Raw genomic sequence first — 71917 nt, 5'->3', positions numbered from 1 at the left:
TTTATTAAAGAAGCCCTGGTTGGACTGAGTTTGGAATCTAGGGCTCAATAAGATGGCTGCGGTCAGCCTCATGGCCAAAGCCTGTAAGTTTCAGTTTGGACTGACAAGCTTGTATTCTGATGACTGTGAGAAGGAACTTTCCAGAAAACTCGAATGCTGACAGACCTCCTGCATTTATGCATGAGAAGCAAACCCAGTGGCATTTGGGCCTCTGATTAAAAATCATCAAGGTTGTTTGCACAAACAATCAAGAGCAGGCAAGGCCTATTCGAAATGTAGTGGGACAAGCTTAGCTGCATTCAGACCTTCGGTTAGAGAACATCAACACTGTTTACAAACGATCAACGGGGCATTCAGACTGGAATGGCCCCATCACAAAACCAGTTGGACAAAGGGGAGCACTGATGAGGTGTTTAAAACTGATTCCCGGCCATCCAGGTTGATGGGCCCAGATCGGTACCCTTTGTATGATTTTCAATACGTCCAGATCAGACAAAAGAAATGAACTGATCTGGCGGGAGATAAGGGCTACTGGGAAGGGTATAACTAGTCCCTCGGGAGGCCATTTCGCTCTCTCTCTCTCTCTCTCTCTCTCTCTCTCTCTCTCTCTCCCCCGCCTCGGCTCCGGTGCCCTGCCATACCATCAACCCAGCAGGAGGACCATCGACGAAGAGCCAGTCCAGGGAAGTAGGATACCCACAGTTACGTTTGAATTACTGGGGTATCTCTGCTTTGGGGTGGTGAAAAACCTAAGACATCGGCAGGCAATAGGGCATGGAGCAGGCGTTTCAACATCCTAGACTGGTAAGCATCAATTTTCTGGCCCATTACAAGACAATCTAGATAGGTGCAAAGGGTGGGAGTTAAGGGGAATTGCTAAAGTGTCATTTTAGTCATTTTCCCTCGATGTGTCCATTTCTCCTCCCCCGTCAAGTGTTGCATCCATAGTGATTTTTCTCTGTATAGTAATTGTTTCTCTATTTTTAATAAACATTGGTTTTCTTTGCACCAAACCACTGGTCTCGTTTGTCTATATCGCTACTTGTAAATAAGTCCGGTGGTCAGAACCAAAGGGGAAGCGATTCGAACCGCACGAGGCTGGAGCAGCTCAGACACGACTGACTGGCCAGACACAAACCCCAAACCAAAACCCCCTACAGAAATGGCGACCGCGGCAGGACCATTGGTGACAGTATGCAATATGACAGACAGTGGTGCGGAGGGAGAAACCGCAATGGAAGAGAGGTTGTCCACTTATGTGTGCAGAAAGGTCAATATCGCCAAGAAATGGGTGGGCGCTATGTTAAAGGCCGAGCGTCCCATAGACGTCGCCGCCCAGTGGACGGCGAGTAAACAGCATAAGAGGGCAATTGAAAAGGCAGCCTGGTTAATGTGTTACAAGAAACAAGTCCTAGTGCTGGACAGTTTTGTAGCAGCACAGGCCGCCAAGCTCAAGAAATTGGCCCAAGTTTTCAGGAGTTCTGGCAGCAAAGGAGAGTGGAGGATGAAGTGGTAGGGGAAGCACAGCAGGCCCCGCTAGATAGGCCGGGACCAGGGCCGGTGTACCCCCTCCGACAACGGAAGTACGGCCCGCCCGTTGATGACGAGGACCCAGGTGCCATCCAAAATCAGTTTGTGGTGCCGCATGGCACCCAACAGCTCAGGGCCATGGTTAGTCACATCCCCAAGCTCACCGAAAAGAGAGACCCCTCTCTGCATTTCAGGGACATAGAACAAGCAGCTTGCATTAATGACTGCGATGACGCAGAGCAAGCTAAGATGCTGCTGTTTTCTCTGGGGAGTGATCTCCTCCAAACCCTATCTGATGAATGTAAAAAGGGGCAGAAAGATTATGAAGATTTGAGGAACGAGATATTGGAGGCCATGGGACTCAATGACGGTAGTCCGTTTGCCTGGGTGGAAAAAACGATACAGCTCCCAGGGGAGTCCCCGCAGGCGTTCGCAGGCAGGCTGTGGCCAGTCTACCGGAGTGCATGCCCAGGAATGCCAGCACGGACACTACTGAACCAAGTCCAATTGACCCACTGGCTCCGTTGTCTAATGACAAACTGCCTGCCCCAAATCCGAGCCCAGGCTGCGGCCTGGTTTGACCCCAGTAGCCCCCAGACCACCGAGGAAACAGTGATCCGCCAGCTCACGGTAGCATTTAAAAATATAAGGGGTATCGAGATGCCCCAACCCAAGGGGAAAGTCCATGAGGTTAAACCTGGGGGCCAGAATAAGAAAGAGTGGCACCAGGAGGGGAACCGTCCCTCCCAGACTAAGTTAAACTGTTACGGGTGGGGGAAGGACGGCCACTGGCGCAAGGATTGTAAAAATCCATGGAAAGACAATAAAGTAAAGAATTCATCAGCCCCAGCCCAAAAGGCAGAGCCAGGTATCCCTCCCACTGCGATCGAGCCACTCTTGGAGTCGATACGATCTCTCCTCCTGACCAGCCAGGGGAAAATAGCAGCCACCACCGGTGTGGTGGTTCCCTCGGCCCCCTTTGACGCCCCACAATGACTGGAGCCCGCGCAGCCTGTCTACCTGTGTGCTCTCCGGTATGACGGATGGAAGAGACCGCTCGTGCAGATGGAGGTAGAGAAGGTTAAAGGAACTTATCTGCTGGATACGGGTGCATCATGCACCGTGATCCACGCAGCAAACCCCACCACCTCACCTCTGTCTAGCGGGGTTCACCGGTAAGGAACAGGCGGGAGCATTCTCCAAGCCGCTCTCAATCCGCCTGGGCACGCTCCGGACCAAGTGGACGTGCATTCTGGCGAAGTGGGAAGTGGAGGGAGGAAAGGGGATCCTAGGGGCCGACTTCATTGTGGGCCACGGGATCCTCGTGGATCTCCGCAATCATTGTCTTTGGGGAGCCAATACGGGTAAAGAGGGAGGTGTAGTAGTCATCCCGAGCAAGGAAGGGAAGGGGACCCTGTGTACTGTGAAGCCGAAAGAAGGTTACAACCTTGGGCTCATGGTCGACGGTGTCCCGGGGGAATTTCAGGCATTCGTGCAGGCTAACCTAGCTGCGTTTGCCACGCACAAACACGACTGCGGGAGGGTCACCGGGTTTGAGGTCAGAGTGGACGGGGACCCCATGGCCCGGCCCCAGAAGCAATATAACTTCCCCAGAGAAGCAGAGCCCGATATGGAGGCAGCCATGTCCTCTTTAGTACAGCAGGGAGTGTTGAGGCCCATAGCCACCCATGTTAACTTTCCGCTTTGGCCGGTCAGAAAACCGGACAATTCATGGAGAGCCACGGTGGACTATCGGGTGCTCAACAGCAGTATCCCCGCGGCGCCCCCACAATGGCAGCAGTGGCCGACCTCATCAGGAATATTCCAGCATCCGCGGCCACGTTCACGGTGCTGGATATTTCAAATGGGTTTTGGTCCATCCCTTGAGGAGGGAGGACCAGTATAAGTTCGCTTTTACTTTTAAGGGGCAACAGTATACTTGGAACTGCTTGCCACAAGGCTTCCATAACAGCCCCAGCATCTTCCACCAGTGTATGGCGGATAGCTTAAAGGAATTTAGTCAGCCCACCCAATTAGTGCAGTATGTGGATGACCTGCTCTTGTTTACCGACTCAGTCGGGGAGCATGGCCCGCTACTGGCCGAACTGCTGGAGCTGCTACAGAGTAAGGGGTTCAAAGTCAACCCGAAAAAGGCGCAGATCGGCCAACGGGAAGTTAAATTCCTGGGCCTAACTGTCCGCGCAGGGGAGAGAGCCATAGACAAGGCTAGGAGGGAAGCGGTCCAAGAGTTGCCGGTCCCCAACACAGTGAGAGGTGTGAGGTCATTCCTAGGGTTAATGGGGTACTGCAGGGACTTCATTGAAGACTATGCAGCCACAGCAGCCCCTTTGCTCCGACTCCGACACAAATGAGTGGAGTGGTCTTGGGATGAGGGTTGCCAGGCAGCATTTGTCAAGCTCAAGGGAGACTTGCAGACCGCACCAGCCCTAGGAGCCATAGATGGGGGGAAAGAGTTCTTCTTGGAGGTAGCGGCCAGCGGGGATAGTCTCAGTGCTGTGCTGCTCCAGGAGCGGCATGGCAGGCTAAGGCCCGTGGTCTACTCCTCCAGAGTACTCACTGATGTGGAGAGGAGCTACTCAATTTGCGAACGGCACCTTTTGGCCACGTATTGGGCTGTGAAAAGATCCTTGATCTTCACAGGCGCCTCTCCCATCATCCTCCTCAAGCACCACACACCCACCCAGATGCTTCTGGATGGGAGGATTAAAGATGGGACAGTCAGCAGTGCACGCATTGCGCACTGGACCCTCCTCCTCTCGCAGATGGATCTGAAGGTGAGGGGCCTTTGCGAGCCAAAGCTTGCGGCCAATATGGTATATCCTGGAACAGCCCATCGGTGTTCCATAGAAGGGGTATGGGAGGTGAATGTAGGTTTACGAGCCGGGATACATCCCCCAGGCTGCAAAATCTATGTAGACGGTTCCAGCATGGTATCTGCTGGCGAACAACTCACGGGTTGTGGAGCTTATGACCCAACGGCAAACATTGCCCTGGCGATCAAGCTCCCCAGCACCATGAGCGCCCAACAGGCTGAACTGTCCACGATGGTGTACGTGGTTACCCACCCCGAAATCTTCCCACCCTATACACGATTTGCTCGGACAGCATGTTCACTTGCAACTCGTGTACGGAATACCTGGCCATCTGGTCCCGTCGCGGGTATACCTCTGCCGACGGGAGGCCCTTAACAGTAAAGCCCCTGCTGGAGAAAATCCTGGCAGCCGTGGGGGAGGAAGGTGAGGTCTTCATCCACAAAGTGAAGGCCCATTCCTCCACAGAACCCCGCAGCCAGGGTAACCAGCAAGCCGACATGCTGGCCAAGGAGGGTGCACATGCAGGCACTTTCTGGGACCCATATGAGTCTGGGCCCGTGGCGGCAGTTAGAGGCAGGGATGGGACCCAAGGGAGCTTAGGAGTAGTGTTAGCCCCGGACCTTAAAACGGTCCAAGCCCAGGACCCTGTCCTGAAAACCGTCATTAGGGCAGTAATGGAGGGCAGGAAGGTAGAAGGCCCTTACGGCGTAGCGGCCCTCTCCATAAGGGAAGGCATGCTGTTCAAAGAAGAACAGTGGGTAGTACCCCAGCAACACCGGAGGGAGTTCCTTCAACTGGTCCATGAGGGTCCGGGAGCGGGACGGTCCGGGAGTGGGACACCCCGGGCCTGAGACCACCTGGCAACGGGTGGAACAGGCGGGATGGTGGCCAGGACTCCGGGAAGACTTCCGCGAGTTCTGTGCTAGCTGTCTTGTGTGTGCTGCAAACAACCCCGATCCCCACAGAAGGTGCCCATGGGACACATTAGGAGGGTAGAGGGACCATGGCAGTCGATCCAGATCGACTACATCGGGCCCCTGCCCACCGCCCAGGGAGGCTACAAATACTGCCTCGTCCTGGTAGACGTGTTTTCCAAGTGGGTGGAAGCCTTCCCCTGCAAAACGGCCACAGCATTGGGCACTGCAAGGATCTTGGTGCGAGAGGTGTTCTCGCGGTGGGGACTACCCCAGTTTGTGGAGTCCGACCAGGGAAGCCACTTCACCGGCCAAGTCATGCAGAACACCCTTATGCTGCTCGGCATCAAGGGGAAGTGGCACGTAGCTCACAATCCACAGTCCTCAGGGATTGTGGAGCGCATGAACCGCACCGTTAAAGAAAAGTTGAGGAAGGAGACAGTGGGCTCGCCCCAAAAATGGGCGGAGGTCCTGCCTCTAGTCCTCATGGGGATCCAGGCCAGCCAGTCCAAGGGTACAGGGTATTCCCCGCACAAACTCATGGCCGGTAGGGTTATGAGGACCCCCACCCATGTCCTAGCCCCAGTTCTTACTGAAGGGCAGCTTCGGGAGATAAATCAGGATAAATTTGCCCGAACACTCCTCGAGCACCTGAAATAGGTTTATGAACAGGCAGCAAGTAGCATGGGGAAGCAGCATCGGAATAACCGGTTGCTGCTCGAGCCTAGCAAGAGTCACCAGTGGGAGATAGGGGACCAAGTGATGGTTAGGAACTACGCCCGAGTGGGGAGTTTAGAGCCACTGTACATGGGACCCTATAGGATAGTCGATAAAGCCAGCCCCATGGTTTACGCAGTAAAATGCCCCGGCGCACAAAATGGTTCCATGTGAATCAATGTAAGTTGTTTAAGCCGGAGGCAGGGAAACAGGCAGCTGGGATTCAACCCGAGGTTAGAAATCCACAGCCCACAGGCTGCACGCAGGCTGCACACGCAGGCGCAGTCGCGTGCGTCAAGGGAGAAGTTCCCCAGCACTTTGTCCAGACCACTCCCCCTCTCTTATGGGATTCCGAGGAGAAGGAGCCCGAATTAGATGGCCCCGAGCCCGAACCAGGTTTTGAACCTGGAGGGGAAGACTCTCAGCCACCGGCAGCCGGTGGCGAGGGATTGCCTGTCCCCAGTTCAGGTTTGGGAGGGGAGGGACCCGAGGGAGAAGGCCCCCAGCCAGCGAGGACTGTGACCCGAGCCAAGGGTCTGCTCGCCAGGGGAGCCCCACTGGTAGCACTCCCTAGGAGGTCTCCTCAGCCACCCCAGCCCAGAAAAGTATGGTCACCGGCTCTTCAGTTAAAAAGGGCGGCCTCCCGGGTCAGGGAGAAGCCGAAAGACAGAGGTCCCCAGCCAGCAGCCATAAGCTGCGAGGGACCAGAAGTGGAGATCAGTGCAGCCACGCCGCAGGGAGCAGCCTGCAGCAGCCCAAACAGGGATTAGGCTGGCCGCCCGGAGACGGGCGGCGGTTGTATATAGTTTAGGTAGTATAATTTTAAGTAATGTGTATAAGGTTAAGTTAGGGTGTTTTAATTTAATTCTATGTAAGCAACCGGTAGTCTATAAGTTTTAAGTATGGAACCGTTCCAGAGTGCTGTCTACGTGAGCCGAGGTCGCGGGACCCGATCACACTTCCCCTGAGCCAGGGAGCCTCCAGGGAACCTGGCTAGATGCTTTTATGTCTTTTTCAGAATTTCAAAATGTACAGAGGCATAATCCTGCTCACCCTGTTCGGGCTGAGCCTCGCGAGAAGGGGCGATGTCGAGGACCATCATATCTTCGGCTGCTCGGGGAAGAGAGCGCCCCTAGCACATGACGGAAGTGGCCTACGGGAGGCGGATGAAATCACCTCGTATGTCCATGAGGGGAGCTGGCCAGGATGGCTGGGATCCAATTCAACCCAATATTCTAGTGAGACCGGCTTCACGTATGGGGAGGCCTCCCTCCAGTGCCTGAGGATACGAATCGTCACCCCAAGGATTAGCGTCACCGTCGGCAAAAGAATATGTTTGACGTGTAAAGGGGACGTTCCCCTGGATAGGTGGTGGTGGATCAGAAAGTTAAGCAAAGACATGGGGAACCCTAGGGTAGAGTGGGAAAGGTTAGGGAATAACACTCACAGGACCATTACAGGGACCCAGGGAGGGTTAAGTGTGTGCTGGGATAAATGGTGGGAACCGGATCAGGGGATCTACGTCTATGTGGGGATCAGAAAAAGTCTGCCCCACAGGCGTTTCCATCATTTTCCATAGCCAGTGGCAAGATAACGGGAGGGGGATGGACTGGGAGTCTCGCCTGGATGCATGCACGATCCCATACTCCCCAATCTCGGTTAATGCCACTGAACTAGTGACCCACCACTGACGGCCCCTGCCCACGACCCTGACGTCACAGACAGCAGCAGAGGGATGCCCCGCCACCACCAAGGGACCAGGGAACGGCCTGGTGCTAGTACCCACAGACCAGGTGCTGTACCAAGGGGTGCATTATGCGGTGGCCTCAGTGATTTTAAACCTCACTGAGGTATACTTACCCGTGTGGTGCCCCGCAGAGACTGCCAAATTGTATCAAGCCCTATTAACAGAAATGTTTCGAAAATTCCGTGAATTTGACTTTTCGGAGGTCAATAAGGCCGCATTGTACACTCACCACGAGATTTGGGACGGGGTTGGGAGGCAAAGAAGGGGTGTTTTTAATGACATTTTAACTGGTTTTAACACGGGGTCCTCGGTCATCAACAGTTTAGATGACATCGAACTGCAGATCCAGATTAATGGTCTAAAAACGCAATTAAAGGGTATTTTAACTGATGAGAATAAGGTGGTAAGTTCTGAGTTGCATGAAGACCAGGCCATGACTCTCCATTTGAAGGAGATCATCGCGGAGCTGGAAAAACATGCAAAGACGGTAAATGCTCTCATCAGGGAGGACAGAAACGCTTCTGACCAAGCTGCGCAAAACAAGGTGTGCGTGCTGTATGGGGCATGGTTGCTGGGTGAGGGCCGCAGCAATCTGGAGGATTTAAAGCAAGGTTTAGTCCCCTCCTGGATCAGCAACAAACGACTCGCAGCCCTCCACCCTTTTGAGAACGCATTAAGCCCATGCCAGCTCCGGTTAGCTTCTGAGGCCTACCCAGTCCCAGTGGACTGTGGGCGGTCCAACCACACCATCATGGGGATAGTTGTAAGAATGCTGGTCATGGGCGGGATGGCCCGACCCGCACCAGTATACAGGGTGGAGAACATTGGAATCATTCAAGGGGGTGCACACATTCGTTTTGCAGCGGTCCCGCCCTATGTCATAAAGTGGGAGCACGCTATGACGGGTACTGACCTCTCGGGGTGCTGTAGCCGGGGAGCACACATCATCCTGTGTCCCCAGCACTTGAATGCCTATTCGAAACCACAATGTGGGTTCAGAGCTGCTGACGCAAAACCTATAAATTGTACCATGGAAGCCATGGCACAAGGCCATGTTCCCCCACAGGTAGCATATATAGGAGGTGGGACATATTGCGTCACCACAGGAGCGTCTCACTACCAGCACGGAAAGCACAGCTGGTGTGCGGTGAGTGACAGCAGCTTCTGCTTCAAACCCAAGGCAGAAGTTCAAGTGGCACAGATACGAATTGTCCGCATTCCTGAACCCTCCACTGTTCACCTCACTGTGGAGGAGAATTTTACCCACCTCCAGAAATATGTCGCCCACTTCGGTTACCCGATTCCCCCTCTCCCAGGGCACCTTACCAAATTATTAAAAGCCGTTCTAGTATCACAAAAGCACTTCTACACTTTGGAACAGAAGACTGTACAGATAGGGGCCGACATTTTAGATATTACAACCCCGCCCTGGTGGGACGTTTTTGAAAGTATAGAGGTTCCCCTCCTGGATTCGAATGGCGTCCCACATCTTAGTAGTCTGTCAGCTAGGGATCGTACTCTACCTGGTTTGTGTCCAGTGTAGGAGAAAGGGTCCCGGGGTAGAATTTAAAGCAAAAGGGTTGTGGAAGGACCAGTATGCCCGGGTGGAAGAAGAAACACACATGTGAGCTTTGTGTCGTATCACTACCGAGTGATGGCAGACTCGTTTTATTATTTTTAATAATGCTTGTTCCTTCCGTTTGTTATTTTTAATAAATATGGTTTTGGCCTGATGTTGATTTTATTAAAGATTGTGTATTGTAATAAAGTTTTATGATGTCCCAAGTAGTGCAAGGGTGTTGGACCCCTCCGTGCTTGGATTATTGTAACAGATTATATTTTCTATCAATAGATGCTTGCCGCGCATTGCGGTTTTCTCTAAGTAAGGGGAATATATGTGTCGGGGGATCGTGGATAGATAAATGTAGGGGAAGGTTGTTTGTGGGGGGTCGGAAATGTTGCTCATCTTGATTGGACACTTCAAGCAAGTTTCAGTATCCTAGGGGGGACTGAAAGGATTCGCAAATTTCATGTCTCCCCCCCGAAGATTTACTTTTGGTTTATTAAAGAAGCCCTGGTTGGACTGAGTTTGGAATCCAGGGCTCAACAAGATGGCTGTGGTCAGCCTCATGGCCAAAGCCTGTAAGTTTCAGTTTGGACTGACAAGCTTGTATTCTGATGACTGTGAGAAGGAACTTTCCAGAAAATTCGAATGCGGACAGACCTCCTGCATTTATGCATGAGAAGCAAACCCAGTGGCATTCGGGCCTCTGATTAAAAATCATCAAGGTTTTTTGCACAAACAATCAAGAGCAGGCAAGGCCTATTCAAAATGTAGTGGGACAAGCTTAGCTGCATTCAGACCTTCGGTTAGAGAACATCAACACTGTTTACAAACGATCAACGGGGCATTCAGACTGGAATGGCCCCATCATGAAACCAGTTGGACAAAGGGGAACACTGATGAGGCGTTTAAAACCGATTACCGGCCATCCAGGTTGATGGGCCCAGATCGGTACCCTTTGTATGATTTTCAATACGGCCAGATCAGACAAAAGAAATGAGCTGATCTGGCAGGAGATAAGGGCTACCGGGAAGGGTATAACTAGTCCCTCGGGAGGCCATTTCGCTCTCTCTCTCTCTCCCGCCTCGGCTCCGGTGCCCTGCCGTACCATCAACCCAGCAAGAGGACCGTCGACGAAGAGCCCATCCAGGGAAGTAGGATACCCACAGTTACGTTTGAATTACTGGGGTATCTCTGCTTTGGGGCGGTGAAAAACCTAAGACATCAGCAGGCAATAGGGCACGGAGCAGGCGTTTCAACATCCTAGACTGGTGAGCATCAATTTTCTGGCCCATTACAAGACAATCTAGATAGGTGCAAAGGATGGGAGTTAAGGGGAATTGCTAAAGTGTCATTTTAGTCATTTTCCCTCGATGTGTCCGTTTCTCCTCCCCCGTTAAGTGTAATTGTGTTGCATCCATAGTGATTTTTCTCTGTATAGTAATTGTTTCTCTATTTTTAATAAACATTGGTTTTCTTTGCACCAAACCACTGGTCTCATTTGTCCATATCGCTACTTGTAAATAAGTCCGGTGGTCAGAACCAAAGGAGAAGCGATTCAAACCGCATGGGGCTGGAGCAGCTCAGACATGACTGACTGGCCAGACACAAACCCGAAACCAAAACCCCCTACGCTGGCCACAGGGGAGGTGCCAGAGGACTGGAGGACAGCTAACGTAGTACCATTATTCAAGATGGGTAGTAGGGATAAACCAGGGAATTACAGGCCAGTGAGCCTAACATTAGTGGTAGGGAAATTATTGGAAAAAATTCTGAGGGACAGAATTAGTCTCCACTTGGAGAGGCGAGGATTAATCAAGGATAGTCAGCATGGCTTTGTCAGGAGGAGATCATGTCTAACCAATTTGATTGAATTTTTCGAGGGATGACTAGGTGTGTGGATGAGGGTAGTGCAGTTGATGTAGTCTACATGGACTTCAGTATGTCTTTGACAAAGTCCCGCATGGGAGACTGGTCAAGAAGGTAAGAGCCCATGGGATCCAGGGCAATTTGGCACATTGGATCCAAAATTGGCTTAGTGGCAGGAGGCAGAGGGTGATGGTCGAAGGTTGTTTTTGTGACTGGCAGCCTGTGTCCAGTGGTGTACCACAGGGATCGGTGCTGGGTCCTTTGCTGTTTGTAGTGTACATTAATGATTTAGATATGAATGTAGGAGGTCATAGAGTCATAGAGTCATAGAGTAATACAGCACGGATAGAGGCCCTTCGGCCCATCGTGTCCATGCCGGCCATCAAGCCCTGTCTTATCTAATCCCATATTCCAGCATTTGGCCCGTAGCCTTGTATGCTATGGCATTTCAAATGCTCATCCAAATGCTTCTTAAATGTTGTGAGGGTTTCTGCCTCCACAACCCTTTCAGGCAGTGAGTTCCAGACTCCAACCACCCTCTGGGTGAAAAAGTTCTTTCTCAAATCCCCTCTAAACCTCCCGCCCTTTACCTTGAATCTATGCCCCCTAGTTATTGACCCCTCTACTAAGGGGAAAAGCTCCTCAGCATCCATCCTATCTATGCCCCTCACAATTTTGTACACCTCAATCATGTCCCCCCTCAGCCTCCTCTGCTCCAAGGAAAACAAACCCAATCTGCCCAGTCTCTCTTCATAGCTGAAGCGCTCCAGCCCTGGTAACATCCTGGTGAACCTCCTCTGCACCCTCTCTAACGCGATCACATCTTTCCTGTAGTGTGGCGACCAGAACTGCACACAGTATTCCAGCTGTGGCCTAACCAGTGTTTTATACAGCTCCATCATAACCTCCTTGCTCTTATATTCTATGCCTCGGCTAATGAAGGCAAGTATCCCATATGCCTTTTTTACCACCTTATCCACCTGTTCCGCCGCCTTCAGGGATCTGTGTACCTGCACACCCAGATCCCTCTGACCCTCCGTCTTGCCTAGGGTCTTTCCCTTCATTGTGTATTCCCTTGCCTTGTTAGACCCCCCAAAGTGCATCACCTCGCACTTTTCCGGGTTAAATTCCATTTGCCACTGTTCCGCCCATCTGACCAACCCATCTATATCGTTCTGCAGACTGAGGCTACCCTCCTCGCTATTTACCACCCTACCAATTTTAGTATCATCCGCGAATTTACTGATCATACCCTTTACATTCATATCCAAGTCATTAATGTAGACCACAAACAGCAAGGGACCCAGCACCGATCCCTGTGGTACCCCACTGGCCACAGGTTTCCAGTCACAAAAACAACCTTCGACCATCACCCTCTGCCTTCTGCCACTAAGCCAGTTTTGTATCCAATGTGCCAAGGCACCCTGGATTCCATGGGCTCTTACCTTCTTGACCAGTCTCCTGTGCGGGACTTTATCGAAGGCCTTACTGAAATCCATGTATACCACATCCACTGCGTTACCCTCATCCACACACCTAGTCACCCCCTCAAAAAATTCAATCAAATTAGTCAGACATGATCTTCCCTTGACAAGGGGGCATAGTTTCAAGGTATGATCAGTAAGTTCGCAGATGACACAAAAATTGGTGGAGTGGTAAATAGCGAGGAGGGAAGCCTCAGGCTACAGGGCGATATAGATAGGTTGGTTAGATGGGCAGAACAGTGGCAAATGGAATTTAATCCTGAAAAGTGTGAGGTGATGCATTTTGGGAGGACTAACAAGGCAAGGGAATACACAATGAATGGTAGGACCCTAGGAAGGACAGAGGATTAGAGGGACCTTGGTGTGCATGTACATAGATCCCTGAAGGCAGCAGGACAGGTAGATAAGGTGGTTAAAAAGGCATATGGGATACTTGCCTTCATTAGCTGAGGCATAGAATATAAGAGCAGGGAGGTTATGATGAAGCTGTACAAAATGAAGAGAGACTGGACAGGCTGGGGTCGTTTTCCTTAGCGCAGAGAAGGCTGAGGGGGGACCTGATTGAGGTGTACAATATTATGAGGGGCATAGATAGGGTAGATAGAAAGGAACATTTCCTCTTAGTAGATAGAAAGGAACTTTTCCCCTTAGTAGAGGGGTCAATAACCAGGGGGCATAGTTTCAAGGTAAGGGGCAGGAGGTTTAGAGGGGATTTGAGGAAAAACTTTTTCACCCAGAGGGTGGTTGGAATCTGGAACTCACTGCCTGAAAGGGTGGTAGAGGCAGGAGCCCTCACAACATTCAAGAAGCATTTAGATGAGCACTTGAAACGCCATAGCATATAAGGCTACGGACCAAGTGCTGGAAAATGGGATTAGAATAGACAGGACTTGATGGCTGGCATGGACATGATGGGCCGAAGGGCCTCTTTCTGTGCTTTATAACTCTATGACTATGATTCTATAACTCTATGACTCTATGGCCTAGAAATTGAGTGCCCTTAGCGCCGATTTTGCGGCGCTAGAGGGCCTAGCGCTGCATTTGGCGCCGGCGCCGAAATTGCCTGGGGCCCTTACGCCGCGGTAGACCGGTAGCGCTGCGCCGGCACCGATGACGTCATCGGTGTGCGCAGCGTCCCGGTTGCCATGACGACGGGCCCCAGCGCCGAAATTCAGTTGCGGCCGCCTCGCCCGTGGCAGCCGCAACTAAGACTCTGGCAACCGAGTCTTCCCCGAGTTTGCGCCGGCGCATTAAGGTCGCGCGGCGGCCGGCCGCTTTCCCGTCGGCTGCCTGGCCGCACCTCCCTCCCCGGACTCCTCCACCCCCCCCCCCGCGGAACAGATGCGTCTGGCCTGCAAGCCCGGCACTTGTCCGAGGTGCCGGGCTCATTTTTTCAATATTTGAACGGACAGCGGGCGGGTGCAGGCAGCTCCTCCTTAACTGAAGGAGGAGGCCTGCACTTCCCCAGCCTGCCGCACCGCATCGGGTGCCGCAGCGCCGGATTAGCACCGCAATTCGGCACTCAGCGCCCATTGGGAGGCGCTCACGCCCGCCAGTAGCGCCGGCAGCCGTCTGGGCGCGGCGCTACTGAATTTTTGGCGCGCGCAAGGGAATTAGCGCCGGCGCTAAATTTCCGGCGCTAAAGCCCTGGCTAAGCCAAAACCCAATTTCTAGGCCTATAACTCTAGGGCCTAGAAATTGGGTTTTGGCTTAGCCAGGGCTTTAGCGCCGGAAATTTAGCGCCGGCGCTAATTCCCTTGCGCGCGCCAAAAATTCAGTAGCGCCGCGCCCAGACGGCTGCCGGCGCTACTGGCGGGCGTGAGCGCCTCCCAATGGGCGCTGAGTGCCGAATTGCGGCGCTAATCCGGCGCTGCGGCACCCGATGCGGTGCGGCAGGCTGGGGAAGTGCAGGCCTCCTCCTTCAGTTAAGGAGGAGCTGCCTGCACCCGCCCGCTGTCCGTTCAAATATTGAAAAAATGAGCCCGGCACCTCGGACAAGTGCCGGGCTTGCAGGCCAGACGCATCTGTTCCGCGGGGGGGGGGGGTGGAGGAGTCCGGGGAGGGAGGTGCGGCCAGGCAGCCGACGGGAAAGCGGCCGGCCGCCGCGCGACCTTAATGCGCCGGCGCAAACTCGGGGAAGACTCGGTTGCCAGAGTCTTAGTTGCGGCTGCCACGGGCGAGGCGGCCGCAACTGAATTTCGGCGCTGGGGCCCGTCGTCATGGCAACCGGGACGCTGCGCACACCGATGACGTCATCGGTGCCGGCGCAGCGCTACCGGTCTACCGCGGCGTAAGGGCCCCAGGCAATTTCGGCGCCGGCGCCAAATGCAGCGCTAGGCCCTCTAGCGCCGCAAAATCGGCGCTAAGGGCACTCAATTTCTAGGCCTATGACTCTAGTGAGAGGAATAGTGCCATTTCTTCATGGAAAGGGAGGAAATGACCAGCCTCGGCTGAGGAGCCCAGGGACCTAGATCCCAGAGGCCCAGTATTCAAAAGGACAATGTTTTAGGAGAATCAAACTTGTGTGCAGGCAGTGGAGACAGTTTCCTCACATATGGTTGAGTTGATAGATAAGTGGGAGGTGTCCATTACCTGCATCTAGAATGCATTGCAGTAAATCCCTGCAGCCTTGGTCTCTCGGGAGCCTGCCGGAGCCTAGTGAGAAGAAGCGTACTGTCCAGGACTGGGTTGCAGCTTGGACTCCCAAAGACAAGTAACTGGCGAATAACTAACCCAGATGCAGCTCTAGTGGCGCGGGTGCCTGCCATGGGCACTCAAATTAAGTGGCCCCTCACTGATCCCAAAATACTCTGTGGGGTCGTCGCCAGAGATCACCAGTGGACACCACCCCGGCATAATTGTAGGGATTGCAGCCTGTGGATTTTTAGGGCCTTAATTTTTTATAAAAAGGTCAAAGCAAAAGTTTTTAGGTTTGGGGTTAAATTTTGCATGAACCGCACTGCCAGCTGGGCTTGGCAAACAGACGCTGGACATCAGAAAATTTCCCCTATAGTACTTTTCTCCATGAGAAAAGGTAGTGCCTCTAGACTTTACTTCCAATTTAAGATATTAAGGGGATGCATCAGCACATCCTACTCTTGAATTAGCAGATACAGCATTAGATTTGGGTATGAGCTACTTTACACAGTGGGATCAGAGCATAGCGAGCTTATCTTTCGGCATCTTACTACTGCCCCAAACTAGCTACATTTTTTTGAGTTGCCCCTAATTAAAATCACCCGTGCCTCATTTCTGCTGCAGCAAGTGAGTTTCCGACTCACCTCACCACCAACCCACCCGAATCTCGCTCGGAGTTAAAACCTGGACCTTAAGTGCTCATTATTAGACTGCAACAAAGAACCAAAACAATAAAACAACTTACCAGGTATGTTAAATCCACAGATTTTCGTCCTGAGCTCCAAAACCTTACTGTAGAGTTCCTGGGGGTCATGATATGTAAATGCCAGCTGAACGTCTCCAGCTATGTGGTTTAGTTGATTTATTATATGGTTTGCTCCAACAGACAGAATAAATATTTCCCTCTCTTTAACGTACTGTGCAGGGAGTATCACCGAGTCGTGAGATTTAGAATTGGACAACACCACAAGAACATGGGGAACGTCCATTCTGGAGCCTTCACTGATCATAAAACCACTTTCAGCTACGTAATGCAGGGCCTTTCCTGTGAAAGTGTTACCACCATTGAATCGAATGTCATCAATTGCTTTCAGCAAGTCATCAAAACCATTGTATTGTCCCATTCCAATCTCGATATTAATTTTGTCACTATACTGAGCAAACCCCACTATGACTCTAGTTGAAGAGGTCATGATGGATTGAAGAAGTCTTTTAGCAAAAGCTTTAGCTTGAAGGAATCCCTTGAGGCCCATGTTCCATGATCCATCCACCAAAAAGAGCAGGTCAACAGAACAGTCCATAATGCCAGCAGGTACTGCATAGGGAACGTAAATACATTGGTTCATGAGGACAAGACAATGGCATAGGCTTTGAAATGGCACATTCCACTGAGTGAATTGTCTTAGTCAGGTACTTACTCAGGTATCTGTTTCCAGCTGTATAACAAAATATTAAAAGATAATTATTAAAGGAAAGTGTTTAGTAAGATTGATACAATTGCTTTTTATGTAGATTTCCAGCAATCTCAGTCCTTTTGTGAAATATATAATCTATAAAGTGGTATTAAAGGTAAAGATTTCAAAAGAATTAATTCTGGACTATAAATTAAAGAAATTTCTTACATTCTGTTTATGTTTATTTCACTAACATCCAGGTTGTCAAGGAACCACTATTGATATCCCCTTCAATACTCAGAGTTTATTTCAGATCACTTGACCAATTGACACTGCTGTCATACTTTAGGGGCCCCCTCACTCATGCTGACCAGGTTATATTGGCTACAGATAGTAATGTTCCTGTTACCTTTGAAACACTGAGTACTACTCTGCATACTTAGGCATGTGTACCTTGTACATGCATAGTAGGATGTCAAATTTTAGAGTGAGTTAGAGCACCCAATATGTGGGGCCTATTTCACTTAATTTTATACATGCTAAATATATGGCTGGGTGGATCTGACACCAACAGATATGATTTCAAATGCCTATCATTAGTTTTTGTGGTAAGTGTGGACTACTACTGTTCCTGGAACAGTTCCCATGGATTGGAGGGTAGCTAATGTAACCTCACTATTTAAAAAAGGTGGTAGAGCGAAAATGGGGAATTATAGACCAGTAAGCCTGACATCAGTAGTGGGGAAAATGCTAGAGTCCATTATAAAAGATGTAATAACAGAGCACTTGAAAAACAGTGACAAGATCGGACAAAGTCAACATGGATTTACAAAAGGTAAATCATGCTTGACTAATCTACTGGAATTTTTGGAGGATGTAACTGGTAGAATAGATAAGGGAAAACCAGTGGATGTGGTGTATTTGGACTTTCAGAAGGCTTTCGATAAGGTCTCGCATAAGAGACTAGCGTGCAAAGTTAAAGCACATGGGATTGGGGGTAAGGTACTAACTTGGATAGAAAACTGGTTGGCAGACAGGAAGCAAAGAGTTGGAATAAACGGGTCTTTTTCCAAGTGGCAGGCAGTGACTAGTGGGGTACCGTAGGGATCGGTGCTAGGACCCCAGTTATTCACAATATATATTAATGATCTGGACGAGGGAACTAGATGTAATATCTCCAAGTTTGCAGACGACACAAAGCTGGGTGGGCGTGTGTGTTGTGAGGAGGATGCAGAGAAACTCCAGTACGATTTGGACAGGTTGGGCGACTTGGCAGATGCATGGCAGATGCAGTGTAATGTGGATAAATGCGAGGTTGTCCACTTTGGTGGCAAAAACAGGAAGGCAGATTATTATCTGAACGGCAATAGATTGGGAAAAGGGAAGTGCAACGAGACCTGGGTGTCCTTGTGCACCAGTCGCTGAAGGTAAGCATGCAGGTGCAGCAGGCGGTTAAGAAGGCAAATGGTATGCTGGCCTTTATAGCAAGGGGATTCGAGTACAGGAGCAAGGATGTCTTTCTGCAGTTGTACAGGGCCTTGGTGAGACCACACCTTGAGTATTGTGTGCAGTTTTGTCGCCTTATCTGAGGAAGGATGTTCTTGCCATGGAGGGAGTGCAGCGAAGATTCACCAGACTGATACCTGGGATGGCAGGAATGACGTATGAAGAGAGATTGGGTCGATTAGGCTTATATTCGCTAGAGTTTAGAAGAATGAGAGGGGATGTCATTGAAACTTATAAAATTCTATCAGGACTAGACAGACTAGATGCAGGAAGGCTGTTTCCGATGGCGGGGGAGTCCAGAACCAGGGGTCACAGTCTAAGGATAAGGGGTAAGCCATTTAGGACTGAGATGAGGAGGAATTTCTTTACCCAGAGAGTGGTGAACCTGTGGAATTCTCTACCACAGAAGACAGTTGAGGCCAATTCATTAAATATATTCAAGAAGGAGTTAGATATATTTCTTAAGGCTAAGGGGATCAAGGGATATGGGGAGAAAGCAGGGACAGGGTACTGAATTTGGATGATCAGCCATGATCGCATTGAATGGCGGAGCAGGCTCGAGGGGCCGAATGGCCTACTCCTGCTCCTATCTTCTATGTTTCTATGTTTATACTTCAGCTAACACAGTGCTATTCCACTACCAAACCATTTGCTTGTGTGGATCTCAATGGAGGTGGAGTAGCCTAACTAGGAATACAGGAATTCACAGGACCGGAAAAGAATATTTGGCTGGCATCAAAGTTTATAGAAAAACATACTCAACCTCTGAATCACTTCTATCACCTAAAAAACTCTCTTGAATTTCCCAGCCCTATCTCTATGGGCAGTCTGTTTCACATCCTCATCACTCACTCCTGAGGTAATTTAGTCTAAAATAACCATTCACCTTCTCTCTTTTGAGCTTGAATCTGTACCCCTATTACAGAATTTATAGTTGTATCAAACATTTTATTAGGGTTTAGTTTATTCCTTTCTCTTAGAAAATTCTATAAGGTTTCCTTTGAACCTTAATTTCTCCAGTCTAAACATTCTCAGCTTTCTTACTCTCTCTGCATATCTCGGGATGTGAAAGGTGCTATATAAATGTAAGTTCTATTTTTCTCCTCATAGCTCAGGTACCTGATCCCTCGGATCAGTTGATCTGTCCTCCTCTGTACCTTGTCCAGAGCAAGAATCCTGTGCAGTACAGGGACCAGAATTGTACACAGTACTCCTGGTGGGTGGGGCTGAACCAATGCTTTACACCAGCTGACTATCAACCCCTACTATGACATTTGCAGTGAATTTATGCCACTAGCGATACAAATCTGGCTTTAAAATGTTAATATAGCAGAGGCAGGAAATAACAAGATTGAATTGAGAAAAATCCAGGTAAGGGTAAATAATTGGCCTCAATATCAGCTTTTAATGAACTGTTTTTATTTGTGTTTAGGGCAGGTTGCAGCTTTCAAGATCTTATAATATATACTTACTACAGTGTTTGTCCCCTCCATAACCAAGGGGACACAAACAGCTGTACTCATCCACAGTCTCTGTAACACAGGTTCCTCCATTACGACATGGACCTGAATCACAGGGATCTACAACAGTACACAGAAAAGAGCAAAAATCATGTTTCATATTTGTGATACTGCACCAGTAAGAGAAATGAGAAGATTGGATTTGCATTATGACTACAAATATTATGCGAACATTATAGTCAATTCAGATATGTAATATAATAGCAAAATACTGCGGATGCTGGAAGTTAACAGAAAACGCTGGAAAAACTCAGCAGGCCAGGCAGCATCCGTGAAGAGAGAAACAGAGTTGGGCCAGAAATGTGGGTCCCCACGGGTGAGTACGCGCTGGGTACTCACGCGTAGGGCCAACGAAAGTGCCGGTTTCATGCATGCACTGCGCATGCGCGGGAAACCAGAACTTCCATTCCCTTGAAAGGGGTTCACAGGTCGAACGCGTGCGCCGGAGAGGCAGCGCGTGTGCATCAAACTTATGTTTTTTTTACAGGTTTCTCCGGGAGGGTAAGTCTCCAGCAGCTACGCTTTTAAAAAGCAGTCGCAAGGCCTGCTTTTAACAAGATAAGTGGTGAATTAAGTAAAATTAAAACATTTTTTCCACAGGTTTATTATTTTTAAATACTTTAAAGAAAGGTAAGTTTATTTTTAGCCCCATTAAAAACTGTAATTAATTTTTTCAAAAATTTTAATTATTGTTTAAAATAGTTATTTTATGTAATATATAGTTATTTTAAAAATGTGATTCAAAAAAAAAATTATTTGAAGTTTTAGTTATGTTTTGGGGCCGATCTCTATTTCATAGATTTGACAGGTCTTCCTGTCAAATCTATGAATAGAGATTCCCTGCTACGATTGGCTCTCCATGGCCCACGTGAGCCCAGGGGACGCTTCGAACTAACTGCGCCCCTGGGATACACAAGCACTGCGCGCCGGCAGTTGGAGGAGGCCCAGGATCAGAATCTCACACGGGCCCACAGCACAATGGCTGGCGCGTTAGGTAAGTGCAGGTCAGGGGCTTGCACCCACGGGAAGCCTCCGACCCAAATTTCTGGCCCAACGTTTCAGGTCTGGGACCCTTCATCAGAACTGGAAAAAGCTGGAGATGTAACAGATATTAAGCAGGTGCAGAGACGGGGTGTTAACAGAAAATGCTGGAAAAACGAATTCCCATTTGCAACATTTTATCTTTCCTGCCTCTTACAAAAGCACAGTATGTTCCTTCAATTCCTTCCCCCCCTCTCTCTCCATCTCTGCACCTGCTTAATATCTCTTACATCTCCAGCTTTTTCCAGTTCTGATGAAGGGTCCCAGACCTGAAACATTAACTCTGTTTCTCTCTCCACGAATGCTGCCTGGCCTGCTGAGTTTTTCCAGTGTTTTCTGTTGTTATTTCAAATGGGTTCAAGGGTGCAGGAATGTATCAAAAGTTTTGCTGTCCATAGATGACAGGAAACATTTATCACAATAAAAACAAGCAAAAACACATGTCATTGTCATTGAAGAGACTCGCTCTTCAGAGTATTTTCTCTTCTGCTTCGGGTCTCCCCATATCTCAGACCTTCCCTGGTCAAGAGAATTGCACGCATTCTGTTTCCTACATCCACCAGTGTAACTCTGAAACTGAGGGGGTGTAGAAGTGCAATCTGAGATTTCCTGCCCACTGATCTTATCTCCCTTCCTGTCCTCTGTTTAACATCTCCCAAGGATGCTACAACTGAGATTAACTAGGAGCAGAAGATCAAACTGGCCAAGGCTGGCATTCACAGGTTCTAATGAAAGATGCTGTTCCAAGCAATTCATTTTCTCAATGGTACCTTTGTCAGTCTCACTATAATTGTGTGGCACATTCCTCATTCTCACCTAACCTCAACTGCTGTAACAAGGCATCAAGCAGATGCTAGGCACTGCCCTGCAGGAAGGAAGGGAAGGTCAGAAGGCAAGTCATTCAGGATATGATCATGCATCATCTAGTAGGTAGTTGCAGAGTGACAATGTTGGGAAGGGCCGTTTGTCCTAAAAAGGTGGAAGGTGAAAAAATCTAATGAAAAATACAAAACAGCAGGAGAACTTGATGCTTTAGAAGATAGGGTAAAACTTCCACACGGCTCCTCCAATTTCCTGCTGTAACTGTGGCTGAAGATGGGAAGAACCCTGCGGAAATTCCAGGCGGATGTATTTACCTGGGCAGAGGGTGCGGTAACAGCGACTTTGAATCTGACTGTATGTTCTTTTCCAGCTGAATGGATGAAAAATTCCAACTATTAAAATGGAGCAACCACATTTCCCAGTGACTTCTTTTTTAAAAACTGCCACTGTGCATTTGTCTTTACAAAGTCAGTAACATGTTCATCTCTTTACCATGATAGCATTGTCACTTCAAAATTGATATATACAATAAATCAATCAGCTGGTATTTAATTATTTTGTGATAAAACTGAATTTCCAACCATAATATTTTAGATCCTTGCCTTGCAGACCAGAGTAAAGATTTGTAGACCTATAGCAATGTTTGGCAACAATCGCATTACACATAGCTATAGCAGTAGCTTCCTCGCACAAGTGTGATTGTGTATATTGATTGGGCTGGGAAGGGGGGAATGCAGGGAGAATTATTTTGAATGTTTTTTTTACCTTGTGAGAAATGGAAGAATCTTTCATGTCAGTTCAATTAGTAACTATGTTAATATGCCAAGGAGAAGAAAGGTTGTATGTATGTACATGTTTGCATGTTTCTGTGTAGATGTGTGCCCAGGATATGTGCATGCACATGTGGAACATATGTGAGGATGCCTGGTGACATTATCTGCTTTGGTTCCCAGCCACCATTCTTCCAATCAGATGTCCTGTTCACAGGCTACAAACGATGACTGTTGGTGAAATTAAAGTCAGACAAAATAATCAAACTCTCTAAATGTATCTGCTGCTAATGAGAGCTGAACGAACTGACGTGTAGAAAGGACAGAAGGTAGCCATGGGTATTCCATGTCGTTTTGCACCGTTGCTTTTGCCTTTCCAGCAAATATGGTTTCCAAGGTATTTCTTCTCGGCATTGACTGTTGTTCTCTGACAAAACTGTGACACCACCCTGCAGGCTGTAAAATCACAGGACAACATATGACTGAATTAAATATTTATAAATTTGTCAGTGAATTTTAAAGACAAGTAATGAAAGATAATCACACTGGTACTGAAATGATTAGTCATGTGTTTCAAGACTGTCTTCATTCAAACTGGAGTTAGAAAAAAAGGGACACTTACAGAAATGTCAGCTCCCTCCAATATCTAGGTTCCATTTCAGCAGTCCTATTTTGTCCACCTCCCACAAGTCATCTGACTCCATCAGTACTGATTTAATTTCCTACTCTCCCCATCCCCTGCCCCACCCCCCCAAAAAAATACAAGAATTAAAATAGGGTTAGCAAACTTATAGTTAAAAACAATCATGGCATTTTAAGTTATGACGAGAGATTCACCGAGCTAAACTTACTTCCATTGGAGAAAAGAATATTGAGGTTGATCTGACCATTTTACATAGTTCTCCTACTCAAACCCATGTGCTTCTACTCTAATAAAGCAAGAGTCTGAATGTTGATATGCGTATACAATGCTAATTTAAAATAATGTGGGAGTCACTTTAAAACACCATGGCAACTTAAGAAAGCATGGTCTGAGAAAAGGCTATTTGCCCCATCAAACCCTATCAAGGATTTTACCCATCCAGCTAATCGCCGGAATATGCAGGTACAAGCACTGTACGCAAACATGTACGCTTTTTATGCTCTTCATACAGCAAATCAAATGTTACAGTGCGAGCTTGAGGGCAGCTAATTGGCACCAATATGATTAGTCACTAGAAGAACAGCAGAAGCACAGTTAGCAATTCCATACCATCAGCCTTCTTCTGTAGGCTGCCCCATCGACGTCCTCATCTGAGTCCTCTGCAGCAGAACTCGCATGTGACCTCGCCCTCCGTGGAGCTGGCACCTGTGCTACCCTTTCCCCCTGCCCTGGCTGCAGCCCACTCATGCCCGATAACATACCACATGTAGATCCTGCCTCTAAGCTACCCTTTAAAGTCCACGCAGTGCCACTATCTGAGTTGGTGGCTGCGAGTGTCAGAGCGAGTGACGGTGTTTCTTCTTCATCCTCACTTTCCTCTTCCTCTTCCTCTTGCACCATTACAAGATACAATAGCATAGTGGTTATGTTACTGGACTAGTAATCCAGAGGCTGGGACTAATAATCTGGAGGTATGAATTCAAATCCCACCATGGCAGCTGGGGAATTTAATTTCAATTAAATGAAAATCTGGAATATCAGTAATAGTGACCATGGAACTGCTGGATTGTCATAAAAATCCATCTGGTTTACTAATGTCCTTTAGGGAAGGAAATCTGCTGCCCTTACCTGGTCTGGCCTATATGTGACTCCAGATCCACAGCAATGTGGTTGATTCTTAACTGCCCTCTGAAATGGCCTAGTGAGCCACTCAGTTTATATTCAAGAAGGCGGCTCACCACCACCTTCTCGAGGGCAATTAGGGATGGGCAATAAATGCCAGAGACACCCACACCCTGTGAATGAATAAAAAAAAATTCCCACTCAAAGACTTGAGCACAAAAATCTAGGCTGGCACTCCAGTGCAGTACTGAGGGAGTGCTGCACTTTCGGAGGTGCCGTCTTTCGGATGAGACGTTGAGTAAAACACTAAAACAGAGTAATCACATTTCTATTTGTGGGAGGTTGCTGTGTGCAAATTGGCTGCTGCATTTCCTACATTACAGCAGTGACTACACTCCAAAAGTACTTCATTGGCTGTAAAGCACTTTGGGATGTCCTGAGGTAGTGCTATATCAATGCAAGTTCTTTCTTCAGCAAATGATAGAAATTGACAGCAGTGGGGCAGGCTGCAGAGATGGGCCATTGCAATAAACATGGGCAAAAATGTTCATGAGCACGTGATTAATGAAGCCAACCTCATGAATACTGTGAGACTTTGTATTAAAGTGCTCACCCAGTCTGCATCAAGCCCAGAAGAACTAAATGCAGATTCCCCTGCACTCCATCAGCACTTTGTGGTAGTACCCACAGCAGTGTCTCAGACAGGCTGTAACTAAGGAAGACTTTTCCTGGTCCAAACAAGTTATTTTTAGGCCCTCTAGAATGAGTTGAAAGAATTTGTCATGAAGCTGTGAAAAAGCAGCCAGTGTCCAAGACCCAGCAGGGCTTAAAACTGCAGTAGGAAGAATAAGAGGCAGGGTGGATCTTGCCTTTAAGCTCATTGATGGCCTTCTCACAGCCAACCCTGGCTGGAACTCTTATTTGATACTGGTAAATGGAGTGGACTTTACCATGAGCTGTGAGTGGGAATTCCTGGTCTCTTGATAGTTTTTCCAGATCAGTAATTCCCCCCCCCCCCAACACACACACACACACACACAACACACACACACACAAACACACACACACACACACACACACACACACACACGCATAGCAACAGCATCAAAAATGAAGTGGAGCCTGGACCAGCAGTAGGAAGTGCTGGGAGGGTGAGTGGCTCTGTGAACTGGAGGCAGTGGGTTAGAAAGGGAGAATACTTCTGTGAAGGGAGATTAACTTGCTGAAGGGGAGGTGAGTGTCACTAAGAAGGGGGAGAGTGAAATAGCCAAATCCAAATGCCACTTATTTGTCCTTTTTTGACTGATTACCCACACAGCAACAGTAACCGCACTTCAAAGTCATTCATTGTATTTGGTGTGCTGTGGGATATTCATTGAGATGTAGTAAAGTGCTGTATACAGCCAATACTTTTGTTACTGGAATAAAAATCTAACAACTGTGGCGTAAAAGACTATTTTAAAATGAACCAGAATACATCATTTTTAATGCAACAATTCAGATTTTTCCACAAGAGCCTGCTTCTAGACTCCCCCCCCCCAGACATGCCCACAACAGTGGACACAGGGCAGCATTTGAAAGACATTTGAAAGAAGCCTGCATAATTCTAAATTTGCTGCCTAAGCCACTGTCCTGAAAGAATTTTGGATAAAAACTACCTGATTCCTGAAAAAGTAATAAATTCAACTCCTGGATAGTCAACTATTCTCATTTTTGGGGTATTTGGCCTACTGTTCTCCAGATAACATCCCCCCATCGCATCCCTTCTGAATACCAACATGTCCCAATCTCTCACCATTTAAAAAATATTCTGCTTTTCTATTTTTCCTACAAAAGTGGATAATTTCACATTTCTCCATATTATAGTCCATCTGCCATGTTCTTGCCCACTCACTTAGCCTGTCTATATATCCCTTTGCAGCCTCTTTGCACCCTCCTCACAACTTACTTTCACACCTAGCTTTGTATCATCTGCAAACTTAGATACATTACACTCAGTCCCCTCATCTAAGTCATTGATATAGATTGTAAATAGCTGAGGCCCAAGCACTGATCCTTGCGGTACCCCACTAGTTACAGCCTGCCAACCGAAAATTACCCGTTTATTCCTACTCTCTGTTTTCTGTCCGTTAACCAATCCTCAATCCATGCTAATATATTACCCCCAATCCCATGAGCCCTAATTTTGTGTAATAACCTCTTGTGTGGCACCTTATCGAGTGCCTTCTGAAAATCCAAATACACGACATCTACTGGTTTCCCCTTATCTACCCTGCTAGTTACAACCTCAAAAATCTCTAACAGATTTGTAAAACATGATTTCTCTTTCATAAATCTGTGTTGACTCTGCCCAATCCTTTTATGATTTTCTAAGTTCCCTGTTACCATGTCCCTAATAATAGATTCCAGCATTTTCCCTACTTCTGCTATCAGGCTAACTGGTCTATAGTTCCCTGTTTTCTCTCTCCCTCCTTTCATGAACAGCAGGGTTGCATTTGCTACCTTCCAATCCATGGGGACTGTTCTAGAATCTAGGGCATTCTCGAAGATCAAAACCAATGCACCCACTAGCTTTGAAGATAGAACGAAGAAGGCCTTACAAGAGCAGTTGGAGAGGGAACAGAAGTGGCTGCAGGAGAAGCAGGAGATGGAGAAATCCCTGCAGGAGAAGCGAGAGGACCAGCAGCAGAATTTCCTGACTCTCTCTGAGAACAGTGTGATACAGAAGACGAAAATGAACATGGTGAAGGTGACCTTGCAGAAGGAGAAGCTCTTGTCTGCCTTGAGGAATTTCTTGGACGTGCATTACCCTCCCACCAATGAAGCGGAGTCCGGTGGGAAGATGAAGAGGTTAGCGTCTGAGACAAGTGAGAACGTGGCCAACTTGATAAAATTCCATGAGATTCTCGAGCATCTCATGACCAAGGCGATGAAAATCCCCCATGACCCCTATGTGGAGGTTGGCAATTCATTCTGGCCGCCGTATGTCAAGGCGCTCCTGCAATACGGGGTGGTCTCGAGGCACCCCGACGACCCCCACTGAATCCGCCTGGAGGAATTTCATGAGTAGCGGGTGTGAGGAGCTTGTTCCAACGAGGCCTGCACCTTTCCTTACCCCCACCCCAGACCATTGTCCAGTTCCCCATTCTTTGTGTGTGAGTCTTAATGGTGAGTGTAAGCAGGACATTCAGCTGTAATGCGGTATCCCAACACCTGTTTGTGCGCAGCTGGTGTGCTGGGCAACCATCAGGAGCAGAAGCTCTGTCTTACCAACCCTGGGGTGCTGTGATTGATTATACTGCCCCTGCTGCAGTCCCAGCTCAGATCATTGAACTCTGCATAGGCTGTGGAGGAACTGTTCATGTGATGTTGATCAACACTCCATTGCATCTGGGGCTTGCGATCAATCCAGTCCAGGTTGTTTTCTCTTTCTTTATTTCTTTCTCTCTTTCCCTCTCTCTCTCTCTTTCTCGCTTTCCTAGACAATATTTATCCCTCAATCAACATCATTAAAACAGATTATCTGGTCATTATCACATTGCTTATTGTGGGAGCTTGCTGTGCGCAAATTGGCTGCAGTGTTAGCTACATTACAACAGTGACTACACTTCAAAAAGTACTTCATTGGCGGTAAAGCGCTTTGGGACGTCCAATTGTCTTTTTTTTTTTCTTTTCTGCAGCCACCTCTTTTAAAACCCTAGGCTGTAGGCCATCAGGTCCAGGGGATGCGTCAGCTTTTAGTCCCGTTAATTTCTCCAGTATTATTTCTTTACTAATACTAATTTGTTTAAGTTCCTCATTCTCACTAGACCCTTGGTTCCCCATTATTTCAGGAATGTTTCTGTATCTTCTTCCATGAAGACAGACACAAAGTATTTGGTTAATGTACCAGCCAGTTCCTTATTCCTCATTATAATTTCTCTGTTCACTGCCTGTAAGGGACCCACTTTTACTTGCGCTAATCTCTTCCTTTTTTCATACCTACAGAAGCTGTTACCATCTGTTTTTATGTCTCTTGCTAGTTTACTCTCATATTCTAATTTCTCTCTTTTTATCAATTTCTTGATCCTCCTTTGCTGAATTCCAAAATCCTCCCAATTCTCAGGCTTACTGCTCTTTTTGGCAACATTATAAGCCTCTTCCATTAATTGAATAATATCTTTAATTTCTCTTGTTAGCCACGGTTGGGCCATTTTTCTCATGGGGTTTTATTCCTTAAGGGACTGTGGCCTAGAAATTCCCTATCGCCGCGCCTGGTGTTTAGCGCCCGAAAGTTTGCGCTGCGCCCGGATTCCCGTAGCGCCCGCCTGAAATTCAGTTGCAGCGCCCCAAGACGGAGGCGGGCGCTATTGCAGGGTTTGGCCGCCTCCGCTTGGGGCGCTGAAAGTCAATTTCAGGCGTCCAGCTGCCGCAGCGCCACCCGATGCGGTGCGGCAGGCTGGGGTACTGCAGGCCTCCTCCTTCTCTTAAGGAGGAGCTGCCTGCAGCCGTGAGATCGCCGCTGGATTCCCCCGGCAAATGAGCCCGGCACCACGGAGAAATGCCAGGCTCGCGGGGGTCAGAGACCAATGCCGCGGGGGGGGTGGTGTGGGAGTCCGGGGAGGAAGGTGCGGCCAGGCGGCCGCCGGGAAAGCGGCCGGCCGCACCTCCACCTTTACGCACCGGCCTCTCGGAGCTGCAAGGCCCCGTTTTACAAACGCTCTTTGCGGCCGCTACGGGAGAGGCGGCCGCAACTGAATTTGGGCGTCGGGCCGGCATCGCGTTGGAACCGGGGCGCTGCGCACACCGATGACGTCATCGGTGCCGGCGCAGCGCTACCGGCTAATGCCGAATTTTGCCCAGAACTGAATTTCAGGCGCAACAACACTTCCGGCGCAAAACACCTCCTCAGGCGCTAAGTGGGCGCAAACGCCACTGAATTTCTAGGCCTGTATATTCGTTGTGAATTATGAATTCTTTAAATGTTTGCCATTGCTCCTAGTTAATCTCAGTATCGCCCCGTTTGGGGCGCAATTGTCAGCCGGGTGCAAAGTTTAGCGCCTGGCGCTAATTATCGCCTCCGCCTGCAAACTTGGCTTCTATCATCCCTGGAGGTGATTGGAGTGCTAAATCAGGCACTACACATCTCTCTTAAGGCTCTAACACTGAGGAGCGAGGCGCTACCTCAGAACGCTAGCGAAGCTCACGTGATGTCAGTCAGCAATGAAACACAGACACACTGGTGCCGGCCAGTTCTTAAATGGGAGGGTCGATCTTGCTCTCCATCCACACCCTGCTCATTGCAGCCTTGAATTTTGGCCTGGAGAGACCTGTACATCAAATCTGCTGGAAAGAACAGTAGAGAGACCCATGGAAAAAGCTCAGAGTGCAGCCCCATAGTCTCTTCTAAATCGACACAAGGAAGGTCAAATCAAAATGAACCTGTGCAAAGTGCTGCTCAGTACCCAAAACTCCTTCACACAGCGTTGAATCTCTCCAGAAGTCTCTCTCTCTCAGAATGTGTGGTGCAAAAATGTTGGCGACAAAAAAAGGCAGGAAGCGGTCGCCTTTAAATAGCGCTCCCCCAGTCCCTTCCCGACTGCAAAACGCTTCCCTCAACCTGTCATTGCTAGCGGCAGGAGGTAGGCAGGGGGCGCCACGCAATATCCGGTCCGGGGCACTACCAGGGCGTTCCACGCTAGACTGACGTCATGATCTGCGAGCGCAGGAGATCGTGGTGGTAGTGTTTAGCGCTGCCACAAAATGTCTGGTCAATTTCGCGAGCGGCGCAAACGTTGCCGTGCCCGGGCGCTAGTTGCTTTGCAGCCCATTAGCGCCCTCTTAGTGTGCTAATGGGAGGCGCAAACCAACTGAATTTTTCCCCCCATATCTTTTAATCTAGTTTCCCAACCCACCTTAGCCAACTCGCCTCTCATACATACGTAGTTTGCGTTGTTCAGATTCAAACCCTAGTTTTGGACTTAACTAAATCACTCTCAAACTCAATATAAAATTCTATCTTATTATGATCACTGCACGCCAGCGGTTCCTTTACTACAAGGTTATTAATTAACCCTGTCTCATTGCACAATACTGGATCTAAAATAACTGGTTCCCCAGTTGGTTCCTTGATATACTGATCTAGAAAACTATCTTGAATGCATTCCATGAACTCATCCTCTGCACTAGTACTGCAAATTTGGTTTGCCCAATCTATATGAAAATTAAAGTCCCCCATAATTACTGTACTACCCTTGTTACATGCACCTCTAATTTCCTGATTAATACTGTGCCGGACACTACAACTACTGTTATGGGGTCTATAAACTATTCCCACCAGTGTTTTCTGCCCCTGTTGTTTCTTAGCTCCATCCAAAGTGATTCTACATCTTGTTTTCCTGAGCTAAGATTCTTTCTCTCTACTGTCTTTATCCCCTCCTTTATTATCAAGGCTAACATCACCCCTCCCCCACCCATTCCCCTCCCCACCCCTTTTCCATTCTGCCTATCTCTCCTAAAAGTTAAGTATCCTGTAATATTTAGTTCCCAACCTTGGACACTCTGCAACCACGTCTCCATGATGGCTATTAGATCTAACCCATTTATTTCTATCTGTGCTATTAATTCATCTATTTTGTAGCAAATGCTTCACACATTCAGATATAATGCCTTAAGCATTAAATTTTTACTATTTTTCCCCGATGTTACCTTAGTCACGGATACCCTATTACCTTTGTTAAGCTCTCTGTCCCTTCCTGACCCACTCTGCTTATTTTTACCCCAGTGCATTAACCATTGTGTCCCATGGAGTATTTCACCATCTCTATCTACATCTAACCTGTAACTACAAATCCTGTTCACAGACATTTATCCAGTTCCTTGTTAAGCATGTTGAGCCGGATTTTGCTGTAGAAATAACAGTGGAGCTAACAGCGCTCACTGTTATTTACGTGAAAATCGGACAGCAACTTCCAGTGACCGTACATGCGTGGTTCAACATGGAAATCCAGAAGCAGCTGTCCCAGATGCAACATTCTTTCAAAAGCTTCCAAAAGCGGCATCTCACCATCTGGCTTCCCGTTCAAATACATTGAACGGCATGAAGCTGCTGTACTTACCTCATCAATACGAATTAAACTTGCCAGAAAATGTTAGGGCTTGTCCATTCCAGTGTAAGTACCCTTTTAACAGCGTGATAAGTCTTAAATACTGCCAAACAACCTCTCTGGCACTGAAAATTAACTTTTCCATGTGTGGATTCTCATTCCTTCAGATTTTAGTTATTGTTGGAGATTTAAAAAAAATAAAAAAAGTACAGGGAAATATTTTTAAAACTTTTTCTTTCTGACTTTTTCTTCTCTTTCTCTTAATCCAATCTTTCTTTCTCTCTCTTTAATTCACTTTCAGTACCTGATTTGACATTGAATTAAATATTCTAACTGACACTTCCTGGTTCAGACTCTGCACTGCTCATTAATGATTCTTCAATCTGATTGGTTAAGGAGATACACAGTTGCTTGCCCTGTTCACACAGGTCCCAGATGCCCTATAGAGGGCGTTGTGCTGTTTGGCTCTCTAATTTACAGTAAATTCCAGTGCAAAACCCTGTCGAAAATTTATGGGCAAGTGTAAGTATAACAAATGGCTGGCACCGTTCGTTCGCCACTGAGAGTCCATTAATTAGCTCAGCTTTAATGGCTATTATTGGAAATCTGTTCCACACAGCTCTACTCTGTGGGGAAAAAAAGATTATTCTAACTTCTAATCTCACTTGAGGTTTTACATTTTAAACCTGCAATTACAGTTTACATCAAATAGCCTATTTATATCTGCATCATTATAGCATTTTAAAGTTTGGATCATGTTCCCCCACAATCTACTTTTCTGTAATGAAAGTAAGTTCAGCTCTGTAAGTTTCTCCTCAGAACTTAAAGCATGCAAATCCCATGATTGCTTTTTTACTGTAAAATTGCTTAGTTCATGTTTTGGAAGGTAGAACTAAACATAATGGGCCGTATTCTGCGACCCCTATGGGTGCGTACGAGGGGGGCCGTGCAAGTTCTGGGTTTAGGCATGCGAAGCGCATGCGCTAAAACCCGGCACTTGCAATCTGTCAAGAATTCTCTTGACAGATCCTCCGCATCCGTGGGAGAAGGGCCTCCGCGGGCAGAGAGTTGCACTATTTGCACAACTTCCACCCGCTGAATGCCTGTCAAATTCTTACGCCTGGTAAAAGCGTATGGCCTGCTTTTACCAGCATAAGAGTTTAAAAAAATAGAAAAATAAAATTTTATCACTCATTTATAAATTAAAAAAAATACTCTTCAAAAAGGTAAGTTTATTTTTAGCCCTGTAAAAACATTTAAATTTTCTTTTCCAAAAAATTTAATTTTTGGTTAAAATATTTAATTAAATGGCATTTTAATTAATTTTAAATAGGTAATGTATTTAAAAATTTTTATTTCATGTATTTTTTAAGTGATCCCCATTCATACTTATGACAGTTCCGTATGTACAGAACTGTCAAAAGTATGAATGGGGATTCCCTTCTTTTATTGGTTGGGCCGGCCCATGTGATCCCAGGAGCGCCTACGAACCGCTTGCACCCCTGGGATACATAGGGCTCTGCCCGCGCGGACCTGGAGAGGCCCAGGATCGCAAGCCTCCGTACCTCCCGGGCCACCAGGTACTTTCGTAGACATTTTGCAGGTCGGAGGCGTCCGCCCGCGGGAAGCCTCCGATCGCAAATGTTGGCCCTTTATTTGTTTTAAAAGTATGTACAGCAATAAGACATAATCAAACAGTAGGAGCCGCAGAAACAGATAACTAACGTGAGAAAAAAAAGATACAGCTTATTATTAATATTATGGCAAGTGCATGTTATAGAGAGTAAAGCAGAACACGCTTAAGGTGTTATCCACTTTAAAGTGCTGGTGGAGGCCATAGAGCTGTAAGATGTTATGAGGCAGACAAGGCACAAGCCAATGTGAACATCTGTGGTGTGGATCATTCAGACTCTGAGCCCAAAACTTCATTGAAATTAAAGAAAACCTTCAGCTTCTACACTGACCCTAAATGAGAAGTATAGGCAAAAGCTAATTACAGACATAAACGTAAAAATTACAGCTGGTGGGATTAGTGGACAACCTGTTAATGTGTTTGTTTGATATTCTACTGTTTGTTATTTTAATGGAGACACTGACACGTTTAAAATAAACGGATTACTGCCTCCATTAAAAGGGTGGGCAGCGGAATGTCATGTGAGCATGTTTGTCCGGTCATACTGGCAACAGTCATTTCGAAGTTACAGTTACATTGCAGGCGGAACACGTTCCATAGTGTACACAATAGAGGGGATAGTCTGACTTTGCACTGTCAGCGGAAAGCCCTCCCCACTGGAAGAACGTATTGGAAATTTGACTGTGCACAGCGCACAATTTAAATGGTTGGAAAATCATGCACTGTGCATGCCCACATTTCCAATGGGAGCGCAAAATTGGGAAATTAACCTGTAATAATATTTCTAGACATGTCAAGCACGTACTTAAATTTACTGCATTGTATCTCGAAGAGATGATTCAGAGCAATGCTGCCTACCTGGATGCACATCAAAGCAGACTGTAGACTGTGTCAGTGTGGTGTACAAACCGTTGACAGCATCATTATAGTGTTCTGCATAGAACACATGCATTTCACTGGGAACGCTGGCTAAACTGTCCAGTTCTTTCCACCTACAGAAGGCACAACAGCGGCTGAGAGCAATGCAGCAATTGTTGCTCAAAAATAAAATCAGGATCACAGCTTTCTCTCAACACAATATTATGTTCTTACCCTGGATGCTTGATTCCAACAGCAAATATTGTCATTCCACTGTTCCGAGCAAACCTCAATGGCACTGTTGCATTGTCTTGTGATTTACCATCAGTGAGAATGACAATGATTTTCGGAGCATCTTTCCGTCCTCCATGAAACCCTTTGCGTAGCACGTACTTCATAGCTCTACCAACCTCAGTGCTACCACCCCTAAATGAAACATTGAGAGAAAACAATAGGTTAATTCTTTTGAGAGAACTTTTGAAGTTTGGAGTTTAATGTAAAGTTACGGTTCTATATTCCAGGAATGTATCATGTACATGTAAAGCATTTTATATGAATAGGGAATGGTAGCATGTTGGTTATGTTACTGGACTAATACTCCAGAGATCTGGACTAATGACTTTTCAGAGATGTGAGTTCAAATCTCACCACAGCAACTGGGGAATTCAAATTCAGTTAATTAAATAAATCTGGAATAAAAAGCTAGTATCAGTAATGGTGACCATGAAACTATCCATTTAAAAACCCATCTGGGAAGGAAATCTACCATCCTTACCTGGTCTGTCCTATATGTGACTCCAGACCCACAGAATGTGGTTGACTCTTAACTGCCCTCTGAAATGGCCTGACAAGCCACTCAGTTTTTTTAAAAAACACTATGAAAAACAAAAATATAATGAAACCGGATGGACCACCTGGCATTGGCTACTGACACGACAACATAGAAACATAGAAGATTGGAGCAGAAGTAGGCCATTCGGCCCCTCGAGCCTGCTCTGCCATTCAATGCGATCATGGCTGATCATCCAAATTCAGTACCCTGCCCCTGCTTTCTCCCCATATCCCTTGATCCCCTTAGCCTTAAGAAATATATCTAACACCTTCTTGAATATATTTAATGAATTGGCCTCAACTGTCTTCTGTGGTAGAGAATTCCACAGGTTCACCACTCTCTGGGTGAAGAAATTCCTCCTCATCTCAGTCCTAAATGGCTTACCCCTTATCCTTAGACTGTGACACCTGGTTCTGGACTCCCCCGCCATCGGGAACAGTCTTCCTACATCTAGTCTGTCTAGTCCTGTTAGAATTTTATAAGTTTCAATGAGATCCCCTCTCATTCTTCTAAACTCTAGCAAATATAAGCCTAATCGACCCAATCTCTCTTCATACGTCATTCCTGCCATCCCAGGTATCAGTCTGGTGAATCTTCGCTGCACTCCCTCCATGGCAAGAACATCCTTCCTCAGATAAGGCGACAAAACTGCACACAATACTCAAGCTGTGGTCTCACCAAGGCCCTGTACAACTGCAGCAAGACATCCTTGCTCCTGTACTCGAATCCTCTCGTCATGAAGGCCAGCATACCATTTGCCTTCTTAACCGCCTGTTGCACCTGCATGCTTACCTTCAGCGACTGGTGCACAAGGACACCCAGGTCTCTTTGCACTTCCCCTTGTCCCAATCTATTGCCGTTCAGATAATAGTCTGCCTTCCTGTTTTTGCCACCAAAGTGAATGACCTCGCATTTATCCACATTATACTGCATCTGCCATGCATCTGCCCAATCGCCCAACCTGTCCAAATCGTACTGGAGTTTCTCTGCATCCTCCTCACAGCACACACGCCCATCCAGCTTTGTGTTGTCTGCAAACTTGGAGATATTACATCGAGTTCCCTCGTCTAGATCATTAATATATATTGTGATAACTGGCGTCCTAGCACTGATCCCTGCGGTACCCCACTAGTCACTGCCTGCCACTTGGAAAAAGACCCGTTTATTCCAACTCTTTGCTTCCTGTCTGCCAACCAGTTCTCTATCCAAGTCAGTACCTTGCCCCCAATCCCATGTGCTTTAACTTTGCACGTCTCTTATGCGGGGCCTTATCGAAAGCCTTCTGAAAGTCCAAATACACCACATCCACTGGTTCTCCCTTATCTATTCTACCAGTTACATCTTCAAAAAATTCCAGTAGATTAGTCAAGCATGATTTACCTTTTGTAAATCCATGTTGACTTTGTCCGATCCTGTCATTGTTTTCCAAGTGCTCTGCTATTACATCTTTTATAATGGACTCTAGCATTTTCCCCACTACCGATGTCAGGCTTACCAGTCTATAATTCCCCGTTTTTTTTCTAACACCTTTTTTAAATAGTGGGGTTACATTAGCTACCCTCCAATCCATGGGAACTGTTCCAGATTCTATAGAATTTTGGAAGATGACCAGCAATGCATCTACTATTTCTAGGGCCACTTCCTTAAGTACCCTAGGATGTAGATTATCAGGCCTTGGGGATTTATCGGCCTTCAATCCCGCCAATTTCCCTAACACCATTTCCCTACAAATACTGATTTCATTCAGTTGCTCCCTCTCATTAGACCCTATGTTCCCCGACATCTCTGGGAGTTTATTTGTGTCCTCCTTTGTGAAGACAGAACCAAAGTATGTATTTAATTGGTCTGCCATTTATTTGTTCCCCATTAAAAATTCCCCACTGCAAGGGACCTATGCTTGACTTTACCAATCTTTTTCTCTTCACATATCTATAGATCTCTTCACATATCACAACGGCACACCCAGCCCAATCGACCCTGCAAAGTCCTCCTCACCAACATCTGGGGACTTGTGCCAAAATTGGGAGAGCTGTCCCACAGACTAGTCAAGCAACAGCCTGACAGTCACTCACAGAATCATATCTTTCAGCCAATGTCCCAAACTCCTCCATCACCATCCATGTGTATGTCCTGTCCCACCGGCAGGACAGACCCACCAGGGGTGGCTGCACAGTGGTATACAGTTGGGAAGGAGTGGCCCTTGGGAGTCCTCATACATTGACTCCGGACCCCATGAAGACTCAAGGAAACCTCCTGCTGATTACCACCTACTGCTCTCCCTCAACTGATGAATCAGTACTCCTCCATGTTGAACACCACTTGGAAGAAGCACTGAGGGTAGTAAGGTAACAGAATGTACTTTGGGTGGGGGACTTCAATGTACATCACTAAGAGTGGCTCGGTAGCACCACTGCTGGATGAGTCCTGAAGGACATAACTGCCAGTCTGGGCCTGCGACCGGTGGTGAGAGAACCAACACAAGGGAAAACCATACTTGACCTCATCCTCACCAATCTACCTGTCGCAGCTGCATCTATCCTTCAGCATTGGCAGCAGTGACCACCGCACAGTCATTGTGGAGATGAAGTCCCGTCTTCACACTGAGGACACCCTCCATCGTGTTGTGTGGCACTACCATCGTGCTAAATGGGATTCAGAACAGATCTAGCAGCTCAAAACTGAGCATCCATGAGGTGCTGTGGGCCATCAGCAGCATCAGAATTGTATTCCACCACAATCTGTAACCTCATGGCCTGGCATATCTCTCACTCTACCATTACCATCAAGCCAGGGGACCAACCCTGGTTCAATGAGGAGTGTCGAAGAGCATGCCAGGAGCAGCACCAGGCGTACCTAAGAATGAGGTGCGAACCTGGGGAAGCTGCAACACAGGACCACATAGCATGCTAAAAAGCAGAAGCAGCATGATATAGACAGAGCTAAGCGATCCCACAATCAATGGATCAAATCAAAGCTCTGCAGTCCTGCCACATCGAGTCGTGAATGGTGGTGGATCATTAAACAACTAACGGGAGGAGGAGACTCCCTGAATATCCCATCCTCAATGATGGCGGAGCCCAGCACGTGAGTGCAAAAGACAAAGCTGAAGCGTTCGCAACCATCTTCAGCCAGAAGTGCCGAATGGATGATCCATATCGGCCTCCTCCTGAGGTCCCCTCCACCACAGAAGCCAGTCTTCAGCCAATTTGATTCACTCCATGTGATATCAAGAAATGGCTGAGTGCACTGGATACAGCAAAGGCAATGGGCCCCGACAACATCCTGGCTATCGTGCAGAAGACTTGTGCTCCAGAACTAGCCGCACCTCTAGCCAAGCTGTTCCAGTACAGCTATAACACTGGCATCTATCCGACAATGTGGAAAACTGTCCAGGTATGTCCTGTCCAGAGAAAGTAGGACAAATCCAATCTGGCCAATTACCGCCCCATCAGTCTACTCTCAATCATCAGCAAAGTGATGGAAGGTGTCGTCGACAGTGCTATCGAGCAGCTCTTCCTCACCAATAACCTACTCAATGATGCCCAGTTTGGGTTCTGCCAGGACCACTCGGCTCCAGACCTCATTACATCCTTGGTCCAAACATGGACAAAAGAGCTGAATTCCAGAAGTGAGGTGAGAGTGACTGCCCTTGACATAAAGGCAGCATTTGACCAAGTGTGGCATCAAGGAGCCCTAGTAAAACTGAAGTCAATGGGAATCGGTGGGGGGGAAACTCTCCACTGGCTGGAGTCATACCTAGCACAAAGGAAGATGATTGTGGTGGTTGGAGGTCAATCATCACAGCCCCAGGCCATCGCGGCAGGTGTTCCTCAGGGCAGTGTCCTAGGCCCAACCATCTTCAGCTGCTTCATCAATGACTATTCCCTTCATCATAAGGTCAGAAGTGGGGATGTTCACTGATGATTGCACAGTGTTCAGTGCCATTCGCAACTCCTCAGATAATGATGCAGTCCATGCCCGCATGCAGCAAGACGTGGACGACATTCAGGCTTGGGCTGATAAGTGGCCAGTAACATTCGTGCCACACAAGTGCCAGGCAATGACCATCTCTGAAAAGCGAGTGTCTAACCACCACCCCTTGACATTCAACGGCATTACCATCGCTGAATCCCCCACCATCAATATCCTGGGGGTCACCATTGACCAGAAACTTAACTGGACGAGCCACATAAATACTGTGGCAACAAGAGCAGGTCAGAGGCTGGGTATTCTGCGGTGAGTGTCTCACCTTCTGACTCCCCAAAGCCTTTCCACCATCTACAAGGCACAAGTCAGGAGTGTGATGGAATACTCTCCATTTGCCTGGATGAGTGCAGCTCCAACAACACTCAAGAAGCTCGACACCATCCAAGAGAAAGTAGCCCACTTGATTGGCACCTAATCCACCACCTTAAACATTCACTCCCTCCACCACCAGCGTACTGTGGCTGTAGTATGTACCATCTACAGGATGCACTGCAGCAACTCGCCAAGGCTTCTTCGGCAGCACCTCCCAAACCTGCGACCTCTACCACCTAGAAGGACAAGGGCAGCAGGCACATGGGAACACCATCACCTGCAAGTTCCCCTCCAAGTCACATACCATCCTGACTTAGAAATATATCGCCGTTCCTTCATCGTCGCTGGGTCAAAATCCTGGAACTCCCTCCCTAACAGCACTGTGGGAGCACCTTCACCACACGGACTGCAGTGGTTCAAGAAGGCGGCTCACCACCACCTTTTCAAGGGCAATTATGGATGGCCAATAAATCCTGGCCTTGTCAGCAATGCCCACATTTCATGAATGAATAAAAAAATATATGAATTATTACTTTCCACTAGTTATACAGTGGCCATACATGCCTGAAGGAAATCTTTTTAATAGCTTCTTTTGCTTCTTCTCTTGTCGGGTAGGTTTCCAATCCAAATTCTACTTTTGGTTTTGAACTGAACTGAATCACTCCAATACGAACCTATTTGAGAATAAATAAGACCTTTAACAGGGTACAAAACTAAACTTGAAGATAGACAGACACGACAACCATAACCAATATAACTGGTGCAGTGGGAATTAAATGACACAGGCCGCGATTTTACTGACCTCGGCGGGTCTGTGGCAGGTGACCTTGGTGGCGGGTCCCAACCCCGCTGCTGGCTCCATCCCACTCTGGAAAATGAATTGCCCTTGATAGGGCTTGTTAAGCCCGCTCAGTGGGTTTCCTAGCCAATTAGAGGAAGCGGGTCTGGTAACGTCATTTGATGATGCGTCATCAGCCGGTTTCCTAAAAGCGACCATGGACAAATATATTTTGGCATTTGTGCTGTCAGTATTCTACAGCATTGAGGTGCTGATAATGACTGCACAAAGGCACAGGGCTGCACCCAGGCTCTCCCATGACTCCCTCCATGTGCTTATGGAAGGAGTCACAGCACGCAGGGAGGTCCTCTTCCCTTCCTATGGGTGGAAGAGACCTCCCCAGGAGATCAACACAGCCTGATTTCACATTGCAGAGGACACAAGCAGGGATGTGGTCAGGAGGACCTGGGTGCAGTGCCGCCAATGTTTCAATTATCTCAGTAGATCATGAAATGTTAGTACAAAGCCACACTCACTTTCATCCTGCTGTGCCTCTCATCACATCCCCATCACACGGCCTTCCCTACCCTACTTCCACACATCCTTACTCATGCCAACTTACCTTGCACCTCCACCCATCCCTCTCTTTCTACATTATCGCATCCCCATCTCACTAGCCACACCTCACACTCACCCTCATCCTAGTGCAATCATATCAACGAACAACACACAAGGGTAGGCAGTTGGTTGTTTTATGCAATGTTCATGTAAAGATTCTGTTAATGTGGTGTCAAACATTGAAACCTTTATTTTCAACACTGTGCATTCTTGGACAGATTTGTGTGCACCTTTGGAAGTGGCTTAGTGAGTTGCAGTGACTGGTAAAACATAACGGTACTCCCCGCAATGGTGATGAGTGTGAAAGAAATGGCTTGGACATTGTAGAGGCGCTTTATGGTGTTTGTGTGAGGTGGTGCCAACCTGATGCCAGGGTGTACTGCATCAAGTGAAGTAAATCTGGCTATGGTAGGCCATCCCTGGCCTCCTGGGCAGCAATGTGGTCGGGTGCTGATGCCCTGTGTCATGTACAGCATCGGGTGATTGCAGAGAAGGTTGGTCTTGTTGTTGGTGCTGCTGGTGTGCCTGGTGCTGCTGGTGCTGCGGCTGATCGTGGTGGGATTCGGAGGACCAAGTTGAGACAGTATAAAGGACACCCATGCTGTGGAATAGATGGCAGGTGAAGTAGAGATGACAGAAGCGATCTGTCAATGGTGAGAGAGGTAATGAGGTCAGACTGGATGGAGACTTGCGTAAAGACTTGCAGTGTGGTGAATCTGTTGTGGAAATGCAGTGAGGAAGAGCTTGTGGCTGAGGGAAGATATCTCTGTAAGGTGGGAGCTATTACTGTACATTTGAAGATGTCAACTCAACAGATGATTCAGCTTGACAGACGTGGTCCACGAACAGCATGGACCCCGTGGGTGAGCACATTGTAGGGATGCTTTATGGTAAAATCAAAAGGTGAGCTCAAATGTATTCTTAATGATCTCTAAACAAGGTCATAATTACCTGAATTGGGTCCCCCGCCACTGCGTGTTGGGTCTGCTCAGCGCTGACAGACCGAACATCAGGGAAAGGCGCGTGGCAGCGGGGTCACAGCGGAGTCCCGACCTGCCACCGATCGTACCTGCTGACACCCCCCCCCATGGAAAATCTTGGCCACGGTTTTTGTCTTAACTGCTCAAATTTCAGTTTTGTTCAGACTTGTTAGAGCGATATTCTCTGAAACTACACCCAAAATTCCAGAGACACTTGACTCACAAAACATGAAAATTTCCGTTTATGACAAGTGTAGCCTTTTGCACTGTATAACTGTGGTGACTATTCTTTATGTTTAGTAAGAAGTATTGTGATTGGTTGTTTGTTTCCTGCCTTGGGATATATGCTGTAATCTCATTGGTAGTTGATGTCATGTGATTTGTGGTGGCCATCTTAAATTCAGTTCTTTCCAGCCTTTAGTTGGGACTGGGTGTTGAAAGATGTGCTACAGGATTTTTAAGTTAATAAAGCCTAGATTAGAAAGGCAAATCTATTCTTTATTTCAATTTATTAACTTTATGTCAGAATGGAGCGATATCTTCAACCAGAACGATTCAATGCTGACCCTAATTCTGCAGGAGTGGATGATAAATGGAAACACTGGTATTGTACATTTAAAAACTTTTTGGGCATGTTGGATCAAGAGTCTCTAAATAAGCTGAATATGCTGATCAACTACATTGCTCCGGATGTGTATAAGTATATTTTGGACTGTAAAACTTACGAACTGGCTATTTCTACATTGGAAAAGATTTTTGTTAAACCAAAGAATGAGGTATTTGCATGTCACCTTCTATCTGCCCATAGGCAGCAGGTGGGAGAATCTTTGGATACTTATTTACAAGCACGTCGGTGCCTTAGTGTTAACTGTAATTATAAGGCCGTGACGGCTGAAGAATATAAGGAAGAATCGGTACGGGATGCTTTTATTAATGGATTACTGTCTAGATCAATTCGTCAGCGGTTGTTAGAAAATAAGACTTTGGATCTTAAGAGTGCTTTTGAGCAAGCTTCTACATTGGATGTGGCTCAGAGAAGTTCGGATTCTTATGCTCTTTTTAATCGGCCTGTGACTGTGGTTTTGGCAGTTCCGGATGAAAGGGAATTATGTGGACTTAATAGGAGTGGCTTACTAGATTCTGAAACAGTTTCTACTTCAGCGGCTGTTGCCTCTAGGATTCAGAAGTGTTATTTTTGTGGGAACGTCCGGCACCCTCGTCTGAAGTGTCCTGCTCGGGAGGCTGTGTGTAGTAAATGCGGCAAGAGAGGTCATTACGCACGTGTGTGTAAATCATCAGGTTCAATTACCTCCTCTGTGACTATTCAGCCTTTAGATAGGGCATTTATTGCATCAATTTCTGCTGCATTTGCTCATGGCCTAAACAAAGCTATAGTTATGGCCCAAGTTAATGGGTTGGAAGTGAAGGCCCTTATAGATACGGGCAGTACCGAGAGTTTTATAAGTCTTCAGTTTGCAAAGGAGAAGCATTTGAAAATTTCGCCTGTTTCCTATCAGGTGTGTATGGCTCAGACGACTCTCACTTCACAAGTAGCTGGTTGTTGCCTTGTGAAATTGATTCTTCTAGGTAATATGTATACTGATATACGCCTATCTGTTTTGCCTAATCTCTGTGCGGATATTTTGATTGGTCATGATGTGCTTCAGTTACACGAGTCTCTCAGTCTTTCATTTAGAGGGACTAAGCCACCTTTATCTATTTGTGGATTAACCTCTTTATCCATTTCTCCATTATCACTTTTTTCCAATTTGATGCCGAATTGTAAGCCAATTGCTACCAAGTCAAGAAGGTATAGCAGTCAGGATAGAGAATTTATTAATTCTGAAGTTCAACGTCTCTTATTGGAAGGAATCATTGAACCTAGTTGTTCGCCTTGGCGGGCACGGGTAGTTGTCACGACTAACGAGAGACATAAGAAATGAATGGTGATAGACTATTCCCAAACTATTAATAGGTATACTCAATTAGATGCGTACCCTTTGCCTAAGATTGATGAGCTTATCAATAAAGTATCTCAGTATAAGGTTTTTAGCACTATTGACCTAAAGAGTGCTTATCATCAGATTCCTATTGTTAAGAAGGATCAACCATATACGGCCTTTGAGGCTGGTGGAAAGCGGTATCAGTTTTGCCGAATACCATTTGGTGTTACTAATGGTGTTGCTTGTTTTCAACGGGCAATGGATGCTTTTATAAGTGATAACTCTCTCTCTGACACCTTTTCATACTTAGATGTGGCAAATCAAGGGTGGAACATGATTCTAATTTAGAAAGATTCCTTCAAGCTGCGGAAAAAGTTGGTTTAACTTTCAATAAAGAGAAGTGTACCTTTTCGACCACTGAGGTAAATCTACTGGGGTACATTATCTCGGGAAACAAGATTAAACCAGACCCAGAATGTCTGCGGCCATTGATTGATTTACCTTGTTCTACTAATTCTAAGGCTTTGCAACGAGTTGTTGGACTGTTTTCTTACTATTCTAATTGGATTGCAAATTTTTCACAGAAGATCCGGCCTCTTATTCAGGTTACGACATATCCTCTATCATGGGAGGCCAGGACGTGTTTTGATAATTTTAAAAAGGATATCCTTGGAGCAGTTGTGCATTCTATTGATGAGCAGGTTCCTTTTGTGATTGAGACGGACGCTTCTGATTTTGCAATTGGGGCTACTCTGAACCAAAATGGAAGACCTGTGGCCTTTTTCTCACGTACCTTGAACAATAGTGAAAAAAGGCATTCTTCAATAGAGAAAGAGGCGTATGCAATAGTAGAAGCACTGCGTAAATGGAGACATTATTTATCGGGGCGACATTTTACATTGGTAACTGATCAAAAGTCTGTGTCCTTTATGTTTGATGTCAAACATTTTGGAAAGATTAAGAATGATAAAATAATGAGGTGGAGGATTGAGTTGGCATGTTACCATTTTGATATAGTTAATCGTCCGGGGAAGGATAATGTTGCTGCTGATGCGCTGTCGAGGGCTTATTGTTCTGTGATTCACGGAGATACGCTTATTAATCTTCACAATGCCTTATGCCATCCTGGGGTTACGAGGATGATACACTTCGTACGCAGTAAGAATTTGCCCTTTTCAGTTGAAGACGTCAAGCGGATGACTTCATCATGTTCTATCTGTGCTCGGTGTAAACCGAATTTCTTTAAGCCTCAACGAGCTCATCTTATAAAGGCTACTTCTCCTTTTGAACATTTGAGCGTTGATTTTAAGGGGCCTCTTCCTTCAACGGTGGCATAGTGGTTAGCACTGTTGCCTCACAGCGCCAGGGACCCAGGTTCGAATCCGGCCTCGGGCGACTGTCTGTGTGGAGTTTGCACATTCTCCCCGTGTTTGCGTGGGTTTTCTCCGGGTGCTCCGGTTTCCTCCCACAGTCCAAAGATGTGCAGGTTAGGTTGATTGGCTATGATAAATTGACCCTTAGTGTTAGGGGGATTAAATACGTGGGGTTACGGGGATAGGGTGGGATATGTGTTGGTGTAGGGATTACGGGGATCGGGTGGGATATGTGTCGGTGCAGGCTCGATGGGCCGAAATGGCCTCTATCTGCACTGTGGGGTTTCTGTGATTCTGTGATGTGAACTACTCAAAACCGATATATATTTACTGTTGTGGATGAGTTTTCAAGGTTCCCTTTTGCTTTTCCTTGCGCAGATGTATCAGCTGCTGCAGTTATCAAATGTCTGACAACTTTTTGTCATCTTTGGGATGCCTGCGTATATCCATTCAGATCAGGGAAGTTCTTTTATGTCTTCCCAGTTGAAGGAATACCTTCAGAGTCGGGGAATTTCTACTAGCAGAACTACCCCGTATAATCCCCAGGGTAATGGACAGTGCGAACGATACAATGGGGTGATCTGGAAGGCAGTTATGTTGGCTTTGACATCCCGGAACCTTAAGAATACACAGTGGGAAATGGTACTGCCTGATGCCCTGCATTCCATTAGATCATTGCTTTCAACGGCTACTAATGTGACCCCCCATGAAAGGCTCTTTAACTATCCGCGGAGATCTACTACGGGATATTCGGTACCTTCATGGCTTACTATGCAGGGACCTGTGCTGCTTCGACGCCATGTTAGATTGTCAAAATATGATCCTTTAGTGGAGGAGGTGGAGCTGTTGGAGGCAAATTCCCAATATGCTCATATTCGATTCCAAGATGGGAAAGAAAGTACCGTTTCAATTAAAGACTTGGCTCCTTGTGGTGGCCAGCCCTCTTCTGAGGATATTAACAATCGTCATGATTCAGATAATGTGGATGCTGTTACAGATACTACGAATATTTCCAATCCGACTGCAGATAATTATACTTCTATTAGTCAGCCCTCGATGGATGTTCATGACCGTCCCAGTTTACCTCCTGATGGGATTTCTAATCCGGAAACCGTTGAAAATCGGGATATGGATAGCCTTCCTGCAGAAGATACTTCTGTGTCTCCTGGTGTGGGAGGGCAAGGAATTTCACCAAGGTTAAGAAGGTCGACACGAACAAGATATCCGGTCGACCGATTGAAAATGGACTTTTAAATTGATAGTAATGTTTTAAAATTGTTGAAATATTATATTATATTGTTTTAGTTGAGAGTTACTTAATACTTATGTGCAAGTTACTATTTGTTGTTGCTCACTTAGTATTGTGTCATGTTGAATAGTTTTATTTTGTCTGTGCATAGTTTTAGTTGTAAATAATTAATTATAAATTGTAAAGGTTATTTAGGTTGGAGGATATTTTAAGAGGGGTGAATGTGGTGATTATTCTTTATGTTTAGTAAGAAGTATTGTGATTGGTTGTTTGTTTCCTGCCTTGGGATATATGCTGTAATCTCATTGGTAGTTGATGTCATGTGATTTGTGGTGGCCATCTTAAATTCAGTTCTTTCCAGCCTTTAGTTGGGACTGGATGTTGAAAGATGTGCTACAGGATTTTTAAGTTAATAAAGCCTAGATTAGAAAGGCAAATCTATTCTTTATTTCAATAACTAACTGATACTGAATGCTAGGTTTAAGGCATATCGGCCTAAACATTTAGGGGGAAAAATTCGGTTGCTTTGCGCCACCCGTCGGTACCCTAAGAGGGCGCTAATGGGGCGCAAAGCAACTAGCACCCAGGCGTGGCGATGTTTGCGCCGCTCACGAAATTGACCAGACATTTTGCGGTGGTGCTAAACAGTACCGCCATGATCTCCTGCACCCACAGATCGTGACGTCAGTCGAGTGTGCAACGCCCCGGTAGCGCCCCGGACTACATTCTGAGTGGCACCCCCTGCCTAACCGCCTGCCACTAGCAACGACAGGTTGAGGGGAGCATTTTACAGTTGGGAAGGGACTAGGGGAGCGTTATTTAAAGGCGACTGCTTCCTGCCTTTTTTTGTCTGTGGCATTTTTGCACCACGCATTCTGAGAGAGAGAGAGAGAGACTTCTGGAGTGATTCAATGCTGTGTGAAGGAGTATTGGGTACTGAGCAGCACTTTACAAGTTCATTTTGATTTGGCCTTCCTTGCATCGATTTAGAAGAGACTATGGGGGCTGCACTCTGAGCTCTTTCCCTGGACCTCTCCATTGTTCTTTTCAGCAGATTTGATGTACAGGTCTCTCCAAGCTAGGATTCAAGGCTGCAATGAGCAGAGTGTGGATGGAGAGCAAGATCGACCCTCCCCTTTAAGAACTGGCCGGCACCAGTGTGTCTGTGTTCCATTGCTGACTGACATCACATGAGCTTTGCCAGCGCTCTGAGGTAGTGCCTCGCTCCTCAGCATTAGCGCCTTTAGAAAGGTGTGTACCGTCTGATTTAGTGCTCCAATCACCTCCAGGGGCGATAGAAGCCAAGTTTGCAGTCGGAGGTGATAATTAGCACCAGGTGCTAAACTTTGCGCCCGGCTGATAATTGAGCCCCAAATGGTGTGATACCGAATTTCTCCCCCTTAAATTAAATTTAATTAAATTAAATTTCTGGCCGTTAAAGCCGGTTTGGTAGAAAAAATGGCAGCCGCTTTACTTCCGCCCACTTCCGGAGCGGGACATGGTGACTGCTATTTTGATAAGGGCCATAGTGCTTACATTGACAGCGTGGCCTCTCAAATTTAAATAAGCAGATCATGACATCAATCGGCGTGCAATGCCTGAATTGACTGGCAACTGCTAATTTGGACATTCTCACTCTCAATTATGCTGTGTCCTAAGCACACACATAAAAGCGTGCATGAAGCAGCCCTGCTATCAGCGCTTCTTAAAAGGACATACACATCTTTCAGATAAGTTTGGATTTAAGATTTGAACTTAAATTTTTTTTTTAATTTAAGTAGTGGCTTGGTGCAATACTTCTAAAAAGTTTTTAAAGTGCGCAGGGAGTGCAGGGAATGCTGCTGGGCACTTGCAAGGCTTTGGATGGTAAAGGAAGGCCTCAGAGAAAGAAGCAGTCCTGGGGGGCACATGGAGATCAAACAGAGGGAGCAAAGAGGACAAGCTGCTCGCAGAGGAAAGAGGAAGAAGCAGAAGAGGAAGATGCAGAAGAGAAAGAAGCAGAAGAGGAGGAAGCGGAAGGAAGGATGCAACCCAGCACTTTCTAGCCGTGATATCCGGGATGGAATCATCAGCCTGCAGTACCAGTGACCACAACCCCAATTCCCCTTTCAACATTTTGACCACTGGTCTGAGGTCATGAAACTTCTTTGGACACTGGAGCCATGTCATGGGGTCAACACTGCTGGCAGTGATGGCCTCGGTGATCTGGTCCCACATTGTTCTTTCAGGGGTAGAGGACCTCTCTTGCAGTGTTGATCCGCTGCACAATACTGGAGTGTGAACCCTGGGTGCCCTTTCCCTGGCTTGCTGAGCAATTTTTGTTAGTGCTGAAGCACTTTTACCATTTTTTTATGTGTGGACGGCAGTTCACCTTTAAGAGCCGAAGACTGCCATTTCAGAATTATTTTTAATGTTAATTTTTTTTGAAAAGGCAGTTGAGCTCTAAGGGCTAAAGACTGCCTATTTTTAAATGATTTTTATTTTGTTATTTTTTGCTTTAAGGGAGCAACACTGCTTTCTAAAATGACAGGCTAGCTTTAGGAGAACGCTGCCTCGCTCCAGGGAAGCTACGGCCACGCTACATTGGGCCTCCTGCTGAGACTACTGCCTGAAACAGCGTGTTACACAATAGGTTTTGTGCGGCACTAATTTAAATCAGCAGGCAGCACCAAAATACTGGTGCTGCCTGTGCTCTTTTGTGTGGGTGGCTGTTAATCTCGGCCCGCGGCGGCACCAACTTTTTTCCGGCCTAATCGAATTTCTAGGCCAACAATTATTGCCATGGCCCATTTCAGTAAAAACCAGCTGATTTAATATTTGACCAGAGTAACATTTGTCACATAACATGCTGTAAAATATTGCTGCTACCTAACCTGAGCAGATCCTCACAATATGCAAACAATGAGCAGAATATCTGAAGTCCAGTTCTATGATATGGTTCATGACTAAATAGGAATGGGGCATTTTGAACTGAAGCATTTTGTTCAAAGGAATACTTCAGGATAAGAGTCTTCAGGATAGGAGTCTATTAAATCCTTATTCTTAACTATTCATATGAAATACATCCCAAATTTATTTTTCAAAACATCTCTTGTTAGCTTGGCCCAGTTGGTAGCCTCAAAATGTTGTGGGTTCAAGCCTCACTCCTGGACACTTCAGAGCAGAGCTGGAGGTACTCTCTTTCAGATGAAACATTAAACTGTGGTCTCAGCTGCCTGTTCAGGTAGATGGAAAAGATCACAGAGCAAGGAGTTCTCCCAGTATCGACATTATTCCCACCACCACCAAAAATCTGCTGTTTGTGGGATATTAATGTGTGCAAATTTGCTGCTGTGTTTGCCTACATAACAATAGTGACCACACTTCAAAAGTAAATAATTAGATGTGAAGCACTTTGTGATGTCCTAAGATGCTTGTCACATTTCTGGATTTCTGATTATGACACCACAGCGGAACTTTGGTGTAATATATGTTAAAAAAAAAAGCTACTATATGGTTAAACTTAGTTCTAAGGGAATTAGATTGGCAGGGCAGGACACCTGGGAGAGGAGAGGAGAGGAGAGAGAGAGAGAGAGACAGAAAGAAAGAAAGAAGAACATTTTTTGAAGTGTAGCTACTGTTGTAATGTAGGAAACGTGGCAGCCAATTTGTGCACAGCAAGCTCCCACAAACAGCAATGTGATAATGACCAGATATTCTGTTTTTGTTATGTTGATTGAGGGATAAATATTGGTCAGGACACCGGGGATAATTCCCCTGCTCTTCTTTGAAATAGTGCCCTGGGATCTTTTACGTCCACCTGAGAGAGCAGACAGGGCCTCAGTTTAACGTCTCATCCAAAAGACGGCACCTCAGACAGTGCAGCACTCCCTCAGCTCTGCACTGGAGTGTCAGCCTAGCTTTATGTGCTCAGGTCCCTGGAGTGAGACTTGAACCCACAACCTTCTGACTCAGAGGCGAGGGGCTACCAACTGAGTGGATTTAGATTCAGATAGGACTTCTGAACCAATGTACTGCAGACAATGAAAGATAGTTTTAAGGATTATGATGATCATTCACACTTGTTGCTGCAACAACTCTATTCATTCAAACTCAGCCAAGTTAGGCTGGTGAATTCTGCTACGGAGGGAAGATAGTCAGGTTGACTAAAATCTAACACTGGAGTCAGGCTGACTGGAGAGAACAAAGCATCAGACTGTAGGAGAGGAGGGTCTGCCCTGAGTGTAAGGCAAACATGCAGGGGTTCAGTTTCTTATAGCCAGTAGTTGTACAGATAGTAAGATAATTCTGAAAATACGATTAAGACAGTCCACCAATGTGGAATGGCATGCAAAGTGCATTATTTTCTCTAGATACGGAATTAAGTGTAACTGAGTGGAATCAGTATGTTGTGGCGGAACCACCAGAGGATTACGGACAATTGTATATAATTCCTTTTACAGCAATGTAGTACAGCTGGGGGCTGCACCTTTAATGTATATCTGTTAACTGTACTAGGGCTTCTTTCCTGTACTCCGCGTGATGACGTCATGCCGTCTGTCACGTGATCTCTCAATGGCGGGAAGAACGTGATGACGTCATGGCGTCAGAGCTCGGAACCTTCTAGCAGTAGAGCTCGGAACCTTCTAGCAGTTGAGCTCGGAACCTGCTAGCAGTTGAGCTCGGAACCTGCTAGCAGTTGAGCTCGGAACCTTCTAGCAGTTCCAGAGAGGCTTTCAAGCAGACCAGACCTATTTGCATTGTATCCTACAGTTTCCTGTACAGCTTCGTTTGTTTATTAAATTTTATTGTTTTTGATTTTCTGAGTCGATCTCAATTCTTCGGCTAGGAACCCCAGTTCCTACATTGGTGACCCCGATTTCTTCGAACAATTTTCGTTGCAGTTACATCATGGACACGAACGCCGTCACCCTCAAACTGCCGCAATTTTGGGAGCAACAACCGGCCGCGTGGTTTTTCCAGGCGGACGCCCAATTTTCAATCTGGGGAGTAGCAGCGGATTCAACCCGTTATTATTACGTGGTCTCCGCCCTCGACAGCGCCACGGCCTCGCGGGTCGTCAGCCTCCTCGAGAGTCCACCGAACGATGGCAAGTATGAAGCTTTAAAAGCACGTTTACTGCAGATTTTCGGTCTGTCCAAGTCGGAGCGCGCTCGCAGACTTATCTCCATGCCCGGCCTCGGGGACTCAAAACCCTCAGAGCTCATGAGCCAAATGCTCACGCTTTTGGGCTCGGAATCGCAATGTTTTCTGTTCCGCGAGCTGTTTCTCTGTCAACTACCAGAGCCACTACAGACGGCCTTGGCCAATTCCACGAACACGGATTGTGCTGAACTCGCCGCGGAAGCGGATAAAATATTCACCATCTCACAACAATCTTGTGCAGCCACGAGGCGCCAAAACTATGCTGAACTCGCCGCAGAGGCGGATAAAATATGCTCCTGCACACAGCCATGTTGTGCAGCCACGAGGCGCCCATCCCCCACAAGAGCAAATCCGACTCCTCCTCCTGCAGGCCGGTGTGCATACCACGCTCGTTTCGGTGCGAAGGCCAGAAGTTGCCGTCCGCCCTGCAGTTTCTCACCAAAAAAAAAACCTACCTCAAACCAGTGGTTTCTGAGAAGATCAATAAGGCCTAAGGGATGCGCCAGAGTTGCGATGGCCGTCGGGTCCGCAGGGAAACTCCTATACATTACAGACTCCCTGTCAGGGCGACGTTTTCTCTGTGATACTGGCTCCCAGTGCAGTATCCTACCAGCGTCGAAGCTAGATCTTCAATCCGGCGGTCAAGGTCCCCCCCCTCGAGGCAGCCAATGGTGCGGCCATTCGCACGTTCGGAAAGCGTAGGGTCCAGTTGAGTTTTGGCGGCCAACGTTTTGTTTGGGAGTTCATCATGGCAAAAGTCTCACAGGCCATTCTGGGGGCAGATTTCTTCTGTGCAAACGGGTTTCTCATCGACGTCTGACACTGCCGGCTAATCAGTGCCTCCACTTTTCACTCGGTCCCCTGCCACCGAAGCACCGCGATGTCTTGGTCAGTTGCCTGTGCAGTCCCATCTCCAAATGAGTTCTCTCGTCTTCTCAGTGAGTTCCCTGAGCTCACCAGGCCCACATTTTCTTCTTCAGTCGCGAGGCACGGTGTGGCGCACCACATTACCACGACAGGATCCCCCGTTTATGCGAGAGCTCGAAGGCTGGAACCCGGTAAACTCACAGCCGCCAAGGCGGAGTTCCATACAATGGAATGCCTGGGTATTATTCGACGTTCGAATAGTCCTTGGTCCTCGCCATTACACATTGTTCCTAAGTCGGGTGGCGGATGGCGACCATGCGGCGACTACAGACGCCTGAATGAGGCTACCACACCGGATCGGTACCCAATTCCTCACATTCAGGATTTTTCGGCCCATCTGGCAGGGAATTCCATCTTTTCCAAAGTAGACCTCGTCTGAGGCTATCATCAAGTGCCCGTGCATCCTCAGGACATCCCCAAAACTGCCGTCATCACATCTTTCGGGCTCTTTGAGTTCCTTCGTATACCGTTTGGGCTGAAGAATGCAGCACAAGCCTTCCAACGTCTCATGGATTCCGTGTTGCGCGATCTGCCATTCATCTTCGTCTACCTAGACGACATCCTTATTGCCAGTAACAGCACGAAAGAACACATTACCCTTTTTTCTCGTCTCAGCCAACATGGCCTTATTATCAACCCGGCCAAGTGCCAGTTTGGGTTGCACAGCATTGATTTCCTGGGACACAGAATCACCTCAGAAGGCGCCGTCCTGCTGGCCACGAAGGTGGAAGCAGTCACCTCGTTCCCTCTTCCTCAGACCGTCAGGGCCCTCCAGGAATTTCTGGGAATGGTCAATTTTTATCATCGGTTCGTCCCCAAGGCGGCATTGTTGATGCAACCTTTGTACGAGGCCCTCAGAGGTAAACCGGGCAAAAACCCGATCGATTGGACACCCCAGATGGACCAGGCTTTCCTCGACACTAAGAACGCTTTGGCTGCTGCGACCATGTTGGCACATCCCCTTCCGGGCGCAACCATTGCCCTTACCACCAACGCATCTGATTATGCCATCGGGGCAGTACAGGAGCAGTGGGTCGACGGCACATGGCAACCATTGGCTTTCTTCAGCCGCCAATTGCGGAAGAACGAACGCAAGTATAGTACTTTTGATAGGGAGTTGTTGGCATTGTTTCTGGCCATCCGCCATTTTCGCTTCCTACTGGAAGGACGCCCATTCACGGCTTTTGTAGACCACAAGCCACTTACTTTTGCGATGGCCAAGACAGCGGAACCATGGTCGGCACGGCAACAACGTCATCTTACGTATATATCTGAATTTACAACCGACCTACAACATGTCTCGGGCAAAGACAACCTGGTGGCGGATTGTCTCTCCCGCACCCAGCTCCATGCAGTGCACCTGGGAGTCGACTATGTTGGTTTGGCAAAAGAACAGAAGGCAGACCCTGAAGTGCAGGCATACCGGACCGCACCTTCCAGTTTACAAGTGGCTGATTTCAGTTTCCAGGCCGCAGGAACCACACTCCTGTGTGACATCTCGATGGACGTCCCACGTCCAATCGTTCCAGTCGAATGGCGCAGGAGAATTTTCGACACTATCCACGGGTTGTCACACCCTGGCATGAGAGCGTCACAACGACTCATGGCAAAGAAATTCGTCTGGAAGGGCATGCATCTCGATGTCCGTGATTGGACCAATACCTGTGTGAGTTGCCAGAAGTCCAAGATACAACGCCATGTTAAGGCCCCAGTCGCCACTTTTCCAGTTCTGGTGCGTCGATTCGACCATGTGCACGTGGACCTGGTTGGTCCTCTCCCTTCCTCTCGCGGGTACACTCACCTCCTCACCGTGGTAGACCGCACCACCAGGTGGCCAGACGCAATTCCTTTGGTTGCCACCACAGCGGCAGACGTCTCCAGAGCCTTCATCTCGTTGTGGGTAGCTCGGTTCGGGGTACCGGCTGACATCTCCTCCGACCGGGAGCCTCAATTTACCTCTGAGCTTTGGAACGCCGTAGCTCAAGGTTTGGGCACCAAGCTTCATCGTACCGCCGCCTACCATCCACAGGCGAACGGTCTGTGTGAAAGATTCCACAGGTCCCTTAAAGCTGCACTGTGTGCTAGTCTCCGTGGGCCTAGTTGGGTGGACAGGCTCCCTTGGGTGCTGCTAGGTCTTCGCACGGCGCCTAAGGATGACCTGCATTCTTCTTCAGCAGAGCTGGTTTACGGCCAACCACTCAGAGTGCCTGGCGATTTTCTTCCTCCTCACACGGAACCCTGGTCCCCAGCTCAGCAGCTCGTCAGCCACCAGGAAGCGGCTAGGAATTTCATCCCAGTGCCTACGTCGCATCATGACCTGCAGCGCTCCCATGTCCCGGTGGATCTTAAGAGCGCAGAATACGTGTTCATTCGGCAGGATGCTCACAAAAACTCGTACAAACCACCTTACACAGGTCCGTTCCGCGTCATCTCATCAGGTGACAAGTCCTTCACAGTCGACGTCGGCGGTAAGCCTGACCACATCTCCATCGACCGGTTGAAACCGGCGCATCTGGATCTGAGTGAACCAGTCATCACCGCTCAGCCGCCTCGTCGTGGTCGTCCACCATCATCCGCCGAGTCGCCAGTGCCCGCCTCACTGGGTCGACCACAGCCGGCCTCTTCTTCTCCTCCACCTGCGGTATCATCCCAACCATAGCCTACGGCCAGTTCGTCTTCTAGCGCTCCGTTCCAGCTGCCGGGGTATCGCAGCCGGTCGGACAGACTTGTCAGACCCCCTTCTCACCTTACCTTCTCTGTTAAAAGCAATTCTGGGGGGGCGCATGTGGCGGAACCACCAGAGGATTACGGACAATTGTATATAATTCCTTTTACAGCAATGTAGTACAGCTGGGGGCTGCACCTTTAATGTATATCTGTTAACTGTACTAGGGCTTCTTTCCTGTACTCCGCGTGATGACGTCATGCCGTCTGTCACGTGATCTCTCAATGGCGGGAAGAACGTGATGACGTCATGGCGTCAGAGCTCGGAACCTTCTAGCAGTAGAGCTCGGAACCTTCTAGCAGTTGAGCTCGGAACCTGCTAGCAGTTGAGCTCGGAACCTGCTAGCAGTTGAGCTCGGAACCTTCTAGCAGTTCCAGAGAGGCTTTCAAGCAGACCAGACCTATTTGCATTGTATCCTACAGTTTCCTGTACAGCTTTGTTTGTTCATTAAATTTTATTGTTTTTGATTTTCTGAGTTGATCTCAATTCTTCGGCTAGGAACCCCAGTTCCTACAATGTGTTGATTACAATTGATACTCTGTAAGTTCATTTGCTGTCTAGAAAAATAAAGCAGCTTAATGATTCAATTCTGGCCTGGTCTTACCAAGTATTTTTAACAGGTCACCTTAGAAGAAGCACATGAGTGAAAGACACAAATATCCAATTCTGATCACGGGAGGACACTATTATTACATCGCTGGGTTATGCTATTGTACAAGTAGATATAATAATGATAATAATAATCAACTTTATTGTCATTGTTAGTGCACAAGTGCAGTACAACGAAATGTAGGCTTGCGGCTCCCGAGAGTGTACATTTAGATTAAGACATTTAAACATTCAACATTCATTTGGCTTGTAATATATTAACATAAACATAATAAAGTGCATTGGCAGATGTGCAGGCTTTAGAGTTTATTTGTGGAGTTCAGTAGGATGACAGCCCTGGGAAAGAAGCTGTTCCTAAATCTGGTCGTTCGGGTGCGAATGCATCTGTAGCGTCTCCCAGATGGCAGGAGGGCGAACAGACTGTGGCTGGGGTGGGTAGGGTCTTTGATGATGGTCCGTGACCTCCGTAAACAGCGTTTCTGGTATATGTGCTCTATGGTCGGTAGCCGGGTGCCGGTAATGCGTTGGGCAGTTTTGACTACCCACTGCAGGGCTTTCCGGTCATAGTAGCTACAGCTGCCATACCATACTGTGATACAGTTCGTCAGGATGCTCTCTATTGTGCAGCGGTAAAAGTTAGAGAGGATCAGGGGTGACAGGTTACATCCCTTCAGCCTCCTTAGGAAATATAGGCGCTGCTGGGCCTTCTTCACCAGAGAGGAGGTATTGAGGGACCAGGAGAGGTCTTCCGTGATGTGGACTCCGAGGAACTTAAAGCTGTCCACCCTTTCCACCACAGCCCCATGGATGTGGATGGGGGTGTGACTTCTGCCTTTAGACTTCCTGAAGTCCACAATGATTTCTTTGGTTTTCTTGATGTTGAGGGCCAGGTTGTTATCGGCGCACCACTTCACGAGATGCTGGACCTCCTCTCTGTAGGCTGACTCATCGTTGTTGGTGATCTGGCCTACCACCGTGGTATCATCCGCAAACTTGATGATGGTGTTGGAACCATGAACAGCCACACAGTCGTGGGTGAAGAGGGAGTAGAGGAGGGGGCTCAGCACACATCCTTGTGGGGCCCCCGTGTTCAGGGTCGGGGGGGGGAGGTGTGGTTACCTAATTTGACAGACTGGGGTCTGTTTGTTAGGAAGTCCAGGGTCCAGTTGCAGAGGGAAGTGTTCAGGCCAAGAGTGTGGAGTTTGGTGGCCAGCTTGTTGGGGACGATAGTGTTGAATGCTGAGCTGTAGTCTATGAACAGCATTCTGATGTAGGTCTCTTTGCCGTCTAAGTGATTCAGTGCGGAGTGTAGAGCAGTTGTGATTGCATCCTCCGTTGATCTGTTTGCACGATAGGCAAACTGGTGTTGGTCAAGAGAGGCGGGAACACTGGCTTTGATGTGAGCCAGGGCCAGTCTCTCGAAACACTTCATTATGATGGGTGTGAGTGCGACAGGTCGATAGTCATTCAGACACATCACAGCCGTTTGCTTTGGCACAGGAATAATGGCAGCGGTCTTGAAGCATGTAGGGACTACTGCCTGGGCCAATGACAGATTGAAGATGGCGGTGAAGACATCAGCCAGCTGATCAGCACATTCCTTGAGTACCCGCCCAGGGATGTTATCAGGTCCAGCAGCCTTACGTGTGTTCACTCCGCGTAGAACACCCCTTACATCGGAGGTCGACAGAGTGAGCACCTGGTCTTCCGGGGGTGGCAAGGCTTTGGTAGCCGGCTCCCTGTTGTCCCTGTCAAAGCGAGCGTAGAAGTTGTTAAACTCCTCCAGAAGGGAGGCATCGCTGACCGGGGGGCTGGTGTTTTTACTCTTGTAGTCAGTGATTGACTGGATGCCTTGCCACATGCGCCGGGGGTCCATGTTGTTGTGGAAATGATCCTCTATCCGCAGTGTCTGTTTCCTTTTGGCAGTCCTGATACCCTTTTTTAGGTTGGTCCTAGCTGCACTGTAAGCCGCCATAAAAATAGGATCGACTGCCACCAGTGAACCCAAGAAGATATCAATGGCAAACCTGAATTCATAACAGTGCAAAATAATCAAAGTGATTATCTGCATGAACATTTTTTGTGTCCTTCTGCGCATGCGCGCGATTGGCTCCGCCCCTTTTGCGCATGCGTGCTGTCACTGAGGTCCGGCCGCGCAGGCGCAGTACCCACAGTTGCGGCTGCAGTGCAGCGTGGGCCACGCTTTGTTCAGCGCCGTGGGATAACGCCTGTGGGTCAAGGCCCGGGAGTAGATTGGATTGAAAGGGGAGGGAGAGAGGATCGGAGAGAGGATCAAAGAGAGGGGGATCGGGGGGGGGAAGAGTGGGGATCGGAGGGAGAGAGAGGGGGGAGAGAGGGGGATGGGGATCAGAGGGGAGGAGAGAGGGGGGATGGGAAAGAGAGGGAGGAGGGGGAGAGAGAGGGAGGAGGGGGTAGAGGGGGGATCGGAGAGAGAGGAAGAAGGGGGATTGGAGGGGGGAGAGAGGGGATCAGAGGGAGAGAGGGAGGAGAGAGGGAGGGGGCGATCAGAGGGGGAAAGAGAGGAGGGAGAGGGGGGAGAGAGGGGGGATCGGAGGGAGAGAGAGGGGATCGGAGGGAGAGAGGGGGCGAGAGGGAGGGGAGATTGGAGGGAGAGAGGGGGATCGGAGGGAAAGGGAGGGGGTATCGGAGGAAAAGGGAGGGGGATCGGAGGGGTTGAGAGAGGGGGGATCGGAGGGAGAGAAGGGGATCGGAGGGAGAGAGGGGGGTTTGGAGGGAAAGGGAGAGAGGGGCGAGAGAGAGGGGATCAGAGGGAGTGAGGGGGGACTGGAGGAAAAGGGAGAGGGGGGCTCAGAGGGGGAGAGAGTGGGGGGATCGGAGGGAGAGAAGGGGATCGGAGGGAAAGGGAGAGAGGGGGGATCGGAGGGGGAGAGAGGGGGGGATCGGAGGGAGAGAGAGGGGGGATCGGAGGAAGAGAGAGGGGGGAATCGGAAGGAGGGAGAGCCAGAGGGGCGAGATGGGTGATCGGAGGGAGAGAGAGCGAGAGAGGGTGGATCGGAGGGAGTGAGAGGGGGCATTGGAGAGAGAGATAGGGGATCGGAGGGAGAAGGCAGTTGAGGCCAATTCATTAAATATATTCAAGAAGGAGTTAGATATATTTCCTAAGGCTAAAGGGATCAAGGGATATGGAGAGAAAGCAGGGACAGGGTACTGAATTTGGATGATCAGCCATGATTTCATTAAATGGCGGAACAGGCTTGAGGGGCCGAATGGCCTACTCCTGCTCCTATCTTCTATGTTTCTATGAGAGAGGGGATCGGAGGGAGAGAGGGGGGGAATCGGAGGTGGGGGAGAGAGGAGGTCAAGAACTCGGTGGGGGGTGGTAAAGAGTGCAGAGAGCATAGTGAAGATGGCAGAAAAGCATGATCCAGGTCTAAAGGGGAGGTTGAGAATGTGATCCAGATGGTAAGACTGGACGAAATCCGGAAGTCATGACACTGCCACTAATCACTTCATACCCAATAAACCTGTTAACAATCCGTGACTCACACACAATGCCCCATCTATGGTGGGCGGGGGGGAGGTCAGGAACTTGTTGTGGGGGGAGAAGGTCAGGGATCTGTGGGGGAGGAACTTGGGCGGGGGGAGGTCAGGTACCCGGGGGAGGGAGAAGGAAAGGAACTTGGGCGGTGGGGGCAGGAACTTGTTTGCGGTTGGGAGAAGGTCTTAACCCGTGACGGTGATCCCTGTCTGTTCCAAGTGAGCTCTGTTCTGTCTGGAGTCGGCAGTCAGAATGGCTCGAATTACACTTTGCAAAGTAATTGATTACGTAGGCAGGAGGGTCTAATTACACATTCCAGAGAAACTGCTGGGTGTGTCATGTCCTCCAAGGGGACCAATCAGCAATCAGGTCTTGTCATCGAGGGGGCCAATCAGAGCTTTAGGTGTTGCAAACTAACACATCCCTAGATAAATGCAAGTTCTTTTTCTTATAACTCTATATATACATACACACCTATACATATGTATATACACACATATATTACATACATATAGGCCTAGAAATTCACTATGGCCCCGCCAGCTGGCTAGCGCCCAAAAGTTAGCGCTGGGCGCGGAGCCAGTTGCGACCGTCAGATATTCAGTTTTTGCGCCCCAAGTCGGAACCGGGCGCTATTCCAGGGTGTGCCCGCCCCCGCTTGGGGCGCTGAAACTGAATTTCAGCGCTCTAGGCGCCGCTGCGCCACCCGCTGCGGAGCGGCAGGCTGCGGTACTGCAGGCCTCCTCCTTCTCTTAAGGGGGAGGTGCCTGCCACGGGGAGATCGCCGCTGGATTGTGCCGGCAAATGAGCCCGGCACCACGGATAAGTGCCGGGTTCGCGGAAAGCAGCCGGCAATGCCGCGGGGGGGGGGGGGTGGAGGAGGCCGGGGAAAGAGGTGCGGGCAGGCGGCCGCCGAAAAAGCGGCCGGCCGCACCTCCACCTTAAAGCGCCCCACTAAGGCTACAGTACGGCCCCGTTTTCTGGTCGCTGTTTGCGGCCGCTGCGGAAGAGGCGGCCGCAACTAAATATGGGGATCGGGCCGGTTTCAGGGCGGAACCGGGGCACTGCGCATACCGATGACGTCATCGGTGCCGGCGCAGCGCTAACGGCTACCGCCGCCATTACCGCTGCGCTGAATATCAGCGCAAGCTCCTGTATTGGCGCAGAAGCCCTCTTTAGGCGGTAACTGGCTGCAAAGCTGCCGGCGCCTTAATGAATTTCTAGGCCATATATTCTAGGGAAATCCAGAACAAGGGGGCATAATCTTAAAATTAGAGCTAGGTAATTTAGGAGTGAAATGAGGAAGCACTTTTTCAACTGATTTTAATGGAACGAAAATCTGCTATTCACGTGTTCTCTGTGTCTCTTAAATATCTTTAATTTCTTTTATAATGCTCCTTTGTATTGTCTCATGCTAATAGCAATTCAGCCATTTAGCCATCTCCTGTTTACCTTCTAAGCACTTTACAGATCATTCTGCTTCCTCTCTTGTATGTACATGCACAGCCTTTTTTCCTCCTCCATCACTTTATTATTCTGTTCATCTGTATTTTCTTTCCAGTTCTGATGAAGGGTCTATGGGGGTCATTTCTGCCTTCACCGCCTGGGCAGTAACCTTGCAGAGCGGATCACTCGCCTGTTGTAGAACCCACCATTGAAATCAACTGAATCAACACCAGGTAAATAAAAGAGACCACACCACTGACAAACCTGGTTTTGCTCTCAAGCAAGCCTGGAAAATACTTACCATACTGTCAGGAATGAATTAAAGTTGATTTCTTTCATTCCTGTGCTATGCTGGCAGTTTCAACCCAAAAAGACACTTTTCAGCATGTTCTCCAAATTATGTTATGGAATGGAGGCATCACACCATCTCAGAATAAGGGGTCGGCCATTTAGGACTGAGATGAAGAGAAATTTCTTCACTCAAAGAGTTGTGAATCTTTGGAATTCTCTATCCCAGAGTGCTGTGGATGCTCAGTCGTTGAGTATATTCAAGACTGAGATCAATAGATTTTTGGATACTAAGGGAATCAAGGGATATGGGGATAGGTCAAGAAGGTGGAGTTGATGTAGAAGATCAACCAGGATCTTATTGAATGACAGAGCAGGTTTAAAGGGCCGAATGGCCTACTCCTGCTCCTATTTCTTAAGTTCTTATGTTCTTAAACTCAGGCAGATTCTACAACAGGTGGTCATTCTGCTCCCCCAGGTTATCACCCAGGTGGCGAAATTTGGGGTAAATCCACTTGTGACAGAAAGAAATCCTACTTGCCGATTTGCTTTTCCATTCAAACTTTCTTTCCTCCTCACCCTAAGGTCCCGACTCACGCTTGTGAACTAGCCAAGTGTGCCAGCTACCCTGTGGTCCTTTGCTTGGACATACAAACCCTGACCGACAAGAAAAGACCCTCTTGTCTACCCAGCCTGTCCCACACAGCTGCGATGCCTTGTGCATCACAATATATACACCTCCCACCCCAGCCGAAAGCCACGTGAGTGGCCATTCTTCGCGTGTGAGCCTAGACAATAAGTGGAAGCAAGCTATTTCACTATGGAGGGCATCACAGGCAAACTCTTACCCAACATCCACATACATGCGCTTTCCAGCAGGAGCCACTGGACCCTGATCAGGATTGGGAATACTGACGAATTGTTCCCCTCCCTAGCTCAGGGGTGCTGAGGCCAATTGTACTGACCTTTTAGTCACCCTGGTTGCCATCAGCTAACTCATAAAGACGTAGGAGTAAATGTAGGACCTTGCTGGGTTGTACAACTCGATGCATTTTCCAACTGAGTCATTGGACAAGCATTCACCATTTGTCTTGAAGAATAACTGAATTTCCATTGTCATGCCACATGATGCAAATTTATTGTGACTGTACTATCAGTCTGTACAGAAGTAAATGGAAGTTTTGTTAATCACCAAGATATTTTCACTGACAGCAGATCTTAGCAGACAAGCAGACAAGAATAATCAGTAAAAATGCATACTTAACTTTCACTGCAATAGCACAAACAAATCTATTAGAATTTAGAATAAACATGGTGCCTTGGTTTTCCAGCTAATTTTATTACATTCATTATCTCTTACCCTGTCAGGATTAATGTCAAGCATATCGCACAGTTTGGCTGCAAAGTGTTTTGATCTTTCAAAGCTTCCTTTTCCTATACTATAGGATCCATCCATCAGCAACAAAACATCAATAGCTGACGAGCACTGAATTACTAAAAAAGAAAATAAAACATGGTTGCATGTTTAGAATTAACAGTTTTTGAGTGCACAGGTAATTTTGGTAATAGTACAAAAAAGTCAGAATTATTCTCACTTTCAAATGTAAGTTCAAACAAAACTTGGTACATTAATGCTACACTCACTAGCAAAATATTTAAAGAAGGCACTGTTGTTATCACAGAGGATATAGAAAAGCCACAAAACACCTTCGTCACTGTTACGTCCGTGTAATAATAAGAAAAGGACTGCAGAGAACGATACAACAGGTGTTTACTCAACGTGGTTCAAACGGCAACTGAAACAACGGATTACTACTCAGCGTTATATACAGGTGTGGTCACTGCCGGTACTACAGTATACATGAGCTGTAGAAAGTAGTTCCCCCCTTAAAGGTACATACATTACAATTCCTCCCCTTTTAGATTAACAGTACCATAACACTCATTTAACAATTAAATATCAAACTAATTAAAATTAACACTTTTAACATGCAACATTAGCTGAAAATAGTCTATTTATAAATTCAGTCTTTGGGGAGGCTTCCTGATCCTTTCTGGATAGCGCCTTTCCAGAGTGTCTTGCTCTTGGTGCGGAGGCGATTCTGGCCCCCTGTCGTCGGTTGGTTCATCAGCTTCCGATGCTACTGTTTCTGGGGTAGATGCTACCTGTACATCAGGTTCATCACCAGGCACGTATGGGCGAGGCATGGGGTTGACTTGTTCCTGTGACTCTAGGATCTGGTCAGCATGGCGTCTCACGATGCTCTCCCCAACGTCCACTGTGTACATTAGTGGGCCCTGCCGTGTGCATATCGTTCCTGGCTGCCATTTTTCTGTTCGGTAGTCGCGGGCCAAGACTGGTTGCCCTACATTGAAGCTCCTTGTTGGCTTCTCATGGATGTGCTGGAATTGCTTACTCTCAACATCTCTTCGTACGTTTGGTCTGAGCAAATCCAGGCGAGATCTTAACCTTCGGTTAAAGAACATCATGGCTGGGGCCTGGTTGGTGACTGCATGTGTCGCATTCCGGTAGGTGAACAGGAAATTGTCCACTTTGTGCTGCAGCGGAATGTTGTCATTGTACATAGCCTTTATTGCCTTCTTAAAGGTTTGTACGAACCTCTCAGCCAATCCATTTGTGGCTGGATGATACGGGGCGGATGTGTAATGCCTTACCCCATTCTTTTTCAAGAACTTCCGGAACTCTTCAGACACAAACTGTGGTCTGTTGTCGGAGGAAATCTGTTCTGGCAAGCCATTCCTGGCAGAAATGGTCCGTAGGACTGCAATAGTTTTCTCCGTGGTGGTGGAGGACATTTTGATGACCTCAGGCCATTTCGAGTGCGCATCCATGGCTATTAAAAACATTGAGTCCATGAATGGACCAGCAAAATCAATATGCACCCGTTGCCATGGAGATGAGAGCCACTCCCATGGGTGTAGAGGGGCCTGTGGTGGTGCATTTTGGACTTTCTGGCATCCTGAGCAGCTCTTGGTCAGGTCCTCGATTTGTTTATCGATTCCCGGCAACCACACATAAGCCCTGGCTAGGCTTTTCATTTTTACCCCTCCCAGATGACCCTCATGAAGCTCATTGAGCACTCTCTCCCTTAACTTAGGTGGAATTACCACTCGGGATCCACACATCAAGGTCCCCCGGCACACTGACAGCTGTTCTCTCCTTGTCGAGAATGCTGGCAACAGTGAGTCGCCATATGCTGGCCATCCCTTCACCGTCAAATCATATACCCGAGACAGTGTCGGGTCATTTTGGGTTTCCTTTTCGATACAAGCGTTAGTTACCGGTAGGTATTCAACTATAGTCGAATGGAATATTTCAACAGGATCCACTGCTGGTGCTTCCTCCGCAGTAGGCAGTGGCAGGCGTGATAGCCTATCAGCATTTCCATGCTGTTTCGTGCCCTTATATTCAATCTCATAGTGGTGCGCTCCTAGAAAAAGTGACCATCTTTGTAGTCGTTGCGCAGTCATCACCGGAACGCCCTTCTTCGGATTAAAAATGGAGACAAGAGGCTGGTGATCAGTCAGCAAGGTGAATTTCTGCCTGTGCAGATAGTGATTGAACTTTTTCACTCCCCACACTAGGCTGAGGGCCTCCTTGTCAATCTGGGCGTAGTTATGCGCGGCTGAGGTTAGTGATCGTGACGCAAAGGCTATTGGCCTCTCTGAGCCGTCCGAGAATTTGTGCGACAGCACCGCTCCAATGCCATAGGGCGACGCATCACAAGCGAACCGAATTGGTAACGCTGGGTTGTAATGGGCCAATACCTCTTTCGATGTGATTAGTGTTTTGCTCTTCTGGAAAGCTCATCTACATTCGTCATTCCACTTCCATGGCACCCCAGTTTGCAGTAGGGTGTTCAGTGGGTGTAGTATTGTAGACAAATTTGGCAAGAACTTATGGTAGTAGTTTACCAGCTCGAGGAACGACCTCAGTTGTGACACATTTTCCGGTGCTGGAGCCTTGACTACTGCCTCAATCTTCTCTGGGGACTTATGTAACCCCTCTTTATCGATAACGTGGCCACAATACGAGATCTATTTTCTAAAAAACTCGCATTTGGGGCGGTTAGCTCGGAGCCCATATTCCTGCAATCTAGTGAGCACCTGCTCCAGGTTGGCAAGGTGATCACTGTCATTTCCGCCCGTGACCAGGATGTCGTCCAAATAACACTGGGTCCCTGGGATCCCTTGCAGGACTTGTTCCATTGCCCTCTGCCAAATAGCCGGAGCTGATGCTACCCCGAATACCAGCCGGTTGTATTGGTAGAGACCTTTATGGGTGTTGATTGTGAGGTATTTTTTTGATGCTTCTTCTACCTCCATTTGCAGATACGCCTGGGCCAGGTCAATCTTAGTGAAGCGTTTCCCTCCAGATAGCGAGGCGAAAATATCTTCAATCCGCGGAAGTGGATATTGTATGGTGTGAAGGACCGGGTTCACTGTTACCTTAAAGTCCCCACAGATGCGAACCTTCCTTGGTTCCCCAGGCGTGCTGCTCAACGACATTTTCATCACAGGGACGATGGGTGTAGCCCACTCGCTCCAGTCTACCTTGGACAGTGCACCTGAATGTTCCAGACTCTCCAACTCTGCTTCGACAGCTGGGCGGATTGCATAAGGTACCGGTCTGGCCTTAAAAAATGTTGGGCTTGCGTTTTCTTCAATTTTAATCATCGCTGTCATGCCTTTTAGTGTTCCGAGTCCTTGCTGGAACACTTCTTTCGCGTCAGTTAGGATCTTTGACAGTCGCCCAGGTGTGGCGTCGTCATCCTTTTTGTCAGCCAGTCAGTGCCTGTATGGAATGCCAATCCAGTTGTATTTTCCGGATCCATTCACGTCCCAGTAATGGTGGTCCTCCATCTTGCAATACATACAGGTCTAGTTTTGGTGTTTCCTTACCGTTATATATAACGGTCACCCTTATTTTTCCTTTGGGGTAGACTTTTTGCCCCATGTACGTCTTCAAAATAATTTTTGTGTCTCTCAAGGGTATGTGTGAGAATAGCCGCTCGTAGTCCCGTCGGTTTATGACTGTTAGAGCTGATCCTGTGTCCAATTCCATCTTTACCTGGACTCCTGCTATCTTGAGAGCGACCCAAATGGTTCGGTGATCCTCCGTTGTGATCACATTATATAGTTTCAGACAACTCAGTTCCCTGCTTTCGGAGTCGTTATCACTCTTTTGTTCGTCTGAACTATTCTCCGTTATCTTATGTACCTTCTTGTACTTCCCTTTGGTCGGTTTCTTATTGCTGGTTTTCTTTCCTGACCTGCAGACTCGTGCTATGTGTCCTACTTTTCCACACTGTCTGCACACTTTGTCTTTGAACCAGCAATCATTCTGGTCGTGTGTTGTTCTGCCGCAGAGATAGCACTTCTCTTTTCCATATGACATTTCGTTTGTGCCATATTCTTGTGGTCTCTATTGTATCTCTGCAGCGCCCCGTGCTGCTGCTTCATATGATACCACAATGCTGAAAGCCTTTTCCAGCATAAGGTCCTTTTCAGATAAAAGCCGTTTCTGGGTTCCTTCACTTTGAAGCCCACACACAAACTTGTCCCTTAAGGTATCTGCTAGTCCCGTTCCAAACTGGCAGTGTTTCGATAGCTTGCGCAGTTCCGTTAAATACTCAGCATTACTTTCATCTTTATACTGGTTCCTTTTGTGAAACTTAAATCTTTCTGCTATCAGCAGTGGTGTGGGGTTTAAGTGGTCCTGTAGGATTGACACTATGTTTTCAGAATCCTTTTCTACTGGCTTCTCTGGGGTTACTAGGTTTCGTAGTAAGCCATATGTTTTTGCACCCATTGAATTCAACAATACCAGCGCTTTCTTGTCATCTGGCACTTCATTCGCCTTGCAGTATACTTCTATGTGTTCGACATATGTCGTCCAATCTTCGACTTCATTGTCGAACGCTGTGATACTGCCACTCTTCGGCATTTTTGGGTGTGGTTAGACTGGCTTAAAATGGCATCTCCCGTGCTTTCCTTTCTTCCCCGCTGCGGCTTAAAATGGCGTCTCCCGCGCTGCTGCCAACGCCGCTCTCGGCGGTCCTCATGGCAAATGGCGACGCCCTGTGGGTTTCGTGCGCTGCTCCTGCGCTGCTGCCAACGCCGCTCTCTGCGGTCCTCATGGCAATGGCAGCGCCTCGCATTTTCCTGCGCGCCTCTCTCCCCCGTTGACACTGCTCGGCCCTTGAACACTGGCTGCGCTCTGCTCTCTCTCGCCTCTCTCCTCCGTTGATGCCGCTCGGTCCTGAACACCGGCTGCGCCCTGTGCGCTCTGCCCTCTCTCTCTCCCCCACCGATGCTGCTCGGCCTTTTTCTGTGCCGCTCGGTCGGGCTCTAGCCCGTCGCTGTCCGGGAAGGGTCTGCGCAGTACCTGTTGCCAGCCCATTTCGCTGGACCACCGTGACTGGAAAGCCAAGCCTGGCTCTCGACAGCCTCCCCTGCGATGCTCAAATCTCCATGGATGACTGGGCGGTTGCCCGTGGTCGATGCCCGTGCTTCTGGACTCGACCTTCTTCCACTGTTCTCCAGGAGCGAATCCCTGGGAGGTGATGCAGAGTTGCAGGTAGGTTCAAACTTGCTCGTCGCCACTGTTACGTCCGTGTAATAATAAGAAAAGGACTGCAGAGAACGGTACAACAGGTGTTTACTCAACATGGTTCAAACTGCAACTGAAACAACAGATTACTACTCAGCGTTATATACAGGTGTGGTCACTGCCGGTACTACAGTATACATGAGCTGTAGAAAGTAGTTCCCCCCTTAAAGGTACATACATTACAGTCACAATGATGCCACATACCAGTGATGGAATGTGATGATATACATTGACGCAAATTGTGTCATCAGGCTCCAGCGAAAGGTTTGACAAAAACTTCTCAACAAGATGGCGCCCCTTAGATTGAGCAGGAATTTCTCTAAACATGACTCAGTTCAGCTCCATAGGGATTTTCTATTGATTGCCTCATATGTGCAGTGAATCAGATAATATTCCATCACTGTATACTTGGGAAATGACCCGTGTCAGGCACATGGAAGTGCGACATGACTCCAGCTGATTGGGTTTTACTGCTGCTGTATTTACATTGTTGGTTTGTTGCCAACAGCAATTCTACTGTCACTGACAAACTGGTAATACAAACAAGGCAACGCTGCTGTATCCAAAAGTGATCGGCACCTCCAGCCATGCTTCTCCTCACTAACTGGCTGAGCAGTTAAAGTGCTTGTTTTGCCCTGTACAGACCAGCAAAGTGGTTTGAAGAGACCTTCCCCGGCCATTGAGCAGGGTACCAGTGTCAGCTGAGTAGATGCTATTTCCACTTGTGTTGTAGTGGAGCCAGCTGCTGTAGAAAGATGCCACAATATAAATGAGGTGGTTCCCACAACACTGGAACCAGGACTCAACTTCGAAAATTAAGTGAATAATTATTGAACAATTCAATTGAATTTCATACATCTGAAAGCTCAATTTCTGCTTTGGTCTTATGTTTCCCTATACCCAGAGTCAGCAATACTAGATGTTAGGAAGGTTGGAGCATGAGGTTGCACCATTAAGTGGATAGGGTGTGCATCAAAAGGCCTGTGAGTCTTTGCATACCCTCCTTTTCAAATGCATACTATCCTTTACATAATTACATATTGCACAGTTCAAACAGTCCGGCCACACAAGGAGCCTGCTTCAAATCCAACCAAACCAACGAGATGAAAATCTCCTCTCTCTTCTGACATTACGGAGTACAGATTCCACGCAGATTCTCCCGATCTCAAACCGTAACTTTGGCAGAAGATCGATGGTAACCCGGGGAAATGGCGTCAATGTGTAACATAGGAACAGGAGTAGGCCATTCAGCCCCTCGATCATGTTCTGCCATTCAATTAGATTATGGCTGATCTGCATCTTAACTCCATCTACCCGCCTTGGTTCTGTAACCCTTACTACCCTTGCCTAACAAATATCTATTAAGTTCAGTTTTGAAATTTTCAATTGACCTACCCTCAACGGATTTTTGGGGGAGAGATTTCCAGAGTTCCACTACCCTCTGTGTGAAGAAGTGTTTCCTGGTATCACGCTGAATGGACAAGCTCTAATTTTAATGTTATGCCTCTTGTTCTGGATTTCCCACCAGAGGAAATAGTTTCCCTCTATCTACCCTATCAAATCCTTTAATCATCTTAAACACCTCAATTAGATCGCCCCTTAATCTTCTATACTCCAGGGAATGAATACAAGCCTAGTCTATGCAACCTATCCTCACAATTTAACCCTTTGAGGCCCAGTATCATTCTGGTGAATCTACGCTGCACCCCCTCCAAGGCTAATCTATCCTTCCTGGCGTGCGGTGCCCAGAACTGAAGGCAGTACTCCAGATGATGCCAAATTTGGCAGTTTCAATCAGAGATTAGGATGTAGGAATGCTTGATGCTGATGCTGGGTAGTTTCTATCGTTGTATTACACTTTTCCCACGAGCCATACTGATGTCATTAATGGTCAACTACAGAAACAACATTTCACTCCAGTGAGAATGTTCATAGCACTGAATTAGGTGAATAGGTTATTTTTACGTGCATTTTTCAGATAACTTACAGATTTGGCTTTAGGATGACACTAATCTAAGATTGTATGAATGTTTCAAAAACCCAACTTACAGTTTCCTGAAGACAAAATCTTGACTAGTGTTTCTTTGTCAGCCATGAGCTGCTGCAAGCCACGTCCTTGGGAGACTGTTCAAAGAAATAAATGGAATAGTTTACTTTAAAATGGATGTACTTAAACTCACTTATATGTAACTCCAAATTTCCACTTGTACGCAATTCTTCCTCATGACCCAATTGCTTTATCTAGCTTAATCCAAATCTGAATGGGTAGGCAAATTTAGATTAGCTCCAACTGAACACATGAGCAAGGCTTGCAATATCGCTAGCACATAACATTTAAAATCACATTCATTCCTCTTTGTCCAGGAGCACATTACTTCAAAAATTATGTTTTTCTGACTAACGGTTGTGCTCCTATTATAAACATTGCTAAGGAGCCAGTGATATGTTTGAAAACAATTCCAAATTGTGATGTTAAAAATCTAAAAACTTTTCACTGACACATAGAGCACCATACATACTAGCTGAGCAAAACCTTGAACACCAGAAGCTATCAAACTCAACTAAAACATTAAGGCAGGAATCAATAATAATTAGTCTAAAAGAATGATTGAAATGGTATTTCACTGCTCAATCACTGCTGTGAGGGAAAATTGCTAACCAGTCCCAATTTTGCTAGTTTAGTACTGAAAATGAATGTTGGAGGTCATAGAGTCATAACGGCACAGAAGGAGGCCGGTCGGTCCATCGAGTCCGTGCTGGCTCTCTGTAGAGCAATCCAGTCAGTCCCATTCCCCCGCTCTATCCCCATAGCCCTGCAAGTTTATTTCCCTCAAGTGCCTAATCAGTCTCCCCTTGAAAACATTGAGGGCTCGAATTTCATCGGGCCATTGAGGCGGGATTGGAGGCATGTGGGGGGTTAAAATTGCGAAATTGGGGGGCACGAACCCATCTCGCCCCCAACCCCCCTCCATGCCCGTTTCACAGGAGGCGGGTACCCGACCTGGGCTGGGAGCCGCCTCCCCGAGGCGGGAAGGGGATTAGTGCCAATTAACTGCCTGTTAACAGGTAGTTAACAGGCAGTTTTTAGCCTAATCCCTATTTTTATCCCTGAAGTGTGGGCTTCCCGACGGCTCCAAACCACGCCAAGTTAGCGAGGTAGACCGTCGGACTGAAGGACTTGGAGGGTTCGAGATGTCCGGTGTTCAGGTGAGTGATGGGTGCATGAGTGCAGAGGTAAGTGTGTTTGGTGTGTGTAAAGTGTTTAAATAAGTTTTACTTACCTTTACAGGCTTCCTTCCTTCAGGTCTCGGGAGCCCCTCATCTCACCGGCACAGAAAACAGAATGCCCGCGAGCTGTCAAAATCTGCAGCATTCAGCTTTCTGTTCTGGAGAGATCTCTAAATCAGCCTGAGAAGAAGGAATTAACTTAGAGTACAGATTGTCAGTGGTTGACAGTTTCAAAGAGCTGTCAAACACTGATATTTCATCTGTCAAAAGCTCTTGACAGATGAAATGTCAATCTGTGACATCACCTGTTGCCGGGTGGCCCTTAATTGGCCTGCTGAGCCCGCTGGGCGGACTCAACAAAGTCAATCAAGTGAAAATCGCGTGGGTTGGCCACAACTCGATGGAGGCTGGACTACAACCCCAAAAGTTGTAGTCCCGCCTCCTACACCCCTCCATTGATAAAATCCAGCCCTGAGTGTCTCCGCTTCCACCACTTCCGTCGACACCGAGTTCCAGGTCCTCACCACTGGCTGCGTAAAAAAGTTTTCCCTCACATCCCCCCCTGTATCTCTTGCCCAAAACCTTAAATCTGTGTCCCCTAGTCCTTGTTCCATCAACTAATGGGAACAGCCTTTCCCTGTCTAGCCTATCCAAACCTGTCATAATCTTGTACACCTCTATCAAATCACCCCGCAACCTCCTTTGCTCTAATGAAAACAAATCCAGCTTCTCCAACATGTCCTTGTAGCTAAGATCCCCCATCCCTGGAACCATTCTGGTAAATCTCCTCTGCACCCTCTCAAGGGCATTCACATCCTTTCTAAAGTGTGGTGACCAGAACTGTATGCAATACTCCAGTTGTGGTCTAACCAGCGCTTTATAAAGGTTCAGCATAATTTCTCTACTTTTGTACTCAATACCTCTATTTATGAAGCCCAAGATCCCATATGATTTGCTAACCACTCTCTCAATATGTCCCGCCACGTTCAGGGACCTATGCTCATTAACTCCCAGGTCCCTCTGTCCCTGCACACTCTTTAAAACTGTGCCATTAAGTGTATATTGCCTCTCCCTGTTCCTTCTGCCAAAATGCATCACCTCACACTTCTCTGTATTAAATTACATCTGCCACTTGTCTGCCCATTCTGCTAGCCTTTGTATGTCCTGTTGCAGTCGATTGGTATCATCCTCACTGTTTGCCACACCCCCAAGTTTGCTGCCATAGGCAAATTTAGAAATTGTACTCTGTATTCCAATATCCAGGTCGTTTATATATAGCAAAAGAAGCAGTGGCCCCAGCACTGACCCTTGGGGAACACCACCGTCTACCATCCTCCAGTCTGAAAAACAGACATTTACCACAACTCGCTATTTTCTGTCCTTGAGCCAATTCCTTATCCAAGCTGCCACTAACCCACCTATTCCATAAGCCTTCTATGTGGTACTTTGTCAAACACCTTCCTAAAATCCATGTAAACAACATCCATTGCATTATTGCATTATTGACAAATATTCACTACAAGCCCACTGACTCCCACAGCTACCTGGACTACACTTCCTCCCACCCCGCTTCCTGTAGGGACTCTATTCCATTCTCCCAGTTTCTCCGTCTCCGCCGCATTTGCTCTGACGA

The 71917-nt window shown here is 47.6% G+C and overlaps 2 protein-coding genes and 1 pseudogene across 2 annotated transcripts in view; 1 reads left to right on the top strand and 2 right to left on the bottom strand.

Annotated features, from left to right (window-relative positions):
* LOC147122885 (von Willebrand factor A domain-containing protein 2-like) overlaps positions 1–16675 on the bottom strand; it is a 40486-nt gene extending 23811 nt beyond the window's left edge. The window contains exon 1 of the mRNA XM_085961794.1: positions 16042–16675. Within this exon, the coding sequence (XP_085817920.1) occupies positions 16042–16642 (601 nt within the window). The 5' untranslated portion in view covers positions 16643–16675. The remainder of the gene's footprint in view (positions 1–16041) is intronic.
* Positions 16676–24647: 7972 nt separating this feature from the next.
* On the top strand, positions 24648–27184 carry LOC147122884 (centromere protein K-like; annotated as a pseudogene).
* A 6459-nt stretch (positions 27185–33643) lies between these two features.
* On the bottom strand, positions 33644–69151 carry LOC147122883 (von Willebrand factor A domain-containing protein 2-like). Its single transcript, XM_085964681.1, has 5 exons — positions 69106–69151; positions 61783–61916; positions 39386–39495; positions 33925–34116; positions 33644–33824 (listed from the first exon to the last, which is right to left on the bottom strand). Exons 1-5 carry the CDS (start codon positions 69149–69151, stop codon positions 33644–33646), a joined length of 663 nt encoding a protein of 220 aa, XP_085820807.1.
* Positions 69152–71917: the final 2766 nt, after the last annotated feature.

The sequence above is a fragment of the Somniosus microcephalus genome, chromosome 2 (assembly GCF_052327205.1).
Source record: "Somniosus microcephalus isolate GS21.2 chromosome 2, FLI_Smic_1.0, whole genome shotgun sequence".
Classification (NCBI taxonomy): domain Eukaryota; kingdom Metazoa; phylum Chordata; class Chondrichthyes; order Squaliformes; family Somniosidae; genus Somniosus; species Somniosus microcephalus.
This window is presented reverse-complemented; position numbering and strand designations above follow the sequence as displayed.

Excerpts from the sequence above, each read along its gene's own strand:
- LOC147122883 (XM_085964681.1), bottom strand. The coding sequence starts at position 69,151 with ATGGCTGACAAAGAAACACTAGTCAAGATTTTGTCTTCAGGAAACT. Across the intron at positions 39,496-61,782 it reads TTGACATTAATCCTGACAGG|GTTCGTATTGGAGTGATTCA; the intron begins GTAAGAGATAAT and ends ATTCTCAAATAG. Across the intron at positions 33,825-33,924 it reads GTTGGAATCAAGCATCCAGG|GTGGAAAGAACTGGACAGTT; the intron begins GTAAGAACATAA and ends TGCCTTCTGTAG.